Source organism: Lampris incognitus, chromosome 21 (assembly GCF_029633865.1).
Source record: "Lampris incognitus isolate fLamInc1 chromosome 21, fLamInc1.hap2, whole genome shotgun sequence".
In the NCBI taxonomy this organism is placed as follows: Eukaryota; Metazoa; Chordata; class Actinopteri; order Lampriformes; family Lampridae; genus Lampris; species Lampris incognitus.
In genome coordinates, this window is record NC_079231.1 from 14,200,199 (window position 1) to 14,271,524 (window position 71,326).

Below are 71,326 nucleotides of genomic sequence, written 5' to 3' on the forward strand. Positions count from 1 at the left end.
CAGCAAACCGGCTGGTGGTGATTCTGGTAAGCTTACATGCAACATTATCTCATTATTATTATTATTAATATTATTATTATTATTATCTTGAAGTCTATTTGCGGTGCATAATTTATTTATCCTAAATAACAACAGACACATCAACATGCTTATGAGCATCTGTAACACTGAGCAACAAGCACAGACGGCATCAAATGAAAGTAAAAGTGATTGTGAAGTGGTGTGTCTATAGGCATTCTTCCATCCAAATGTAAACTGAATTTAAGAAAGCTATTTGGAGACAAAGCGAGAGGAGGCAAGATTGAGATGGTTTGGAGGTGTGCGGAGGAGAGATGCTGGGTATATTGGGAGAAGGATGCTGAATATGGAGCTGCTAGGGAAGAGGAAAAGAGGAAGGCCAAATAGGAGGTTTATGGATGTGGTGAGAGAGGAAACGTAGGTGGCTAGCGTGACAGTTACATGCCTTTGGGGAAGTTACCCAGGCGGACAAACAGAAATACTCTAGCTTATTCTCTATCTCATCATGTATTTAAAAAAAACTATTTCCTTTGCTATTTATCTCATAATATTTACATCGATAAACTTTCCCACAGTCGCAGGCTTTTACTAATGGGAAATGTCAACAGTTTATGGAAGTATCGCTCATGATTCAGCAATTTGACAAAAAAGTTGGGAAATTTTAATGTTGGGCTTATTCAGCTGCTGTATTTATTGCTAGCATTTAGCTCATGCTCTTCTCTCACTGGTTGTGAACACATTATCCCCTTTGTTTTCTCAGGGGGTCTGGATATCTGGATACTCTGGATTTGATAAACCCGCAGCTCCATCTGAGCCAAAGAAACCTGCTGGCGTGGTAAGTGCAGGGCTTTATGGCACACTGGAATAGACGTAATTTCTAAGTAATCTCAAGTTCAAACAAGTCAGAAATTGACGATGCACTTCTCAGGAAAGTTAACTGAATGATCTACGAATTAAGAACGCAAACAGACTTGGATAACTACAGTACAGCGACGTCAGGCAAAACTGACAAGAGGTCTTTTTTTCTGTGTTATTCAAAATGCCCAGATGACATGGGATTTGATCTTGAAGATGCTCTTGGTCCAGGTAAAGTTGTCACCAACAAAGTGCTCTTGGTGTTGGGTGTTGGTGATGGCAAGTGTGTTTAACTAGAGAGGATTGTACTCGTGTTTCAATCATACCTAGCCGATGGATTCTGCTTTGGTCTTGTCGGTTGTCTTGTGTCCTCGTGCCTTTTGTTCCTGCTACCCCATCCTACGCTTTGCAATCAGTTGTTGAGCTTCTTGTGTATTAAAGGGAAATTTAGCCAATTTTCAACCTCATTTCCAACGTACTAATTATAGTGACGCCATCTTTATAGCGTACACATTCTGTATCGCTATAGACTGTTACAGCAAATTGGCTTACTTCCACCGTCCATTGGCGACAGTGGATGACAGAAAAAACTACAAGGCTGACTGGCTGAGACGTTCGTACCAGCATGCATTGCGTTGAGAAACTCATGTAATGCATGGTGGTACATATAGGCAATGTAAAACAGCTCTCTTGGCAAGAGAGTTATTTTTATATTGTGCCGATTGTCAAACCCTTGGCGACTACCTTGTGATTTTGGCTACACAAATAAACTTGACTTGACTTGACAAGAGAACTACCAATTTCTTTGTCAAAATGAATTGCGCCAAAGCAGTCGTAGTTTTTAAAGACCGGAAAGACCACCAGCACTCAGTGAATGTCCAGATATATTCGCAGCGAAATTTCCCTTTAATTCTTAAATTGTAATTCTTTGGTGATTTTTGTGTCCGTTAGTCCCGCTACCTACTTGTTACTTCAGTGTTATTCATTCATTTATTTATTTACATACCTCCGCCTTTACTGACTTGCGTAATATCTTTCTACCCATAGATCCCAAACCTGAACCCAATAAGCCTGTTAAGCCACCCAGCACCGGAGGTGGTAAGTCTGCAGATGCTTAAAGCGGATGTGTCTTTTGGCTTCGATGATGACATGCTTATTAATTTCTACGATTGACAGGAAGTGACATTTAATCCAATTTACAATGATGTTTTGCTTGAAGGTGTGTAATCTGTGTTTAGAAAGTAAACCAGGTCTTAGTCGAAGCTTCTGTTCTCAATAGTGTTTCGAAATTAAGGCCTTATATATGGCACACTGAAATGCCGCAAAAAGGAGACAGAATTGGGTTGTGTCTTCTAGGTGGAGGCTCATTTGATGACTCAGACTTGGCTGATGTGGGCGCAGGAGGGTACAAGCCTGATGGCGGCGATTCAGGAGGTAGGACAACAGTGGTGGCCGGGGGTGACTTTGGTTTTGACCCCACAGCAGAACACATTGTCTGGCAAGTTTTAGCTCTGCTGTGGGTTGATTTCCATAAACTTGACTGGTCATCAATCCATCTGTCTGTAACCACTTGACCCTGGATAAGTCAACAGTCCATTACAGCCCCCCCCCCCCCGCACACACACCCACACCATTCACAGCTGTGGACCATTTAGCGACTCCAATTTGTATAGCTTGCATGTCTTTGGACTGTTGGAAAAAACCCACGCAAACACAAGGAGAACATGGAGTCGCACAGATGGAAACTCGACTGGGGGAAACTAGAAAGGAAGTACAGCATAGCAACTCAGCTACTGCACAAGCTATATGTGGCACCTTTCAAAAATAACGTCTGTGCTATTCGTATGAGTTATGGACATGCAGGGCAATAGTGTCTTAACATTGTCAAAATAATCTGCTAAAAAGTAGCTAAAGAATATTTATCTAACAGCAATAAATGGTCAGCAACAAGTGCATGTACAGTCAAGAATAAGATATGATTAAAAACTAGAGTTTAGTCGAGCATGCCTACAGTGAAAAGTATGGGGACAAAACGTCAACGTAAGTATTTGGGTATGAAAGCTACAACATCCTGTGTATTTGCCTCATATGCATCGTTTCATCTGAAATGCAAATTTTATAAGACAGAAATAACCAGTTTTTCTTGATTATCCCATTACTTTCGATTTTCACTGTAGACAAAAGGCACAAATTCAGTCAGTCCCATTTGGTAGCGGCAGTATTTTTCTTCCTGCGGTGACCCGCTACCGATGGAAAAACTATAAAGCGATGTCAGAGTTTGTGTTTTGTTGTGGGTTGTCAGTAGTTTTTCATAACTTGTCGACTCTTGCATAACTAAGAAACAAAGGAGGCCTGTTATCAATCGCCCCGGCTCTAAAGTTACGAAAGTACATCTGAATTTAAAAACATACAAGATGAAGGCACAAAAACATGCAATGAAATCTCTCAATGCAAATTACCAAGATGTTTAGGAAATGAGTAGAATTACTATATATATATATATATATATATATATATATATATATATATATATATATATATATATATATATATATATATATATATATATATATATATATATCAAGAAGGTCCTGGGTTGGAGCCCTGGGGTAGTTCAACCTTGGGGGTCATCCCGGGTCGTCCTCTGTGTGGAGTTTGCATGTTCTCCCCGTGTCTGCGTGGGTTTCCTCTGGGTGCTCCAGTTTCCTCCCACAGTCCAAAGACATGTAGTTCAGGTGAATCGGCCGTACTAAATTGTCCCTAGGTGTGAATGTGGTGTGTATCGGCCTGTGATGGACTGGCGGCCTGTCCAGGGTGTCTCCCCGCCTGCCGCCCAATGACTGCTGGGATCCCCGTGACCTTGAGAGCAGAGTAAGCGGTTTGGATGATGGATGGATATATGTATATATATGTGTGTGTGTGTGTGTATGTGACCCCCCCCCCCCATATGAGTGATGGGGGGAAAAACATTCAGACAGTACAATTTTATGCTGAAATTCAAGATCTAAATGTGGACAAAGTAAGACTTTAATAGAAACAAGATGTAAATAAAGATGTTTGGCTCTAAAGTATCATTCACTTTTTTTTTGTGTGTGTTTTTATTAATCTAGGTCGCCACCAAAACTACGATGACAGTAATGGCCAAGGTTTATTCCACTTTTTGCTTGAATATCAATATATTGGCTCTGATATGGACATATTTTGTGCCGTTAGGTGACAGTCGTAGAAACTAACGCCACTCTTTTTGGTTCCCACAGGTGGTGCGGGGGAAACTAAAGGTAAATACAACCCTGTCTTATCTTGTTCTTTGCTGTAGTTCTTTCCTGTGAGTCATCGCTTGTCATTTTTATTTGGACACTATCATGGGGGTCATTGTTGACTTGGCTTGCAGAAATTATTTTGTTCCTGAGCCCCTGATGGGGGTTTCCTGCCCTCTTTGTCAAAGCAGAGTAATTGTGTTTAGACATGCAGTAAACGACAGGGTGTGTCCAAGTGAAACAATCCATACATGTTTACACGGCTCGTTGTACCCGCGCCGTCATTTTCCTATCCTCAAGTCGTGAAGGAGCGCTGGCTTGTTTCTCACTTTTGCATATTATATTCTTTTTTCCCCTCACTAAAAAAAACACAAAACAAAAGCGCGGCTAAAAACTCATCAAAAGATCCCAGAAACATGCAGTAAAACATAAAGTACAAATGCAGCGGCACCGTAGCTCACGCCATACTTTTAAGAGCGCGAGTCTAAATAAAAAATGAGCCGAGATTAGTTCGAGGCTTGTGGTGATCAGGTGACATTTCATAATTGTATCCCTGGTTGGCGTGCCATGGCTAAAACTCTGCTACAATTTTGTGTTGTTGCAGATCTAGACCTTCTGTGGGCCAAATTCCTGAAGATGCTTATTGCTAAGATGCCAGAGGAAGTCTTTATTTGGATATCCAACTTAAAGCAAATTGTTGTTCCGCTGTTAGAGAGGGTCATGGAACTGCTGGAGACGGTCCAGTGAGCTCCGGCGTCCCCCCGAAGGCCACGTGCCCGTCTGTTTACGTAGCCTTTATCTTAGGTTTGACAAGTAGAGCTCGGATTGACTGTTCACAGATCCTAGGTGCTTGGGTGGGGCGGGGGTGAGGGCTGGAATACCTTCTCAGATGGACTTAATAATATTGGGTGTGCACATACTTTGTTTTCACCCGCAACCGTTTCCAGGTATTGTTCACAAAATGTGATGGATCGTTCATTGCATGTAAACGGGGCAGATCCTAGAGGAAACTTTTCACACGTGGCGCTCATGAAGAGGCACCAAAAAGCCTGCGTACCCGCTCAGTTTGCCGGATGAAATTGCAAAGGATCCATTTTGTTCAGTTTCATGTTTGAATTCAAGCCGCTCCCTCGGCAGTTTTCCCTGGCACGGTGGTGTCATGTGTGGATATGAGCCAGTCTTTCCACTGGCAAATTGTAGTTGATCTCATGTTTGTTGGGTCAGCCTAGTTCCTGGCCTGGACTCAATGAGTCAGTAATAGATTAAAAAAGAGGCATCTGTAGTGCAGCGTAGCAAAAAGCACGTGAGCTCTTACACCCTCCTTTTATTATTCAAATGTGGGTTTCTAATGCAAAGAAACGTCTTCCATTCACGACAATAGAGAGAGAGGGAGGTTTTCGTCTGTTACTTTGGACCCCTTCGCCTCCTGACACGCCCAGGTCCATGCCGTAGTGGTTAGAGGGAAGGCCTTAGATGTTAGCAGTAGTCAGCACACATTCCTCACATTGCCCAGATGTTATGGGACTGTCGAAAGATCACTCATATTGTCTTTATAAGGGAAACCACTGGGAAACATTCGCTATTTACTCATGAGGGAAATCTCACCCATGTTTGAGCGACGACAAATTGGCTTATACCTGACTGGATGATGTCCACCAATCACCCCCCCTGGCAATTCTTACTTGGTGAAAATGCTCCTTGTGCATTTTTTTTTTGACTGTGTACTTTATTCTTGAATGGCAGTGTGTATATTTGTGGTGGGGTGCTTGTCGTCGTCTTCCTTTTCTTAGGTTAGGAAATTGAGAAATGTCTGTGCTATTAATAAAACCTGTGGGATGGTCGCGGGTGCACAAAGCGTTTTGATTTATGATCTTCTCCTCGTTGGACTGGAGGTTACTAGATGGTGCAATACACAGGCGGTACGTTTTTCACCCGTAAGTCATGCCGGGATACCATCCACTGTTTTGTTTGTGGTGGGGTGGGGTAGGTCGGTGGGTGGGGCAGGATTGGGTTCCCTTCCCATCCACTCCAGGCAGCGCCCTATTATTTTGCACGCTACACCATCACACAACTCCTCCTGGCTCATGACTCGGTGTGGGCTGTACAGTCAACACTGCGTTTGTGCGCGTCACGAGGCCGGTGAGGTTTATTCACTCGAGTGTGAGTTTAATCCTTTTGTCTGCTGCTCCTCTGCCCCACCCTGTCCTCCAGGGTGCTCTTACACGTGTTAAACTTCTGCTTTTACCCACGTTGTCTGGTTCTGACCCTCCGTTTTGGTTCCTATTAGCGGCGTTTCGATCCATTTTTTCCACCACCCCCCCATCACCCCTTAGTTGACTCCTTTATTTTGGTTCGTGTTTGCTGTGTACTGCTGTGTATGGATTGCGTGTTTGCGTAACCATGAAAACACAACAATTCAACACAAGCCTCCTCACCATAGGGTTTTTCCATCCTCTCTGCCGTTGCACTTACTTTGCACCACAGGAGCTGGCTGTCACTGCCACCTTGTGGAATAACAGTGTACAAACTGGCCGTCTAAAAACTTAAATATATTTAAACACGGTGTTGTTGCATTACTGTTAACATTATGGATTCTGTATTGGGAGGATGAATCTGTGTTGAATCCTAACTTTAAAGAAAAACTGCAAAGAAAACCAGAACTGGATAGTTGTGCTGATCGGCAAGCCAAGTTTATTTGTGTAGCACATTTCATGCACAAAGGCAATTCAAAGTGCTTTACGTAAGGTTTGAGGGATTATTAGACCGTATGTACCTGATGTACCCGACCGCTAGATTTATCAAAAGGCCGAGCACTCAGCGAGAGAAAAGCCCAGCAGCTGTATGGAGGCCTGCCGTTAAGTATTTTTCTGGCCTTGAGAGGTGAGCAACATTATAATAATGGATTACATTCGTATAGCGCTTTATCCAGACACCCAAAGTGCTTCAAAGTGAAGGGGGGGAACTCACCTCGACCAATACCTGGGTGATGCACAGCAGCCATTTTGCGCCAGAACACTCACCACACATCCGCTTGAGGTGGGGAGGGAGGAATCATTGAGTCAGTTACATGGGGGGATGATTAGGTGGCCAGATGGAGAGAGCCATGTTGGGAATTTTGCCAGGACACCGGGGGACCCCCTACTCTTTGTGATAAGTGCCACTTTAATGACCACAGTGAGTCAGGACCTCGGTTTAACGTCTCATCCGAAGGACGGCGTCTCCTGCAGCACAGTGTCCCCATCACTACACCGGGACTTTTTGTTATTGTTTTGATTAGAACCAGGGGGAAGACTGCCCCCTACTGACCGACCAACACCACTTCCAGCAGCAACTTGAGTTTTCCCGGGAGGTCTCCCTTCCAATTACTAAGCCAAGCCCACACCTGCTTAGCTTCCGTCATTCAGCAGAGCCAGGGTACATGTTGGTATGGCTGTCGGCACCATTCTTTTATTCGCTCTAAACACCCGAGTCCATTCAGCGCAGTAGTTTGTGCTGAACTTGTACTCAGTTTCATAACCCTCAGATACACTGATACAAGAGCACATCTTCTGAAAATACACCAGGCGAGTCATCTCTTCGCATGCTGAAATCTTGCACAATCGATAGTCCCGACAAACTTCCCCATTTACTCCACTTGGTGCCATTTACTTTTCTAACTTACCAATCGGCCTCGCTGACAAAAGGACGTGCTATCAAATGGAGGCCTCAGTTGAAGGTGATGCAGAAAAACAGATCCCCAGGGTATGTACTTATCCGATGGATGCAACATGCAAACGTGCAAGAGTGATTGAGCTTATGGGTACATTTCAACATGTCTGATCTCGTTTGTGCTTTAGGAGCTGAAACGGGCCAGATTGCAGGAATTGCCAGCGCCATAGGAGTGGCAATCCTCGGAGCAGCATCCAGTTACTTTGCCTATCAGAAGAAGAAGCTCTGCTTCAAGCTGCAGGGTGGTGAGTACCCGGGACCTCCTGTTGTCATGGAGGGCCTTGTAGGTCAATCCAAATCAAGTACACGGCATTGCTTATCAGTGTCATGTAGTGCCGGATGATATGGAAAAATGCTATCATGATGATCATAGGCAACTGAGGTGGAGCTGAGATGTGGTTGGTGACCCATGTGTTGTCTTTTCAGGTGCAGATCCAGAGAGTGGCAAGGGCCATCAAGGCACTCATTCTGAACCCCAAGGTAGGCTGTCAGTTACAGTGCTCTGAGGGCAATTGTTTACTTTTTTCACTATTTTCTTTTTTTTTTAACCATAAAATAAAGAAAAGCGTTCCTTCATGCATTACAGCGATGCCGTATTAATTAGATTTTAATGTACGGATACAAATAAAACCGCTTCTGTTTAACTGAAGTGAATCTACTTTTGTTGAACTGGAGTAAATATAGTTAAACTTCACCACCCACCTAGCCGATATTTAAAGGCCCCATTAAAGTGGTTTCCGGGGCACAGGAAAGTTCTGCGATTTGATGTATATCCAAATGAAACTGAAAGGTCATGGGGGGGGGTAAGGTGAGGGAGGGAGTTTAATTTTAGAGGAATGTCGACATGGACACGCGATCGGCTAGTTTCAGTTCGGTGGTATGAGATCCCTCGTCATCTCTCGGTCTCTCTCCCAGTTCACTGGACATTTTGGTTCGTGTACGCCTGCAGGGGCACAGAAATGTGACTTAAGATATCGTTGTATTTGTCAGGAATAGAAAAACCCGATTCTTCCAAGCACCAAAATGAAATATTTGTTGTGATGGGAAAAGGACACGGTGAAAGGACACAGAGTGTAGTTTTGAAAAAGTTTTATTATAGATATAAAAGGGTATAGTTTTAAATCAATGTAAATTTAGTGAGGCTATGAGGTTGACAAGGAAGAAAATACTTCATTTTGCATTTCTTGGGACCTTTGAGCTCACTAAAGTGAAGGAGAGCTCTGTAAAGTGTGCCTCTCCCTAGAAAGTGACTGTTACTGTGGACATAATAGTAATTGATCACATTTATATAGCGCTTTTATTCAGACACGTAAAACATTTAATTAGAGCCTTTATTCTGCACGATAACAGTTGTTTTTCAGTTTTTGTTCAATCGATTCAAACCGACAGGGGACCTATAGCACCTTGAAACGAAGTCCTTTCCGTGCATGTGATTAATTGTCTTTATGCATGCTCAATAATCCAGGTGAGGAAATCACAGGAAGTTGAATCGGTTCATCTGGGCATAACGTTTATTGACAGAAACGTTTCATCACTCATCTAAGTGACGTCCTCAGTCTCAACTGACTGCAGGTATCCCCACCCTCATAAACAATACAGTGGCATGACGACCGAAACCAGCGACCGGTTTCATATGCAAATTATAATGGTCATGTGTACTATTCACAGAGAATTGGGGAATAGTTGCAACCACAGCATTGTAAGATGGTGACAGGTGCACTCTTAGTTAGGGTCAACGTCAAAGAGGCCGTCTATGTGAAGACGATCATCCCTGAACTGGGGGAGGGATTGCCATGACTTGTACATCGGGGAAACTAAACAGACGCTGACCAAGAGGATGGCACAACACAGGAGAGCTAACACGTCAGGCCAGGACTCCGCAGTCTACACCCGTCTACAGGCCAGTGGTCACTCTTTCAAGGATGAGGATGTACACATCCTTGATAGGGAGGAACGCTGGTTTGAACGGGGAGTCAAAGAGGCCATGTGTGTGAAGAGGGAACGACCATCTCTGAACCGGGGTGGGGGCTGGGGGGGTCTCAGAGTACATCTGTCCCCATTTTACGATGCTGTGATTGCAACTATTCTGAAATCCCCTGTGAATAGTACACATGGGCATTGTAACTCTAGTTAATGGTCATGGCTATCTGCATATGAAACCGATCGTTGGTTTCGGTCGTTATGCCACTGTGTTGTTTATAAGGGTGGGGATACCTGCAGTCAGTTGAGACCGAAGAGGTCGCTTAGATGAGTGATGAAACGTTTCTCTCGATAAATGCTGCATCCAGATGAACTGACTCACCCTTCTGGGCATGTGAGTAATTGTCCTGTTTTCATCCGTTTCCAGTTCTCAGCAACCTGCTCAGCTCGTCCTAGACGTCCTTTCCTGAACACACATTTGAGACCTCATCCGTGGGCTCCGCGGCTCACAGAACCGAAGTTGAATGAACTGTCACGTCGTCACATTTGCCGAGAGAGATCGAGTTCTGGATGTTTCGCCGCCTTCCGCTTTGTTTTAATCAACGGATCGATTCAAAAAGCTGACTGTAAAAGCTCTAAAGCGATTGTTACCCTATCTGTATGACACATTTTGTTGCATTTATGTTTGGCTTACTTGACATTGCTCTGTCGCCACTCTCTCATCTGAGATATGACTTAAATGATGGTTCAACCTGACATTGGCTTTTGCACATAGCTTTTTGTATGTTTTACTATTGTACAAATGTTTTTTTTTCTTACGGATAACCCTTAATGTGTATTTTTGCTCGCTTGCACCTGCAGATATATGAGGTGTACTGCATCGGAAAGCTTCAGATGATGTCTAATAAGTTTGCAGTCATAGAAAAGTATACAGCATTGGGCATCTGTTAAGTAAGTGGCGTTAAACAAACCAAGTTATTTGCTAGCGTTTTTTTACTGATCGTATTTGGCACGGGTCTGACGGCACCTATAACCTGCTATACAGATGTTTGTTTTTGAGATGTGTATTAATACACTATAACCACCAAGTGACTGGACATGGATCCACCAGAAGGATTTACCTTTTTTTTTTCTTTTTTTTTTTATTGTTAAAGCTTTACTGTTCAGTATTTTCAAAAGAAGGTTGGTACTACATACTACATAGGGTGTTAACCTGAGCTTTATGTGTGCATTTTAACACTTTTACTTCCTAGTTTTAAGTTTTATCCGTTAGTTTTGCCTCAACATACAAAGTTCTGCATACATAGGCAAGGCTTTGAGGCAGTGCAGCAAATATGATCAACATACCCCCCCCCCCCCCCCCCGTTCTGTGTCTGTGCCCTACAGCCCACAATGCCATCAAGGCTGAATTTATTTCTTTTCTTGGTAACCACGTGGGAGAAAGCATCCCCATTGCCTCACACCGGTGCCCATGTGTCATTGCCTTATCGCACAATGAGATGAGCACCTGAATCGCCGAAGAGTGCTGGCACATTGTGGGGTTTTCGGTGGGTGGGTCGCTAGGTGGGTGGGTGGTACCGGCTATGATACCAAAATTTCGAAATCAATCATAACCTGGAATGTAAATACTGAGTGAATACTAATGTGTATAGATGCCTTGATGATGCACCGTGCTTTTTGGGGTTTTTTTTCCGCCCAATGACGGGATCGTTTGATGTGTATTCTGGGTGTGTATGTTTTGTTTTGTTTTTTTGGGAGAAAGCTGCCATTATTGTGTTAGAGTTCAACTTGTAAAGACGTTATCCAGACATACTACAGCTGTTGGTTAGATATATCATTTCCTTGTGTTTGTTCAGATCCGGGAGTCACTCATCACAGACGAGCGGATGAACAGTGTGGGTTTCAATAAAGTGTTGTACAGATTTGTATTTGCATCATTTGCCTGTGTTAACACATCACCTGCTGCAGTGCCATGGACCCAAGTGTTAGGAGCTGGAAACGAGGGATTCGGCTGTGATCTCCTTTGCTGTTGAAGATGAGCTGACGAACGGCGAGCGGATTGAATTTTGACTTATCAGCTGTGGGAGGAGGAGAGGGCGGTGCGTTTAGGCCCTGTCTGTTGCAAAACATTTGGACAAGCACCCTTTGATCCAGTTGAATGACCACATGACCAAACCCTCTGCTCCTTTTCTCAATACGGCACTGTTAAAACTCTGGGATCTGACCCGAGTTTGTAATTGTGGACACAAATTCACCATCGTGACGTCTGGTACCATCTGATGCACATGGACAACTCTGACTGATGCAAAACAGGACTCTCAACCGGACTGATTTCAGTTGTCCACTTCACTTTCGACTCGTTGTGAGATTGCGGCAGAAACTGGACTGCTGTGCAGAAACTGAACTGCTGTGCAGCCACGCGGCGTCTGCATGAGGGATCTGCAGGAAAAAAACAAAACCCGTGAATCATTTAACCCTTTTGTGGAAGAAAATTGGACAAACATTGGCACCTAATTCTTCGATACCAAGAATGTCAGGTAGGTCTACATCCATATCGCAGTTGATTTCCAGTGAGTCGGTCAGAAAGTGAACTTGCATCTGTTTGGTCAGTTTAGTCAACTTGAATAGGTTAAAAACAAATCGGCTGAGTCAACGGTGCTCAACCTGGGAAATAAAACTGGGGTTCCCTCAAAGACTCTGTAACTCATATAGGACATAATGAGCCAGCAATAACAGCCCACTTGAACTCTAGCACCTCGGCCTTGCACATGCGGGTGATGAAAAAGAAACTGATGGAGGGTAATGTGTATCTAACTGCAAGCCAAGCAAAGATAAGGCAAACACTTCCATCACGAGCGCACTCTCATTGTTCCTTATCATATTTACCCGCGGTGAAGCCATCTCCAAAACGACTGCACATAGATAGCATTCACTGGCTACGGGCGAATCCCATGTGGGGTTACCCTAGATTCATTGGGGGAAGGCTGCACTCATTTCCTGATTAGGTTTCTCTCTCTCTTTCTCTCTCACTCTCTCTCTCTCTCAAGCCGGCGAGGCCTTCGTGACCTTGGCCACCACAGATGACTACTGTATGGGAGCTGTGGTCCTGGCCCGGAGTGTGCGGCGACATGGGACCACACGTCACATAGTCATCCTAGTTTCCTCTAACGTGTCTCGGGAGTCGCGGTGGGTGTCACTTAACAAATAACACATTTAAGTCAGTGCCGGCCCGAGGGGCAAATCAGATTCTGTTTAGGGCTGTAAAAAGGCTTGAGGCCGTCCCTGCATTACTACGGTAGTCCAGAGAAGACCTATAACAAATAATTATTCTGCGGTTTTTCCATTAGGGTAACCAGAAAAATGCTGTATCGTTCATTTGAATAACACATTAATTTATATTACTACCCCATGGGCACCAGAATTATGGTGCATAAGTTGTGTGGTGCTGCAAGGAGCACATAGAAGGACTAAAATATTATCATACTAGAAATTAAATTATAAACTAGATATCTATGTGATGTTGAATGCTATACTAGATGACAATATGCAATATTATTCTAGATGGCAACAAAGCAAGATTTATAAATGATCAATATTTGTTTGTTTTTTTTAAAGTTATGTCATGATAATGTGTCATTTCTTTCATTGTCTCTGCATAAAAAACACAGAAAATGATTGTTTGCAGTTAGTCCTCCCTGGATGGCCATACAACACATATCGTCAAAGAGAAATGAGCGGCCTTGCTTGAAGATTTCTAGTTGTTTGACGAACCGTTATGATTGTTCATCTTATGGTGCAACCATCATGGGCTCCGGGGGAAAGCCTCACGTGTTCCTTCAAAGAATGCTATCTGCAAGATAGGCGTCAGCTTTGCACCATGCTATTTGAGCATGAAAAGTTATCTGAAAAAAGATGAATCACAGATCACTTTTGAACTGTTGAGCTAAAGTGTTTCACATATACATTCCCTGACTCCTACTCTGCTGATATTTAACCAGGAAAGAACAAGTCAAGCATGCCCTGATGCTTGTTGTGACACTGACACTACAGTAGACCAAAGTAAAAGTTATCCCTGCATGGTATTTGCTCTGTTTCCCTGATGTATTGCATCCTGACGATGCTATGAAGCAGCTGGGCTGGACTTTGACTTTAGCTTAATTTGCGGTGACGAAAAAAGAAATAACAGAGGCTGAATAAAAAGGACACAGGAAAAATATCAAAGAAATGTGTACAGACGAGCAGCTCATGGCAGGATTACTGACCAGCACCCCAGGCCATCAGCTGCTCAGCTATTGGGCATAAGGCATTCCCAAAGCCACAAGTCCAAATGGAAAAAGAAGCTCAGACCAAAGCCTTGCATAGCATATTGACAGTGTCCACTGTTGCAGTCTGCTAAAGCAAATTTATTTCTGTTGCAGACTCAAACAGGAGCCAATATTAAAGCAGACGCCAAAACTTTGGTATCTGCTGATGTAGATGTGAGTCACACTGGTTATTGCTATGAGGGCCCCAGCTACAGTGCTGATCAACACAAGGGCCTAAATGTTCAATTTAGAAAGGTTTACATTGTAGCCCATATAAGGTTGAGTAAAGGCAGTGAAGGAAGTAAAGGAATAGACGGCTAACCCTTTACGCTAACCAAGGTTGCGGTTGTGTTGTTTATTAGGTTAGATATTAGCCTTAATTTTTGTAGGGTTGTCAACGCTCACGCATCTGGCGTGAGTCTCACGCTTTCGTTTACATGCACAGTTTAGTCGAGCTATGGTTATAGCTCGATTAGTTAATTAGACCGACTACTGACTTTGGTCCCAGCATACATGCGCGGGAGGGAAATCGATTTACTGAGGGAGTCATGTGGGCTCCGCTACGATAGGTGGCGATATGCACTCTTTCTGCTTGTTTGTATTGGGCCATTACTGGTTGACCTATTACGTCACACGCATATTTTTAAACCCTGCCCCAACCATCTGCTCGGCTACTTTTTTGAATAATTCGCCATTTCTTGTCTTCCTCCCGTCCATGTATTTTAAAAGGTTCAGCTCTTTCAACTGAGTAAGCATATACTCCGTCTCTTCATCCGTCCAAAAACGAGCTCTCGATGTTTTCGCCATGTTTGCAGTTACTGGCTTCCTCTTCTTGCGCCCCCCCCTCTTCAGTTTACGCTGTTCGACTTCCGGGTCAGACTTGGCGCGCGGAAAGTTAGGGCGTGCGCAGATCGCCTCGACCAGCTCCAGTCCGACTAAGGCGTATACATGCAGAAGTAAATCGACTTCCAATCGCATTATCTGGGTGTGTCAGTCCGACTGTTACAACTTCGATTTCCGTCGAGCTAACATGTTTACATGCATTTTAAAAGTCCGGTTTAGTCGGACTAACGCAATAATTCGATTTTTTAAGTGTCATGTAAACGTACCGAGTTCCCGCTCTCGCGATATCAAGGCAAATCTCGCGCCAAAATACTTCGACAGCAACAGAGATGAACAGGCGAACGTAAAAGTCTTTCTGGTATAGTAATGGTATAAAAGTCTTTCTGGTATAGTAATGGTATAAAAGTCTTTCTGGTATAGTCACGGTGAAACCAAGCAAACGATTTTGACTCTAGAAGATAGCTGAGTATTCGAAAACCGGATACGTGTGTGTGTTTCCATGGAGACGCGTCTTTAACCTCTCTGATTGGTGCGCGATGCTTCTCTCCGTGTTGAGTTAAACGCTCTGTAAACAGACAGCTAGCTTACGTTAGCTTGCCAACGGTAAGTGCACGGCAGGGAGAAGAATGAAAGCAAAGTGCGCAAAATCTCCCTCTGGACAGGTTACCAAAGTTGGCTACTCCGATTTTTGTGAACCAGGGCCTGTCCTGATGCAGTGTCTTGCACAAATCATATCGAAACCCCTCAGTGAATAGGTAAGTAGGCCTACTTAGATCTTACCATGGGCCCGGAAGACTTCAGCACAATAATGGATGGTTTTTATTTTGCTTCATTTTCTCTGCTGATGAAATAAGTCGCTTGCAGACTAAAATTGACCAAGACTGCTGTTGACAATTAAGCTAGATACACGTAATGTTATATTAGCCTCAAGCTTGCAGTCCCATGCACCAACGCACTAGTTTTATATTTATATATATCAACAGTTTATGGGCTTTTCTTTTATCTTATTAAAGTTATGACTGCATATTTGCTTCAAAGGTTGTGCTTAGGCCCATTTAGTCAGCCGTTTGTACATTTTATTTTACAAGTCCAGCTTGAGGGTTCGAGTTAACGCACCATCCATTGATCCTATTTCATCTGTGGCCATTGCAGAGTTCAAAAGTGGAAATTTGGCAACGACGGGGTCGAGACGCTAATTCTGCATAGTCATGTAAAACTGGCAGCAACAAAGTCTTATGTTTTACTTCATAAACTGGCTCCACGTCCAAAACCTTTTTTTTGAAAGCACTCGCAAACACATGTAAGCATTGATTCGCAAGAGCAGTGTTGGTTAACTTTAGCATGCAAGCGACCCATTTCATCCGCAGAGAAAATGCAGTAAAACCCATCCGTTATTGTGCAGATCTTGCCTGTTAACAATGGCCAGATGTGTCAAGGTGACTCACCTTTGATCCAGCCTAAAGTCCACGTCAACTGTGCAGTAGAATAATAATGGTCGTATAATGTAACTGGAAAAAAAAACCCTGCCAGTACCACAATATTAATATTTGTGACTGAGGGGGAAAAAAACGCGATTAAATGCTGGTAAAATGTAGTCTAATAACCACGACAAGAGAGAATGAACAAATTTATTCAAATCACTGAACACATAGAGATTGTAAACGATAGGCCCTATGTTAAAAAAGCTGCAAAATATTTGAATACGAATACATTCATGCTGAGTAATAATAATAATAATAATAGTAATAAACTTTATTTGTATGGCACCTTTCGTACATAAAATGCAGCTCAAAGTGCTTTACATTAAAAACAGGGGAAACAAAACTCAACAGCACAGATAAAATAAGTTAAAAATAATCAAACACAGACCTAGGCAAAAACAAAACAAAACAACCCCAACATAAAACAAGGCAAGAAATGAAACCACGGTACAAGATTAAAAAATAAGAATAAAAAGAAATACAAAGTGGAATTAATTAAAAGCAAGAGCATAAAAATGGGTTCCTGAGCTGATTCTTAAAACTATCTATGGACGTTGCTTCTCTTATTTGTTGAGTAATACTACACATTCATTGAAGGATTATGCAAGATACTGTATTAGGACAGGACCTGGTTCACAAAGATTAAGTCAAATCTAACAGCCTGCCTGCAGCTAGGCTAACTAGCGTTAGCCTGCCAGTGACGTGGGAGCACGCGCAGTTCGATGTTCTGATGTGAAACTTGAAACTGATTTTTTTCAGCCCGCAATTGCAAATTATGAAATTCCAACGGCTAAATTCACCTCTAAACAAATCCAAAACTAACTCATAATCTAAAAATTCAAATGAATGAAATATGCCGATTTACGTCATCCTTTTTTTAAGGGCGACCCCTGCTGGATACAAATTGCACTTCCTGAAAGAAAAGTTATCCAGTGATTTTATTTCTAAGTGGAACTCCAGAATCATATCCAACAGGACAGACAATCCTATTTTAAAGCATTTGATTAAAATATGGTGTGTGACTCATGGAAGTCTTGGACTGAAAATGGGACTGTCACCTAAAACACCTCCGAGACAAAATTAACTCATACCCATGACATACCCAACCCATGAATGGTTCAGGTCTTAGCTGTCAAATAGAGGCTTTTCTGTAGACCAGTTCTCTGTACTTGCCTCCCTTCATTGGCTTCCTGTCTGTTTTAGGATCCAGTTTAAGATTTTATTACTTGTTTTTAAGTCTTTAAATGGGCTGGCACCACCTTATTTATCTGAGTTAATGCATCATCATAGGCCAGTCAGAGCACTCGGGTCAACAAACCAGATGCTCTTACATGTTCTGAGACCCAGGCTTAAGAATAGGGGCAACAGAGCCTTTGCAGTGGCTGCTGCACCTGATCTCTGGAACAATCTCCCAGTACACATGAGATCTGCTCAGACCCTAGAGACTTGAAATCTTTGTTAAAGACCTACCTCTTCTCGCTGGCATTCAATTCAAGTTGAGCTTGACACCATGATTTTATTGTGCAAATATGCTATTACTCTTATGTTTTATTGTTTATATTTTATATTCTTTATTTTATTATGTTTTCTTTATATATATTTTATATTCATATATGTCACTTATTTTATATTGTATCTTAAGCTTGTGCAGCACTTCGGTTCAACTGTGGTTGTTTTAATTGTGCTGTATAGATAAATTTGACTTGATTGACTTGACATGACTCTAAACAACAAGATTTGGAAACTTGGGATCACAAAGGGATCCGGCATTTGGAAGACTGCTACAAAAAAGGACTTCTCATGTCCTTTGAACAATTGAAGAGGAAATACGACTTGTCCAGCAAGATATTCTTCTGTTATCTGCAGTTAAGATATTTTCTTAGAACCAACCTGGACCCTGGAAGGACTTTACCTGTAGAGAGAAACTGCTTCATGAGGGAAGTGTATATGAATTTATTTCTAAAACGTACTCCTTACTGCTGAATGAGGGCCCAAAGCCAAGGCTGCACAAATCTAGAGCGAGATGGGAATCAGATCAGAACACAGCAATTGATGCACAACTCTGGTCAGATTTATGTCGAGGTGGTGTGTCTGCTGCCATTAATGCGCAGTACAGATTGCTTCACTATAATGTCCTCCATCAACTGTACCTCACCCCAAAGAAACTACATAAATCCAAACCTGAATTCTCAGAAATGTGCTTCAGATGTGGCATAGAGGTAGGCTTCTTCCTGCACTGTACATGGTTCTGTGCAAAGGTGAGGCCCTTTTGGTTCGACTTCTGCGACGCCTTGACCAAGATCACAGGAGTTACCTTCCCATTAGATCCTGAGCTTTGCTTACTGGGGAATTTCACAAGTGTTAGTAGATCCTCAAACAATTCCCAAACTAAATTTATGGAAATAACTTAATGTGTGGCCAGGAAATGCATAACAGTGACATGGAAATCTGATTCCCCTCTCCTCATTGATTGATGGTCTTCGGAAATGAACAGTTGTATTCCCCTTGAAAACATATAGTTTTAGAAAAGGATACAACACCTTTCTGAGAATTCAGCAACCGTACCCAGAGTACGTAGGCACATCCCTGATGCCACCACAGGGATGTGATCATTTCTGGCAGGCCAGAGGCCTCTTTAAAGGAGATAGCACTGTGTTAGTGCAGTGTCTCTGTATTTCACTCTATGCACCAACCCCCCCCCCCCTTGTCTTTCGTTTGTAGGAAGAGTAGGGAATTGGGGTTTCTTTGGTGTTTTGTATGGTTGTTAAAATAGGTCGGAAAATGAAAAATAAAATATTCCCCAAAAAAAAATGCAGCCAACAAATTCAGATACAATGTATTGAAATTCAAATTCTATTGACAGCTGTCTGGCTCCACATAGACACTGCTTACTGAAGCCAAAACTCAGAGAAAAAGAAAGGGAGCTCAACCTGTTCACGAAACAGTTCTGCTTGGTCATAACTCCGACTATTTTCTATTTTGGGATTTTGCAGCATGAGTACCGCTCCACCCGGCTATATCTTTGCTAAGGTGCTGGAAGCATAAATGAGTCCAAACTGACGGAAAAGATTTCCGCACACTTGGCTCTATGCAGTGTATCACTTCATTTCAGCTTTTGGTCTGTCAGACCCTTGTATGCTCTGACGAAGGTCTGACAGACCATGTTTCCAGATCTCGCGGGCAGCACATTCAGGCCTCTTGTCCATCTAGAGCCCTGAAAGCTTCTGAAAAGACACGCTGAGCCTTTAACTGAAAGCGTGCATCCTCACATACTCCAATAAACTCATTGACATTCAACTGGCAACGCGAGCTGGGTGAAAAAAAATTCAGCGTGATAGTGCACTGGATTTCCTGGAGACCACAAACATCATGAAAATAATGATAATAACCATACATAGTAATCGTGACTATAAATGTGTATGCTGAGTTTAGATTGCTCAAGCTGTGGGGAGGATGCCCGCTGCTGCAAAGAGGGATAAGAAAGACAGTAGTTAGTCTTTTGTTTTTTTTTGTTTTTTTTGTGGATTTTCCCCCTTTTTTCTACCCCACTTTTCCGAGCTGCCCTGGTCGCTGCTCCACCTGCTCTGCAGATCCGGGGAGGGCTGCAGACTACCACATGCCTCCTCTGATACATGTGGAGTTGCCACCCGCTTCTTTTCACCTGACAGTGAGGAGTTTCACTGGGGGGTACATGGGAGGATCACGCTATTCCCCCCAGTTCTCCCTCCCCCCTGAACAGGTGCCCCGACCGACCAGAGGAGGTGCTAGTGCAGCGACCAGGACACATACCCACATCTGGCTTCCCACCCGCAGACACGGCCAGTTGTGTCTGTAGGGACGCTTGACCAAGCCAGAGGTAACATGGGGGTTAGAACCGGCGATCCCCGTGTTGGTAGGCAACGGAATAGACCACCACGCTACCCGGACGCCCCGGAAAGACAGCAGTTTTGATGAAGAAGAAAAATGAAATGAATAAAAGAGTGTAATTTTTCCACAGCAACAAAATTGAATGATGAGACTATTGTTTGCATCTCTGTGTTGCTATCTGGTGCATCTTTACTTCTCTGTAGGCTCTCCCTGGAACAAGTGTTCGATGAGGTCATCCCGGTAGATGTGATGGACAGCGGGGACCGGGCGCACCTCTCCTTGCTGGGACGTCCGGAGTTGGGGGTCACCTTCACGAAGCTCCATTGCTGGACACTCACCCAGTACAGCAAATGCGTCTTCCTAGATGCCGACACACTCGTAAGTCCGCCATACATTATCCTACAGTCACTGGGCCTCGTTCATCAATTGTTCGTATGTACAAATTTGCTCTTACCCACCCATGGATTTTTTTTAGCCCTGAGGTTTGTCTGACAGACCAGTGTAGAACCTGGCTAACCCCTGAATTTAGACACCAGTTAGCTAACACTGATGTCTGTGCAAGCCTGAGTGATTGCTCGTTGCAAGAGGTAGACAATAGACGTTAGGGGGAAGGAATTACAGATCACCATCAGGCTTTGCTGCTACCTGTCAGACAATGTTGAGGGCTAAAATATTCCATGAGTGTGTAAGAACAAATTTGTATGTACGATCGATTGATGAATGAGGCCCAATGTTCTTCTCCTCGCGTATAGATTAGCTCCCAGAGCCGTTTCGATTGTCAAGCAACTCATAGTGATTAGGTACAGAAAGCGAACGAGCGACTGTACATCTGTAGGGTTTTAACAACCCTCCACGACAAATTCATTCATCCATTCGTTCATCTATCCAGATGTCTTGGCACATGCTCATCTGTTCAGATGTTTTCGTCTTCAGCCACGTCACTGTAACTTCGATTAACTTTTAATGGGATGACTGAAAATAAATGCACCGAGCGCCGTTAAAACATTAATACAATACACATTTCTCGCCTCGTGTAAAAGGAAGAGTTGACCTCTTTGCACGGCACATGCGAGAACGGTCGCCTCAGACTAATCTGGAGGCCAGCATGTTTGATTTGGCTCTTGAAAAATTCATCCATCCCAGCTTTAAATGATTGGGTAGCGTTTTTCAAACATATTGTCACTGAGACCAGTACCCGGCACAGAGCTGACCAGCGGACTACGATGTGACCTGTAGGATCTTTTTTCTTTTCTTTCTTTTTTGTTCTACGTGAACAAACATACCTTCCCAGTTCGGGTTAAAGGACATGTTTGAAGGCCACGGCTGAGCAAACAGAGATGAATATATCATCCAGGAGGTCATGGTGAACATTCCATGGTCAACGTATGTGTATTTGTACCACACACACACACACACACACACACACCACAGCATCTTTCAGGTTAACCTTCACGACCTCACACACACACACACCACAACATCTTTCAGGTTAACCTTCATGACCTCACACACACACACACACACACACACACACACACACACACACACACACACACACACACACACACACACACACACACCACATCGTTCAGGTTAACCTTCACGACCTCTCACGTCCCCTTTCAGGTGCTGTGTAACGTGGACGAGCTGTTTGAAAGAGAGGAACTGTCGGCCGCCCCGGACCCTGGCTGGCCGGACTGCTTCAACTCCGGGGTGTTTGTCTTTCGGCCCTCCCTGGACACCCACGCCAGGCTCGTGGAGCATGCCCAGAAGCACGGCAGCTTTGATGGTCAGATGTAAACATTACTACACCCACACTTGAAAGGGTTCTGCACAGGCTAACTGGCAAGAAACACTGTGTGCAGGGAATACCGTGCCGGTCAATAGAATACATTCATGCAAAATCAAAAGGTGAAGCAGTGTTTGTTTGTTGCATAAAATCATTAATTATTCTGTTTCTCTTCCATTGCTTTGCCTGCCTCGTTTTCTCTCTCTCTCTCTCCCGCTCTCTTTCTCCTGTCTTGAGAGTGGAGTGACTGACGTCATGTCTCACCACACTTTAGTTGCACCCTGTCTTTGTTTACAGGAGGGGACCAGGGACTCCTAAACACCTTCTTCGGCAGCTGGGCAGCTGAGGACATCAGCAAACACTTGCCCTTCATTTACAACCTCAGCGCCAACGCGGTTTACACCTACCTTCCTGCTTTTCAACAGTGGGTGTTACTGCGCCGTCTCTGTGTGTGACTGTTTTCAGCAACACAATATCCTTTTATATCTCAGCTCTGTATTGTCTTCATGTATTGTGTTTATGATATACATGTAGCATGTTAGGGCGGCACGGTGACGCAGTAGTTAGCACGGTCGCCTCACAGCAAGAAGGTCCCAGGTTCGAACCCCGGGGTTGTCCAACCTTGGGGGTCGTCCCGGGTCATCTTCTGTGTGGAGTTTGAATTTTCTCCCCGTGTCTGCGTGGGTTTCGTCTGGATGCTCCGGTTTCTTCCCACATTCTAAATACATGTAGGTCAGGTGAATGGGCCGTACTAAATTGTCCCTGTGTGTGTGTGTGTGTGTGTGTGTGTGTGTGTGTGTGTGTGTGTGTGTGGCCCCTGTGATGGCCTGGTAGCCTGTCCAGGGTGTCTTCCCACCTGTCGCCCAATGACTGCTGGTATAGGCTCCAGCATCCCGCAACCCTAATTGGGATAAGCGGCTTGGATAATGGATGGATGGATGATAGCATGTTATGTCGACCAGACAGGTACATTAGGCTGTGGGTCACAATGGGAAAATGGTGCAAATATCTCTTTGTACATCTTCATTTGTGTACTCCAAGTTGCAAATTCTACATTTGATCAATATGGTCTGTAAACGTGTTTTTTTTTCTGCACAGGTATGGCCACAATGCAAAAATTGTTCATTTCCTAGGGGCGGTTAAACCATGGAGCTGCCGTTCTGATGCACAGACGGAGGGGTACACAGGTAACGGCATAGGCCGGTTTGTGACCCTGTGGTGGAAAGAGTTCCTCAGCCATGCAGAGGCCACCGCTGCCACTGTGCCACCGCCGCCACAGACGTGTGACGATTTGGAGAAGCTGCAACAAGTATGGGGATGTGTTTAAATCAGGGGAAGCAAGTGCACTGATCACAAGAAATGCAAAACTGGAAAAAAAAATCATGTAAACATGCATGCAAATTACAACTTTTCTATCAACCGAATGACAGTGAACAATTCAAACCACCACATTGCCATTACAGTTTTCCTGTCACAGTACATACTGATGCACAGCAGCGCACATACAAATCAGATACCTGACTTGTCCAGTCAACAACTTTTACTTGTGATGACTCGTGTGTATTTTCAAGGTGGTGGGTCTTATAAAATGTGCCTGATGTTATCCATGCATGATAATCTGCATAACAAAAGATCCAGCATGCGTTAGTCTTACCAGTATAGACACACTATTTTTCTTAGGCAACTGTCCAGCCACTTAAAGACACCCTCTTGTTCCACAGAGTCAGGCAAAAGAAGCAAAGGTGCCTTTCAGAGGGAAGTTGGATACCCATAATTCACTACTTGCACATTTTTCACAGCCCACAGATGGGCCCCATCCACCTCCTGAAGTAGCGGAGACGGTGAGTGTAGAAAAGCGATAAAGTCCTTTTGTGAGTTTGGGTTTGGGCAGACGGGAGATGGATGGGACTGTTGATTTCCAGGTACATGTCTCTTTGACTCCATGGGATTGTGCCAAATGAATTCAGCCTGCATCCATCTAATATCCCCTGAGTTAACCCTATCTCAAGTCATTCCCACAATGCTTTTCAGCCTGTGTGCTGATACAAATAAGCCTCAGACATTATATCTACCTGACTTGCAGCCTTGCAGCGCGGCACAAGTGTCAACACATATTGTCAAGTAGTGGTTTCTGTGCCTAGTGTTGTGATTGTACTGTGAAATGTTTTCTCAGCAGGTACAGCCACACCTAATATTGTGGCAGATATCATCTGACACCCTCGGCTGTACCAAAATGCTGTGTCCTCCCAGAGTTGAGTTACTGGAATTTGCTGTCTGGATGTTATGCATGGATATATTTGATGTGCTATTGTGTCGCCCCTGTTAAGCGTTTTCAACCGGGGGACGTCTTGCTGGAGGATGAGGGACTAAGCTGTGAGGAGATGGAGGACCAGCGCCCGTCAAGCTGCACAGAGGGCAGCGATGCCGATTCAGATACCAACTCAGATAATGTACGTCACCCATCCTTCATTCACCACACAGTAGCAGGTGGAGATTGTCAGGTCCACTGTTAACATGAGTCCATAAATCATGACGTCTCTCAATTTTACATTTTCATGGGTAAAATATATATTCTCATCTGCTGGTTGAGTTTGAGAGGGCCAACGCGGATAATGTGCAAATTAAACGCCAGAATAAGTCATCAAAACTGTGGGCGTCCAGGTAGCGTAGCGGTCTATTCCATTGCCTACCAACAAGGGGATCGCCAGTTCGAGTCCCTGTGTTACCTCCGGCTTGGTCGGGCGTCCCTACAGACACAATTGGCCGTGTCTGCGGGTGGGAAGCCGGGTGTGGATATGTGTCCGGGTTGCTGTACTAGCGCCTCCTCTGGTCAGTCGAGGTACCTGTTTGGGGGGGAGGAGGGGGAACTGGGAGGAATAGAGTGATTCTCCCACACACTACGCCCCCTGGTGAAACTCCTCACTGTCAGGTGAAAAGAAGCGGCTGGCGACTCCCATGTATCGGAGGAGGCATGTGGTAGTCTGCAGCCCTCCCAGGATCTGCAGAGGGGGTGGATCAGCGACTGGGACGGCTCGGAAGAGCGGGGTGATTGGCCAAGTACAATTGGGGAGAAAAAAAGGGGGGGGTGTCTAAAAAACAACAACAAAAAACCTTGGTCGTGTTACTTTAGCCGAAAGAAGACACACACTTCTGAAAGAAAGGACCTGCTTTGCTTGTAGTCAGTCCAGCATGTATTATCTCAGATAGCAGACGGGGTTCATAACAGCGACATGTAAATCACTGAATAATAACAGTAGCTGTTTTACTCCCTGTATAAATGCCTCATGACTGCTATCGGTGGAGATTTACAGCGTGCTGATACCAAAGTAGTGCAAATAAAACAGACTACTGCACCGGTGGGAATGCTGTAAAGTCATATGCAGAGCTGCAGGCCTCATATGTGCACGAGCAATGAAGGCACCGAGTCAAATTTTAGCCTGTTACCCTTGTAAAAAATGGTTTTGTCCAGGCAATTATTAAATATTTGCGTTTGTTGTCTTTCCGTGGTATTGCATCGGGATGAGATGCAGATATTGTCATATTGCGATACGAAATTTTGTTGGCTAGATGAACGATGATGACTGTCTTACCTGAAATCTCCCACGAAATGAAACCTGAAATATTTGAGGGAGTATTATTTTGAAAACTAGTTTTGGTTTGATATCATACTTTACGTTGCCAAGCAGTTCAGTGCGGTGAACCTCAGCTGGATTGTTAGACATGGGGTTGTTTTTGCATATGCAATCAGATATTGTGATATATCGATATTGTGTAAAATTGCCCATGATCCTTGTGATAATGATACTTTCCATATCACCCAGCAGTATTCAGACTGGACTGTGTTATCCATCCTCCCCTGGCACATTTAAGAAAACATCAGTCCCCCTCTTTTTGTTGTTAGAAAACTGCAGCAGACACTGTAGTATAGTGTGTGTGCATGTGTGTGAGATGTGATGCGTTACTAAGGCTAAGTGATGCTGATCCAGAAGGCCACTCCGCTGAACTCTTACTGGGGGAAAAGTTACACAACCCAAAATCCACAACAGCAGTTATGCAGCACAGCAGTTGTGTGTAACAAACCATCTGGCGTGTCAGGTTAGCTCTCCGATGGAGGGTGGAGAAACACTGAGGAGAAACTCACTGCACCAGCGGAGGTTTAAATATAAAGACATTACTAATTCATTTACCCAAACCGTTAAATCACACGAGCAAACCCACCAGAAGGTGCGCGCTCTGCGTCTGATGTCAGATTACTTGCTTAAAGAGAATGTCTCTTGCATTGAAGTGCCGCGGCGGCACCACGGATGGTGGCTTGGAGCACTTTGCCGGATGGCTGATATGTTATCAACACCGTTCTTTCTCAGGCTTTGCAGAGGGCCGCGGAGACAGAGGCAGAGCAACTGGAGCATCGCCGGCTGTGGGAGACGGGCCGAGCAGACTACCTGGGCAGGGACGCCTTCCATAACATCCAGAGGAAACTGGACGCCTTCCTGAATTAGCAACTGTCACAGATGAACGGGCCCCGTATTTTCAAAAGCAGACTTGGCTCAGTTTTTAATTTGCATCCACTCACTCACTATGGGCTCTAAGAGCATGACATCGCTGCCCTAGTCGCTAATTAAAAAGATGTAACTGTAATTACCGGGGGGGAGGGAGGGGTTGGTATGATTCGGGGCTCCGGAAAAATCCCCTTGGGCTAGACTCTGGTTTTGCACAGAGTTGTCTGGTTTCAGACCCGGGGCCCTGTTTTTCCATCCATGTCAAAGCGTGCTACTTTTTGCGCTTTATTTAAACCTGCCTGGGGAAAAGCAGCTGCCGCCATTGCAACAAACAAGGTCAAACAAATACAGAAAATTAAGTGACTGAATACCGCGGCTGGAAACCAATCTCTTTCAAGCACTGAGAGCTCACGTTGTGACTCACCGTTACATAAAGTATTTTGTATAACTACAATGTGTTTTTTTTTTTTTTTTTTTTGCCTGCATGGGAAGTTTTCCGAATATCTGTAGGCTGTGAGTCAGCCCGGGAATACATTTTTGAGGTTATTATAGATTTCCACATTCGATTGATTTCCAGGTCTGGGTTCTCTGTCAAACCTTTACATCCTTGTCACGTATCTGGTCCAATCTTCCTACGCTGCACTGCCTCGACACTAGTCTGTAGAAATCCTGTGAGTGTGTAGAATATATGCATGGTTTCTCATAAAGCAGCATGTCCCGATTTCACCTTGCGCTGCCCATCACTTTAAAGGAGAAGGTGTCAAGGTTGCTGTGTTTTGTTTTGTTTTTTGACGACTATATCATCTTGCAGAGACCATTGAAATGTGGTAACTGCTGCAGCGTGATTTTGAATCTTTCAGATGGATCTTTTGTTCTTTTTTTGTAAACTTCCAAGTCGCTTGGAATTGGTATTATTACACATTGTGAGATGAAATATAGCTGATATAGAAATATCTAAGGCAGTGGTTCAGTTGATAGTTATGTAAGGTGTCAGACAGACAGACATGCTGACCCACAATACACTATAATAAAACTATTATACCACTGTCACCTAGGCCTGGGCAACAATTCAATATTATTGTTTATTGTCTCTCAGTAGTATTGAACTGGGACGAAATCCTCACGTGTCATGGTGCAAAATCTTTACCGTCAAATTAATGATAATGGCCATCTATTCCTGAAAATCTCGTACGAAATGAGTTCTGAAATAGTTGAGGAGTATTATTTGAAAACGACTTGTTTGTTATCATAACGGACATTTCAGTGTGATGCACCTCAGCTGGGCTCTCAAATATGGCATTTTTGCATTTGTAATTAGATTTATATTGATATCGTGTAGCATAATACTATTGTGATATTTACCATGTTGCCGAAGACTACTTACTGCCACTCTGCTCAAAAAATTATATTGCACTAGTGTTCCTCTAGGGGGCACTGTGACCTTTTGTTTAGGGCATTCTCCTGCAGTCATTGCAGGGAATGAGGGGAGCAGGACCACAGAACAAGTCAAACCACATTCTCAAGGTTGGTTGCTGTGGGATCTTAACCACCAGGCACGGTGTGCATGTAGTTTTGTTGTAAGCATGCCTCTCATACTGTTCTGAAATGGTGATGAAAGATGAGGTGAATAAGATTAAGTGTTGACTGTACATAAAGTGCACGGCAAGATGGGAGATCAGAACATAGCAGCAGTGTGCATAACAATCCCCCCCCCCCATTTTTTATGACAAGTCCTCTAAAATGCATCCTGACATGCATAGCGAGCCACAGCTGAACAGTTACCTCTTTGACTGCTATTCATCAGTATGGTAGTGATAACGCTGACCTGGAGTCAGTCGCCAGTCCCCCCTTGACCGCCTCGTTCATCTCAGAGATCAGCACCTCATCGTCGAAGCGCCGTACCCAGCATGGTTAAATACCGCTTCTCTCCAGACTCATTTACAATTTACTGGAACAGGTGACATCCTTACGTAGCGCAGACCGACTTCAGCTTGGCCTTATTTAAGACAAACCAGCGCTGGCACCGCTACAACCATACCAACAATTTCAGCCGTTTCTGCACAGGTGCATTTGTTTCAACAATTTGGGATTTAAACGCCGCTGCTGTCAGGTAGAGTAATGGCATTTTCCAGAGATTCAAGTGATGATGAGATTCAAACGAACAGTGTGCACGGTTATAAAACAGAACCTCGGGGCACTGTTGTTCAAGAGGTGTATGGGCTCGTGATGTGAGGGGCGTGGTAGCTGGAGGACCTGGAGCTTTTTTTTTTACTACTTGTTTTTCCATTTCCAAGAGATAATGTGTTATATTCCCATATAAAGTACATGGCCAAAAAGTATGTGGACACCCGAGCATCACATCTATATGTGCTTGTTGAACGTCTCGTTTCATTAGTACTGAGTACGTCCCCACTTTGCAGCTATAACAGCCTGCACTCTTCTGGGAAGGCTTTCCACAAGATTTTGGGACATGGCTGCAGAGATTAACTCCTATTCAGCCACAAGAGCATTTAGTGAGGTCGGGTACTGATGTTGGGGAGAAGGCCTGCCTCACAGTCGGAGGTCCAGTTCATCCCAAAGGTGTTGGATGGGGTTGAGGTCAGGGCTCTGTGCAGGCCAGTCAAGTTCTTCCACACAAAGCTCGGCAAACCATGTCTTTATGGACTTCGCTTACTGCATGTGGGCATTATCATGCTGAAAGAGGAAAGGGCCTTCTCCAAATTGTTGCCACAAAGTTGGAAGCACACAATTCTCTAGAATGTCATGGCATGCTGTAGCATTAATGTTTCTCTTCACTGGAACTAAGAGGGCCTCACCCAAACTATGAAAAACAGACCCAGGCCATTCCGCCTCCATCAAACTTTACAGTTCGCACTATGCATTCGGGTAGGTAGCGTTCTCCTGGCATCTACCAAACCCAGATTGGTCCGTCAGACTGCCAGAAAGTGAAGCGTGATTAATCACTCCAGAGAACATGTTTCTGCTGCTCCAGAGTCAAATGGCGGTGTTCTTTACACCACTCCAGTGAACGCTTGGCGTTCCACATGGTGATCTTAGGCTTGTGTGTGGCTGCTCAGCCATGGAAACCCATTTTATTAAGCTCCCAGCAAACAGTTGTTGTGCTGATGTTGCTTCCAGAGGCAGTTTGGAACTCGGTAGTGAGTGTTGCAGCCGAGGATAAACGATTTTCACTTGCTATGCTTCATCACTCGGCAGTTCCGTTCTGTGGTCTAGTTTGTTCTACCGCTTCACGGCTGAGCTGTTGTTGCTCCAAGACGTTTCTACTTCACAATAACAGACTTACAGTTGACTGGGGCAGATCTAGGTGGGCAGAAATTTGACCAACTGACTTGTTGGAAAGGTGGCATCCTACGACAGTGCCATATCAAAAGTCCCTGACCTCTTCAGTACGGCCCATTCTACTGCCGATGTCTGTCTGTTGAGACTGCATGGCTGTATGCTTGGTGTTATGCACCTCCTCCCCTGGATCGCCACCTTGTCGTGGTGGAGAAGCTTGCGTGTACTAATGACCCCAAGAGCTATGCTGTCCAGAGCTTGGCTCCTGGTAGGGTCACCCAAGGCGGATAGGTCAAAGTGGATGTTCCAGACAAAGCGCGATCCAACAAAGACCTCAACAGCAGAACTGGCGGAGGATGTCTCCAGGTCACAACGGCAGTGAAGACGGATGAAGGCTGCAAAAGAGGATGGTCCCCAATCGTCTTGGTTCTCCATGCCGTTGGACTCTGGCCACCCCCTGCCAAGGACCATGTGGTGGCTGCAGGTGCATCAGCCACTCCACGTAAAAAGCTGTCATGCACAGGCGTCCTCCCACAAGGACCTAGAAGGACAGTCATACTCGACCCCGAGTGAATGCCGATGATGATGATGTTATGCACCTGTTTGCAATAGGTGTGGCTAAAATAGCTGAACCCACTAAATAGAAGAGGCGTCCACATACTTTTGGCCATGCAGTGTATCTTTTCAGAGTGGGCCAAGTATGATGAACCCATTTCTACAAAAATGGCCTCACATTGTGACCTCTTCTATGGCCTGTTTACCACCTGTCATTCAAGGTTCATTAGCAAAGGGGCTTTCTTTGTGTGTGTGTGTGTGTGTGTGTCTATGGACAAAATGGAGGAGAGAACAGATAGACTGCATATGCGTGTTGTTTCCTACACTCTGGAGTGCACACGTCCGAGGCCGTCAGATGCGGTCATTATGCGAGACATGGGGGATGATTTCCTTGATGCACTCACAAACGCGGGTTGGATGAAAGTGAGGTCTGAGCACTGTCACAGAATCCTAAACAGCTCCATATGTTCCACGGTTAACAGCTTTGAACCATCTCCTTCCCCCCACCGTAATGTGTGAGCAGCAGTTGCACAAATATTTTGATTCATATCCAAACCTTTGTCCTGATTTGATCAGTGGTTCGACCGGCGGTTACGAATGCTTATGTCCCACAATTTCTCCCATAAGGCTAACCGAGGGTCGCAGAAGTAATTACAGTCAGCTGCTGGGATAGAAATGCAGAGAACAAAGAGCTGGAAGATGGGGAGCGCAACAGCAGTAGGTGGAATCCAAGATATTCAGAAAGAAATCACTTTGTCAAAGTTGTCCATGTCCTGTAAAGTTGACTTAAATAGCAGACTCCAGGCTGCCGTGCAGTGAAAGATATGTAGATGTTCATTATTTCCAACGGCAGGGAACAAAACGAGACTGAGGTCAGCATCTCTATCTCAGTGTTTCCTGACAACAAGTTTCTAGATAACCAGTGTTGATAAACAAATAGGGCAGTTCCCTTGGTAATGTTGCCCATCACGTTGTCTAAAAAAATAAAAATAAAAATCCCATCTGTCTGCACCGTGACCCTTTCTAAATTACAAAGCTCTGCTCGGATTCATTCCCTAATTATGTCTGGATGTGAAGGACAGTTCTTTTTCCACTGTCAGCCATTCACAGATGGCGTTTTAACATGGGAAAAACACGTCATCTTTGGGCCATGCCTCCAGCCACGCTAGGTGGACGGTAGTTCCAAGTCAGGTCTAAACACCACACACTTACAGACTTGATGAGCTTCAGGAAGATTGCATCTTAAGGGTGCGTTCACACCAGGGCCAACCGGTCAGAGATAGGGAGGCGGCCACATCAGCTCTAACTGCACTTGACTCTTCATTAAGCATGGAAAGTTAAGAGATAAACGTGCAAGGAAACACACGAGAAAAGTCGTGAGCACAAGATTTCCAGATTAGCATCGTTTAATAAGATAAATGGACACGCACGCACACGCTGCAAGGGGAATAAAGGCACAACAAAATGGGGGGACCTTGCTTGCTCCATACCGAGACTAGAGAACCACACTGCACAAACACACCCAGGTCTGTCGCGTCATGCATTTCAAATAACTCGCATATGAACGCTGGCTCGCTTATTTTCTGCCTTGTCTCCTACCAATCGCTGAATAGTTGAGTAGCGCCAAGCGGCCTTTTCGTCAAGACCACCCACGGCAGGACGAAGTCCAGACCAGATCTTACGGCGGACCGAGTCTAGAATATTGACGAAGCGCGGCGGCTCACGTGGGAGTACCCGGTTTCGGACGCATCGCTGTTTGGCTGGCGGTAGGAACAGTACCGCCCCTTTGTACCCTCACTTCCTGTGTTCGTCCTCAGGAAGACCGGGAAACTAGCACTTCCGGGTGTCCTCCGCGGCGCCGCCGCCATGGTTTTTCTCGTCTTGTAACCGCTAGTGGGATCGCGTCTCAGAGGTTCATAGGTGAGAATAATAGAGTACCGACAGAAACTACAGAAAGGAGGAACCATTGATCGGCTACAATACCACCGTCTCTACCCACAAGATAACATCCCATGCATATATGGACTCCCTGAGATCCATAAAGATGGAACCCCCCTCAGGCCCATCGTCAGCAGCATAAACTCGGTCACGTACAACATTGCCAAACATATAGCCAACATCTTGACCCCTTTAGTGGGCGAAACACCTCACCATATCCAGAACTCCATTGACTTCGTGGACAAGGTCCAAGGTGTAAAACTGGAACCGGATGAAACCATGATATCCTACGACGTGACCTCGTTATTCATCTGCATCCCAACCATGGAGGCTTTGGAAACTGTAAGGCAACGTTTGCTACGGGACGACACCCTCCACAATAGGACCAACCTCAGCCCAGACCAGATTTGACAACTACTGGACCTTTGCCTGAACACTACATATTTCCAATTCAGGGGCCAGTTTTACAGACAGAAACACGGTGTGCAATGGGCTCACCAGTATCGCCCATTGTGGCCAACTTATATATATGGAAGAGGTAGAACACAGGGCCCTGAACTCCTTCAGAGGAACACCTCCGAGCCACTGGTTCAGGTATGTGGACGACACATGGGTCAAAATCCAAACACAAGAGGTGCAAGCGTTTACCAAACACATCAACTCCGTGGACAAGAACATTAAGTTCACAAGAGAAGACGTAAAGAACAACAGTTTGCCCTTCTTGGACTGTGACGTCCACATTGGGGAAGACAGGAGCCTCCACATTGGGGTTTACAGGAAACCTACACACACAGACCAATATTTACTTTTCGACTCAAACCACCCTCTGGAACACAAACTGAGTGTCATCAGAACTCTGCAACACAGAGCTAACAATGTGCCCAGCAGCACTCAGGCCCAACGAGAAGCACACAAACACCTGAGGGGAGCTTTAAAAACCTGCGGCTACCCCAGTTGGACCTTTGTGAAAACTGCAACACGTTCCAGAAAGACCAACCAGGTGAGCGACGAGGAGAAAAGGAACAGTGGGAATAGCACAGTCATCCCGTATGTTTCTGGGGTCTCTGAGAAACTCAGGAGAATTTTCAACAAACTCCGCATCCCGGTATACTTCAAACCCAGCGACACACTCCAACAAAGACTGGTTCATCCCAAAGACCGTGTACCACACGGACAAGACTCAGCAGTCTATCTACACCTAAAGGAGAAGACACACTCCTTCGAGGACAGCAATGTACACATTTTGGACAGAGAAGATAGATGGTTTGAAAGAGGGGTGAAGGAAGCCATCTATGTGAAACTGGAAAAACCATCCCTCAACAGGGAGGAGGTCGGCAACACCACCTATCTCCCACTTACAGTGCCGTCCTTTCATCTCTACCCAGGAGACTCAAGAAGCCTAGCCTCCAACAACAACAGTCGGTCACTAACGGCTCCAACGACTCTCATGACCACTGAACAATGAAGTCGAAACTAACACCCCCAACGACCGTCGCTGCTAAACAAATGCAAATTGCGCGACTGGACATCGGAGCACAGGAGAGCCACTCATATCTATGGCTCCCATAACGACGGGCGTTGGTAAACATCGGGACACAAAGAGCCATGGACATCTATAGCTCTGACAACGACTCCAAAGAGGATAAATTCTGAGTCTCATCACCAGCCAGTCAGACTAGCTTGGTCTAGTCAGAAAGGCACGAACTGAGGAAGCCTCTTGGATGAGAGGCGAAACGTCTTCACGGATATATACCAAGTCCAGTCGCACTTGATTCAAGGTTAGAAGAAGTTACATTGTGTCTTTGTGGAGGTAGAGAAAGCATGTGACAGGGTGCCGAGAGAGGAGGTGTGGTATTGTATGAGGAAGTCGGGAGTGGCAGATAAGTATGTAGGAGTGGTGCAGGATATATATGAGGGCAGTGTGACAATGGTGAGGTGTGCGGTAGGAATGATGGATGGGTTCAAGGTGGAGGTGGGATTACATCAAGGATCGGCTCTGAGCCCTTCTTGTTTGCAGAGGTGATGGACAGGTTGACGGATGAGATCAGGCAGGAGTCTCCATGGACTATGATGTTTTCGGGTGACATTGTGATCTGTAGTGAGAGTAAGGAGCAGGTTGAAGAGAGCCTGGAGAGGTGGAGGTATGCCCCGGAGAGAAGAATGAAAGACAGTAGGAGCAAGACGGAATACAAATGTGTGAACGAGAGGGAGGACAGCAGAATGGTGAGGATGAAAGGAGTAGAGGGGACGAAGGTAGATGAGTTTAAATACTTGTGGTCAAAAAAACGAGGAGTGCGAAATACAGGTGAAGGAGAGAGTGCAGGCAGGGTGGAGTGGGTGGAGAAGTGTGTCAGGAGTGATTTGCGACAGAAGGGTACCAGCAAGAGTTTAAGGGAAGGTTTACAAGATGGTTGTGAGACCAGCTATGTTATATGGTTTGGAGACAGTGACACTGACTAAAAGACAGGGGGCAGAGCTGGAGGTGGCAGAGTTGAAGATGCTAAGATTTTCATTGGGAGTGATGAAGAAGGACAGGTTGGATGGTTTGGAGACAAAACAAGAGAGGCAAGATTGAGATGGTTTGGACATGTGCGGACAGATGCTGGGTATCTTGGGAGAAGGATGCTGAAGATAAAGCTGCCAGGCAAGAGGAAAGAGGAAGGTTGGCTTGACAAAAAAAGATGCAGAAGACAGTAAGAGATGGAAATGGACAATCCACCGTGGTGATTAAAATGTAAGATTATAATTAGGGACAGAGGCGTTGTTAGGCTCTTGAAACATTGTTGACTTAGCCCAGCCCAGAAATCTTTCACCCGATATTTGCACCCTTTTCAACTTATTTCAGAGTAAAATTAATATAAGATGTGAGACACTGGGCTTATCCAAAAGGTTGCAGTCAGGTGCATAGGCTGATTTTCACAACTTAAATAAAAAAAACAAGAGCCTTGACGTTGATGAAGCAGCCATACGCTCGATTGTATGTGGCCAGTGCTTTGTTCAATTTTGAAACTTGACCAACTCTGGTCTCATAGCTTCTGCTGTGACAAGGGCTCCTTTTGAACTGTGACAAACTGTGTTGACTCTGTGCCTTCTCTATCTATCATCAGATAGATAAGGCACAGAGTCAACACAGTTTGTCTCACTCTCCTCTTCTTCACCTCTAGTAGCTCTTTTGGTGTCCCATCTGTCTGTTGCACTCCTCATCTGTTCTAATCATAAAAAGGATGCAGTCAATATATGCCAACCAAAATCTAACCAAAACTCTCATTTTTCTGATGTGATGATTAGATCATAAACGCATGTTCCATCCATCCATTGTCCAAGCCGCTTATCCCAACCGGAGTTGCAGGATGCTGGAGCCTGTCCCAGCAGTCATTTGGCGGCAGGCAGGGAGACACCCTGTACAGGCCGCCAGTCCATCACAGGGTCGACGCACAAACATGCACATTCACACCTAGGGACACTTTAGTACGGCCGATTCCACCTGACCAACATGTCTTTGGACTGTGGTAGGAAAACGGAGCACCCGGAGGAAACCCACGCAGACACGGGGATAACATGCAAACTCCACACAGAGAACGACCCGGGGCGACCCCCAGGGGGGCTTGAACTCAGGACCTTCTTGCTGTGAGGCGACCACGCTAACCACTGCGTCACTGTGCCGCTTAAACACATGTTATTGATCTATTTATTTTATACATAGACTTTACCAATTATTTGAACACACCAACCAATACCAGATTATACAAAAGAAACCTTTAATGTGCTATTCCATCCCATAGGGGCTAAACAGTCATCAGTGCTAATTATTCCTTATGGGCTGACAGTCACCAACACAGCAACACTGTTGGGTGCCAGCTACAAGCCCATATTCACTGCAGCAACAGATGTACATCAACCAGCGTTTTATTGCTATTTATTACTTACTGCAGTGTAATCAGTGGATTCTGTGCTCTCTCCATCTGATAACATTTCTATCTTCACAGCCTCATCCCTTCCTCTGTTGTGCCCTTGTTGCTCTATCAAGCTCTGTCTCTCTCATATTGTGTCCTTTAACACTGTGGCACTCTCGCGTCCTGACTCGTCTGCAGCTGCAGCAACAGGGGATAACTCTTCCTCCACCTCTTAGCCTCGCGTGCACCTAGTTGCCTTAATCCTTTTTCTTTTGGAGAATTAGCTAGCTAGCTAGCTAGCTGCCATCAGGTGCCAACAATGACAAGCCATGTAACTGGTGCGGCGCTCTCTCTCTCTCTCTCTCTCTCTCTCTCTCTCTCTCTCTCTCTCTCTCTCAAAATGCATGCATGCCCAGTAGTGTGAAGTAGATCTGCTACTGTAATGAGGACCCAGAACGTACTTGCGTTTTCGATCAACGGTATATTTTTGAGGGCTTTAATGCATGGTGGGAATGACGGATGAATAGATCCGGGGCTATTTTTTTTATCATTCTTATTTTTGTTGAAATTAATTATTATTTATGTTTTTCAGATCCGGGACTATTCATAAAACATTTGGGGCTGAAGCCGCGGATCCCCAGTCCTAACAGCGCCACCGACTAGGGACGCCACGGTCTTGAGGAGGACTGGATGTCAGGCTGGTTGAATCAGGTACTTTGAAGGTGCATATAGTTCTGTAACCACTAACCCCTTGGACTGAACCCAGCCAGCCATACACACGCAGAAAGACACAAGTTACCGCTTTATCTAAACGAGTGATTTACTGAAGTCACTAAATATGAAACAGTTACTAAACGAGTAATTGGAAAGAAATCACAAAAATGAAAATAAATGAAGAAAATACACAGGAACATGGCAAATGAGTGAAAAAATTGAAAGGGGGAAGTAAATGATGAGAAACCAGATGGTGGTTTTGATTAGAGGAGCTGGCTATAGACCAGATCCCGGTGCTTGTCAGTAAATGGGTTGACGGTACTTCAGGGCGGGAAACTCGCATCGTGGAAGTAGCACCTTGTAGGGAGCAGCAAGTACAAAGCAATTTGAACAAAACATTAACGATTATGCCGAAATCGTGCTGTGTTTGGAGCTGTAATGCTAAATTCAGCTCGGTGCATAATGGATTAGGCTTAGGCTATTCTCGTTTTCCTGCTTTGAAGTCTAAACAGAGAAAAAGGAGGGAGGGAGGATAGCCCAGATCCTAACATGGCATGTGTACACCTACAGGACTATCTGGCAGCTGCAAAACCAAGGAAAGGCTGGCAACCAAGCACTCATGACCGCGTTTGTAGCAGGCATGTTCTTTCGGGTAAGTGAAAACATTACAGGCCCTATGTTATGTGTGTTATGGCAAGGCTCAAGCTCTGACAATAGTCAAGAGTTTGGTCAGTGCTGGCTCATAAGCACACCTAAATCAAATGGAGCCATCATTAATGTCATTGGCTGCAGCTGTGTTTGTCCTGCTATGCTTACGTCACATGGTTCTAAGGTCAGCCCAGCACTTATGGTTTTTCACCAGTAGATGGCAGCAAACGCGCAAAAGTGGCATAGGGTTTAGTAGCTCTTTAAGGAGCCCATATTGTTCTATAGCGCTTGTACGTGATTTCACACACAGTTAATGCAACATTAATGGTGCTCTTATACCATTTATATCTTCTGACTTCTCAGGGAATTACATTTTTTTATTGTTTTTGATTCATTTGTAACATGGCAGATCAACATTTTAAATGGTGAGACATTAATTTGTCGTTTTACATTTCAAATAAAAACACCAACATTACATAAGTGAAAAGAAATCCACGCCAGAGGGGACAGAGCATGTTACAATACAAATAAAGGCTAATACAACAGCTCTGTCAGTAATTGTGGTGTCCAGAAATTATTGCAGACTGTTGCCATATTCTCATTTCTTTTATCCATACAACTCAAATATAAACTGCTAGCTGAATATTGTCACTTTGCTCAATGTTAGATGAAGGACATGACAGCTGATAGGATGGATGACAGGATGGAGAAGTCAAGAGAGGCTGGTGAGTACGGAAATGCCAGGGAGATGATGCAGAAAATGAAAAAGAATGTAATCCTACTGTAAGAGTTGCGATCAAAGTGTGATTCTATATGTCGTCCTTGTTATTTTGATCTAAGTTCACTCCTGTTTGTGTGATGTGATGTGATGTGTGTGTGTGTGTGTGTGTGTGTGTGGGGGGGGGGGTTAACCCGAAAGGAAGGAGAGCTAGTTTTGTTCAAAACGGTGTGTGGAGAGTACCTCCCAAAAACACATTTTCCTCAGGTTGTTTTAATTAAAGAGTATATAAAGTCTTGGGTTAGCCTTTGAACGCTGCACTGGTAACAATGTAGCAAAGAAAAATGCTGCCACAGTAAGTCTGCATGCCACCGAAAGACACACTCTTGCTTAAGTTGTGTGTGTGTGTGTGTGTGTGTGTGTGTGTGTGTGTGTGTGTGTGCGTGTGTGTGTGTGCGTGTGTGTGTGTGTGTGTGTGTTTGACCTGATTCGGCCGGCCAAAACCAACGTTTACTCTACCCCAGTCGGGGGACTATGTCAGCATGTATGCACGCCACCCCAAACCAGGTGGTGCCACATGTTACAAACGACATGCTGGTTCATGTGCACGACGTGCCTCTTTTTGGCTGGACTGCCAAAGTGGAGCCAGCCCTATGCATGCAGTTGTCAGTGAGTGAGTTAGCTAGCGAGCGATGGAGTTTCACCATTGGTCGGACGTCCGAGTTGGAGTTTCTCCAGTAGCCGTGCGAGCAGGTTTCTATTACGTCATCAGCTGTTTACGCAACCGATGTCAAAAAAGCCGCTTTTTAAGTGTAGCCGTGCAAAAACAGCTGTTAGTAGACATGAACAAAACTCAGAATGTGAAACAAACACCTTTTGTTGACCATGTTAAGTTACTGGGTATCCTACTGGACAGTGGACATAACCGGGACACCCCCCCCTCCCCCCTTTTCTCCCCAATTGTACTTGGCCAATTATCCCACTCTTCCGAGCCATCCCGGTCGCTGCTCTGCCCCCTCTGCCGATCCGGGGAGGGCTGCAGACTACCACATGCCTCCTCCGATACATGTGGAGTCGCCGGCCGCTTCTTTTCACCTGACAGTGAGGCGTTTCACCAGGGGGACGTAGCGCATGGGAGGATCACGCTATCCCCCCGTCCCCCTCCCCCGAACAGGCGCCCCGACCGACCAGAGGAGGTGCTAGTGCAGCGACCAAGGACACATACCCACATCTGGCTTCCCACCTGCAGACAGATACGGCCAATTGTGTCCGTAGGGATGCCGGACCAAGCTGGAGGTAACACGGGGATTAGATCCAGCGAGCCCCGCGCTGGTAGGCAACAGAATAGACCGCCACGTCGCCCGGACACCCCCTACAGTGACCATTTTGCAAACAGCTTCATAGTGTTACACCAAAAAGAGCACTGATGAAAAAGCAAACAATTAAAAGATACGACCTTTAAAAATCTTGCCCTTTTTTCTATATCTCCCCTGAGGGTCTCATCTATCGCCTCCCTTGTTTCCTTAATTTGTTGTAATACCAACTGGTCCTCTGTGTTTTACGGTTTTTTTTCTCTCCAGTTCTTTCAATTTTTCTACTTTGCGTGTGTCGGTGGCTAGCCAGGCCTTTTTTTGTGATGTTGTCAGGGCAATCTCCACGAATAACCGCCTTCATCGCATCCTACAGGTCCACTTCCCCATTATCACTCTCTTCTATATACCTTTTTATCTTTCCCTTTATCTGTTCCACATTTGCCTTATTACCCAGAACACCCACTCTGAGCCTCCATGCCCTATTTATTTTCCGGCTATTCAGGTGAATTGTCAAGCTGATGGCATTAGGATCTGATATATCTGCCACCCCAGTTTTACGCTCTTTGACCCCGTGACTCTCACCAGTACCCGTTAAAAAGTGGTCAGTTCTGAAGTAGACAGAATAGCCCATCCCCTCTCCCGGCTAGGTTTGTAGGAACCATAAAATGCGTTTTTAATTTCTGATGTTCTTGCTGAGGCAGATGGGTTTCCTGTAAAAACAGCATTTGAGTCTTGGGTTCATACTCAAGCAGTCGGCCCTCGTGTGCAGCCAGCTGGCTCGGAGGCTTGAAAATGCTTGAGGAGGTTGCATGGAGGGAACCAACCAACGTTTCACTTGTTTAGGGAATAATTTGTCACCTTGCATGACTTGGAGCAGTCATGCAACAGTCAGCATGTGTCAGAGACTGAGAGCCAGCGTGATTCACTGGGAACAGTCTCTGGGAACACAAACATTTATGAAAACGGCTGTACATTTATGCAGGCAAGCGCACACACGCTCACACACTTACAATTAAAACAGGCTCAAAGCCCTAAATCTGAACGACATCAAAATGCTGTTAACATCACAGCAACCGCTGGGCCTCCGAGAGGAAGATGGGGGTTACTGCAGTTTGTTTTCATTACTGTGGATTCCCAACGTCCACACTGTTTTCATGCACGGGATAAAGGCGCCCAGTGTTTCTGTCGAAACAATCTTTGGGACTTCGCTTCAAACTTGGCGTCTTATTTACGCCGACGTGAAACGCCTTGATGTTCAAACGTGTCGGATCTTCTCGCCGTGGTGGACAAACTTCCTCTGTGAGAGCCTCCTCTTTTTTGGCTGTCTTTGATTCTTTAGTCAGCCGGCTCTCCATGTTAAAATCTACAAACAAGCGGCCGTTTGTATATCATAGGAGGTATCGGTGCATCGCTTCAATTCTCCGACGTCCGTGTCACGGAGCTGCCGTGAATACGAGTGATCCCTCAGAGGGACACTTTTCTTTGGACTTCTTATGATGTAACGACTTCATAAGAATTTGCATAATAGGCCATCGTAAGCCAGAGTGGAAACGCAGTGGAAAGAAATTGCTCGTTTAAACAGCATAAACATCTAAGAGCACGGCAAGAATATTGCTTACCGCCTTCCTCAGTAATGAGAAGAAACTAATTTAGTTTTAGCAGCCGCAAGTGACGGGAAGAGGTGATTCCCAGGATGTCCGTCCATCCATTATCCAAACTGCTTATCCGGCTCTCAGGGTCGTGGGGATGCTGGAGTCTACCCCAGCAGTCAATGGGCGGCAGGTGGGGAGACACCCTGGACAGGCAGCCAGACCATCACAGGGCCCACACACATCCACACACATTCACACCTAGGGATAATTTAGTATGGTCGAGTCACCTGATCTACATGTCTTTGGACTGTGGGAGGAAACTTGAGCACCCAGAGGAAACTCACGCAGACATGGGGGGAACATGCAAACTCCACACAGAGGACGACCCCAAAGGTTGGACTACCCCGGGGCGACCAGGACACATACCCACATCCGGTTTCCCACCCGCAGACACAGCCTATTGTGTCTGTAGGGACGCCCGACCAAGCGGAGATTCAAACCGATGATCCCCATGTTGGTAGGCAACGGATTAGACCACCATGGTACGCGGACGCCTGTCAAAATGAATTTGACCAGGTGATGGGTCACAGGCGGACAGACAACTCTGTAATACCTACATTTTATAGCAAAGCAGAGTCCTGCAACCCATGTCAGGCCTCTGCAGCCTTGAGGTAGATGTTGAGTTGCATGTGCAGCTCAGCATCAGCGTTAGCTTGGGAAATAAAATGAACAGAAGGATCCTATGAAGAATCATCAGAAAGGCTCATCTGAAAGAATCCAGCTTAATGCGGCTGCCCACCACATCGATGTTGGTGGCGAGACTCACTGTAGACATGGTGAATAATTCAAGCATTCTATTAACGATTTAAGCACAGCATCGGTTATCCTCAGTACCTTTTGAAGTGGTATTTTAATAAGAAGTGTGTGGGTCTGCTGCATGCTATTGAAGACGTACGGCCCGTGTTAAGTGCGACTCTCTTTGGCAGAATCTGTTGAGATAATGAGGGATTTCCCCTCTGAATCCAGATGTTTCTTCTTTCTGGAAGAGGAGACCGTGACTATATTCCCAGAGCATTGATTGGAAGTTTCACTCATCCAAAGCACCCGGTGACCTACTTCCTTTATCCAAAATGTGAAGTTGTTATTTTTCTCAGACTATCATCAGTGCTCTGCTCACAAGGGCTGTCTGGATATCACGTCGCTCCTCTTAAGTTTTGAACAACTAGAAATAGCCTTTATGTCGCTCTTAACTCCTCCAAAATACTTCCCATGCATATTCCCTCGAGCACTCTTGGTGCACATGCTCCTATTTCTAAGTTTCAATGCAAAATAGTTCTCTCTCAACACTGTCATTTACAGCGGTACACAGTCTTGAGTCATTATTTCGCCGTCTTTTACCATCACTAAGTCGGCAATAAAAAAGTTTCAATTTCACTTTATGGTGTTAGACTAAGGTATGTAGAAATGGGCAGAATTATGTTTATTAAAATACGTATAACCTGCTGTGCACCAGTCTGTCAAACAGTTTACAAATGACAGCACAGCAGAGACCACAGTCGCATTTTCATAAGCTGATTCAAAGAGAGCGCATAATGCTGCAAGGTGGAGACGGCCACATTTCCTGGAATACAGACATCCAATTACAATTGTGCAGCAAAGGGAGGTGCTCTGACCCGGTGGATTTTGAGGTGTTGAAGGATGACATGAAATGTTTATGGAGTGTTTTGTGCAGCACAATATGTTGCACCTTTCCATCCATCCATCCATCCATCCATCCATCCATCCATCCATCCATCCATTCATTATTCAAGCCACTTACCCGAATTCGGGTCGTGGGATGCTTGGAGCCTATCCCAGCAAGTCATTGGGCGGCAGGCGGGGAGACACCCCGGACAGGCCGCCAGTCCATGACAGGGCTGACACATTCACACCTCGGGACAATTTAGTACAGCCAATTCATCTGACCTACATGTCTTTGGACTGTGGGAGGAAACCAGAGCCAATCTTAATCTTAATCTTCACTGTAGTTAATTAATTCATGGTATCTCATTCTACTCAAAGTTCTTTATTCAGTCAGTTAAACAAAAATGAATATGGCCTTTCATTATAACAGTCTTGTTTTTGCTTTTATTCGGAGTCCCTTAAAAAATGACTAGTTGGCTGTAGTCGGAAAATTGCTCAAGTGTTAGTCAGACATCACCCCCCCTCCCACTGTGGGGGTGACTAACTCCTCCATTGAGACCCCCACAGTCTTGAACCTCATTTTTCCCCAGGTTCACACTCGATTCAAGTTGCACCTTTCATCAAGATATAGAAAAAATCTAATAAAACCCAATTACTGGTGGTTTTGCATCCAAAAATTCAATATTATACAATATAATACAAATATCCAATCAAAATGGTACATTGAATTAAGTTAAGAAGAATATTTCCTGAAAAAATGGGAGTTATAAAATCTTTACAGTTTGACAGAAACTGTTGTCAGAGGAGACAGAAAGGGGGACTATTATTTAAACAAAGCAAAGGGCTCTTTGTACATTTGAACAATAACACTGATGTGAATCAAGCTCAGTTATCAAGATGTAATTGGATGGAAATTGGTCTTAACATCATACAGCTGACATCTTGAGTTTTGCTTTTATATCATGTAAAACAGCTTGAATCCAAACACTATAAAGTCACTTGTGCAATTTGACAGCAGTTTTTAAAACACTTTGAAGACTGAAAGCATTCGCCGCTTCCAGCTTGGCAGTTCCTCGGGCATATGATGATGATGATGGATGATCATGAAGATTTTCTCAAGCAATATCCATTAGAACACATTGAGATATGTGGCTTTAGAGTCCACGCCTATGGTATTCCTGGCCGTGCACCGGTAAAAGCCAGCGTCTTTCTGCGTTGGGTTCTGGATTATGAGGGAACCCTGCGGTTGGAGGTACTTGTTGCCGAAAAGGCGTGGCTGTGCGCTAACCGCCATCCGAGTCTTATCGGGGGTTTCCCATGCTAGCTCTGCTTTGGGGGTCCCTGTTGCTACACAGTTCAGCTGAATGGCAACTCCCCGCTTGGCGTGTGTCACAGAAGGCGGGCCATTGGTTATACGGGGCGGGTATCCGATCACAATGACTGGCACAGAGAGGAGAGCGCTACCATATTCATTGGCCGTTTGGCAAACGTAGGAGCCCCGGTCGTAGAGTGACACCTGCTGGATGGCCAACGTCCCGTTCGGCAGCACACTATAACGACCGGCTCTCTGTGGCCTGCCGAGGACGACCCCACTCGGCAGTGTCCAAGTCAGTCGGAGTGGTTCACCGCTAGATATGCAGTGTAGCAAAAAGTTCTCCCCGTTCATTATACTGATGGGGGAGTTGTATTTATTGTTGATCTCCGGTTTCCTCCCTGGCGTCAGTGTGACGGTATGCTCTATCAGGCCTCCGGCGCTGTGCCTCAGGCAGCGATATGTACCAGCCTCAGCCACAGAGGGGTTGCTGATGATCAGAGAGCCGTCCAGCCTGTGGAAGAACTTGGAGACGCGAGAGCCGCCCAGCAATGGCGTGCCATTTGGCAGGATCCAAGTGACGTGGGGTTGCACAGTGCCCTCAAAGGAGCAATTCAGGGTCATGGTGTTCCCCACTGTCAAGGACAGACTGTCTGTTTGGGGGCCTCCAATTTGTGGCCTGTCTGTATCATCTTTTACATCCAACTTAACCATCAGTCTGGCCTCCCCTCCTTCATTTCGAGCAATACAAGCTAGCTGGCCTGAGTCCTTCCGTTTGGGCGACCGGATGTCCAGGGTACCGTTGTTATGAACCGTCATTCTGCTACTATAGTATGGTACAGGGAAGATGATGTTTTCCGGTAAGATCCACATGACGCGAGGGAGGGGGGTACCTGTCGCCGAACAGTCCAACAGTTTCCGTTGATTCTGGACGGCAGTCATACTGATGGTGTTAACGCTTCCCCTTAAACCATTGATAGTTGGCGGGGTAACCAGGACCTCCAACCTGGTGGCTTTGCGGTCCTGGCCTGCACTGTTCCAGGCTATGCAGGTGTAGTTCCCTCCGTCGGAGCGTTGGGCCTTCTGAACCACCAGCGTCCCGTTGTTTAGGGTCTGGTATTTGCCCAGGGTGGAGAAAATGGCTCGGTTGGTGGGTGACATCCATGTGATAACAGGCTTTGGGTTCCCCTTGGCATTGCACTTCAGCGTCACCGTCTCGCCGTAGAACACCTTGAAGACTTCAAAGTTTCTGTCCTGGATTTGAGGCAGGTCTGCTGCGACCTTGACCTTGACTCTGACCTTCATCTCGTCTTTGCCAAGCTGGTTTTCGGCGTAGCAGGTATAGTCGCCCTCCTCCCGCATGCCCACGTCGTTGAAATACAGTGTCCCATTGTCGAACACCACGTACCTAAGTGCAGGGAGGAGACAGACGGAGATGGTTACGCTTCAGTGACTATGATGAAGACATCAGTGAAACATAGATGACTACATTGAACAAGTTAAATGTGATGTGCTGAGCCACTGCTGTAGAACAAGACGGTGTTGCTTTTTAGAAAATATTGTCAAATGTGGTTCATTAGTAGCATTAATGGAAGATTAATTGCAATAGAAGTAATAACATTTTTCTTGCATCTCTGTTGTTATCTTTTTTTTCCCCCCTTTTTCGCCCCAATTGTATCCAGCCAATCACCCCACTCTTCCGAGCCATCCCGGTCACTGCTCCACCCCCTCTGTCGATCCGGGGAGGGCTGCACATGCCTCCTTCAATACATGTGGAGTCGCCAGCCACTTCTTTTCACCTGACAGTGAGGAGTTTCACCGGGGGGATGTAGCACATGAGAGGATCACACTATTCCCCCCAGTCCCCCCCCCCTCTGAACAGGCGCACTGACCAAAGGAGGTGCTAGTGCAGCGACCAAGACACATACCTGCATCCCTGACCAAGCCGGAGGTAACACGGGGATTCGAACCGGTGATCCCTGTGTTGGAAGGCAACGCTATGCTACCCAGATGCCCCCATCATCATCATCATCATCATGTCATCATGACATTTAGATTTTAAACTGAAACCAAAAACGTTACACACAAGTACCACAGACCTCCGATTGCGTCCTACACCGACTCTGTCGAGCTGCTTGTCCGAGTTGACCATGGTGCCGTCTGGCAGGGCCCAGCTGATCTCAGGATCTGGGAAGCCAGAGGCCACGCAGTCGACCTTCAGGTGCCCTCCGTACGCCACCTCCTGACTGGAGCGCTGCTGCTTGTGCTCGATCTTGGCCGGCCTAGTGAGCACGTTGACCCGCAACAAAACGTAGTCGTCGCCCATTTTGTTCCGTGCTGCACACAGATACTCACCACTGTCCTTCTCGCTCATGGAGTGGATGGTAAGAGTGCCGTTGGGGTTGACCTTGATCCTGGAGTCAAAACTGTAAGACAGGTAAAGCGATGGGTGTTTTTTCCTCTCACAATTTGATATTTGTGAGTGTGTGCATGCGTGTGTGCTTGAATTTATTCATTCATTCATTCATTCATTCATTCATTCATGCATTCAAACAGTCATTACCTGTACTGGGCGTCCACCAGTTTCTTGGTTGGAGTCCTCCAGATAATCCGGGGCTCTGGCTTACCCGTAGCGAGGCAGTCCAGCCGCAGCTTCCCTCCGTAGATCACGTCCGTCCTTTGCGGCGATGAGGAAACAATCTTGGCCCTGGCGGAAGAGTGACCTTTCCGAACACCAAGGATCACTGTTCTCCTGCCAACCGCCACCCCGTTACTAGCCGTACACTCGTACCTCCCAGCGTTCCCTGGGCCGATGCTGTGCATGTATAGGGTTCCATTGGGAAAGACGAGGAGGTTGCGCTCATTCATAAACTGCGAGGCCATCAGTTGGACTCCGTCGGGCATCATCCAACGAATGACAGGTGGTGGGGCACCTTTGGCAGTGCAGTGAAAGTAGGCGGCGCTGCCCTCTGGGAGGGTGGCATTCTCATGGCGGGCCTGCTGGATCACGGGTGGCAGAGTGGCGACGTGGAGACGCACTGAGACTGTGTCGGCCCCTGCCATGCTGCTGCCAATGCATTTGTAAATGCCCCTGTCTCTGTGACTGGCCTGAGTGATTCGGAGAGTGCCATTGGTAAGCAGCACCACCCGTTGCTGAGGAGCGGTAGGGGGCAACGTAGCGACCATGTGAACTTGATCAGGGAGCACCCATGTGACTCGGGGAGTGGGGTGACCCTGGACCTGACAATCCAGATTGATGTCGTCTCCGAGATACACAGTGGCTTCATGGTAGCGAGGTTGCAGAACCCTGGGGTGCTGAGATAGAACCACTAGGCTGACCACCATCTTATCTGTACCATATTGGTTCTGGACTGTGCACAGATACTGGCCCCGGTCCATGGGTTGTGTGTTGTGGATGATGAGTGTACCGTTGGGATGGACTTCAAATCTTTGGACTCTGGTGTTCTGAGCGATACTTGCCCCTGTGTGAATGCAGAAGAAGACATTTCATAATTGGATGGAGAAAACAAGTTATACAAAATGAACGTTTTCTCACACAGAATGACTACAAATGATCATGTTTGTTATACAGGTGGCTGGCACCCTGGAAGTTTAGATGTTATGGCAGGTAACAAAAGGTTTGGTGATGTGCTTTATGAGTGGTTTTGAAAACGAGAGGAACTATTTTTTTCTCCCTTTTTCTCCCCAATTTTACTTGGCCAATTACCCCACTCATCCGAGCCGTCCCGGTCGTGAATATTTTTTGCCTAGAATGAATCCGGAAGGTCATGAATAATTCATGAGCAACGATCCCCGGATTCATCCTAGGAAAAAAATATTTGCGTCTCGGCCGCTGTTCCACCCCCTCTGCTGATCTGGGGAGGGCTGCCGATTACCACATGCCTCCCCCTGATGCATGTAGAGTCACCAGCCGCTTCTTTTCACCTGACAGTGAGGAGTTTCACCAGGGGGACGTAGCGTTTGGGAGGCTCACGCTATACCCCCCCGAACAGGTGCCCTGACCGACCAGAGAAGGCGCTAGTGCAGCGACAAGGACACATACCCACACCCGACTTCCCACCTGCAGACACAGCCAATTGTGTCTGTAGGGACGCCCGACCAAGCTAGACGTAACACGGGGATTCGAACTGGCAATCCCCGTGTTGGTAGGCGACAGATTAGACTGCTATGCTACCCGGACGCCACCCGCTTATGAATGGTTTTGAAAATGAGAAGGAACTGTTTTTGATATAAAAACGCAGTGAATGTAATACGTTGAGTTCATGGTCTTTTGTAAGTGATTCAATATTTGAGTTATAATGCTAATATAAATTAAGCTTAAATTATAAATGGTTCTTCCAAAATTTACCAATAAATCTCTGCAAGGGATCATATTTAACTATAACTTGCACTACTTAAAATGCTGTTTTTTTTGTGTGAAATAATTTACATTTGCAGTCCCTCAGCTCTGTGTAATTGTCAATCAAGAGAAATATCCTCAAACAGGAAATTAAAAGTTGTAATGACATCAGTACATCATTTCGTATACACTAACCTAAGCCAAGGGCCCGTGAGTGGAACTCTCTTGTGTTTTCTTTACAGGCTATGAGCTTAAGCGAGAGGTAGGGAACACTTATTTATCTTTTGTCTGTATCTGCTTCATCAAATTTGTTGTTAACGGGCTGGAACCTGTCTCAGCAGGTTTTAAGCCTAAAGCAGGGGGACCCCCTGCCAACCACCCCCCCCCCACACACACACACCATGAAAACATCACACGGCGAGACTGGCTGAAAACCACTAAGCCACTACTAACACGATCTTTTTACAGTAGTCATTGACAAAACAGTGCACATAGATTTGAGGGCACCATGCTGAGTGATGTGGTTTAATCACACATACCAGTGGAGGCTTTAGTCCACGACAGGAAGGGCATGGGCTCGCCAACAGCCTCACAGGGAAGATGTGCATCCGTCTCTGCTTTCACAGTAACAGTATGCAAATCTGGGCTCATTATTCTTGGCTTCCCTCTTGGGGGAGAGACCTGTCCAGGCCGCTGATGCCCTCGTGACATATCTTGGCTTAAAACGGGTGTCCCAGTCCCGGGTCTCTGACTCTCTCTGATGGGAATGTGAGCTCTGGATGTGTCAGTCTGCAAAATGGACCGAGATGTGCTGGCTGTTGTCGGGGCAGCAGTGGTGTTCTGTTTGATAATCAGTCTGTTGGACTGTTGTGGAGCTGGGGAGGTAAAATCTGTGTAATCAACGAAATTTGTTCTGTGGCTGGTTGAGTGTGTTGCGGGATGGGAGGCGGTTGCCTTGTTGGACTCTGATCTGCTTGTGTTATGTGGGTCTCTTTCTCTGTGGGCTCTCTCGTTGTGGCCATCTGGGATGTGGTTGAACTTGAGACCCTCCTGGGAGGTGGTCCCCGATGGGAGTCCACTTTTTTGCACCGCAGATGAGGTGCTGGTGATGGTGATGTGCGAAGTCTCCGTGTGTGGAATCACAGCGGACAGCTTCGATATGTTGTTGGAGGTAGGTGATGCTGATACAGTAGGAGCACTCGTACTCATAGTAGGAGCAGCAATGCTCACCGCTCTGTAGGCTGTTTCTGTTGGAGGCTCCTCATTGTCTGAGATGGTGTTAGTGATTTTAATTTGACCAGAGCTCAAGTAAGTACTTTCAGATGCCGCAGGCGCCAATGTGGTATTCTGTTCTGTCTCTGAAACTTCCTCATCAAGTATGCCTGTGGTTGTTATCAAAACACTTGGCACATGTGTGCCCAAGGATCGGCTTGTTTCAGGCGGAAGCGAGGGAGCAGGTAAGAAGGATGGCTGTAGTGGGAAAGGCCCGTCGAGCTCTCTGAAAGGTACTTTTTCAGTTGTGTCACTGGGTTGGTACCGATGGCCTTGCTGGCTCTGCTCCACATGTGTTTGCACTTGCAGTGGAGCGTGAGAAGTCTCTGGGGATTTGTCGGAGTGTGGCACAGGGCCAATGTCTCCCGTAACGCTTACCCTTTGTGTCTCTTCTAAGGGTTTCACTGGCAGAGGAGAGCCTGTTGCAGTAAACCACCACGGGCTGGCTGATGTGGGCACATTCGAGCGCTCTGAAGGAGATGCACTCTCTGAGATTCCCAAGGCCTCTTGAGAACTCGTTTCTCCGTGACCCACTCCTGGAGAGATTGTCAGAAAGGGTGGTGTGGTGGAGGGGTTTTTGAAGTGAGGTTTGGCCGGAGTCAGACGGCCATCCTCTGTTTCAGGCAGTGTGGACGGTAGGCTGGAAGCTTCGGTGGCTGCCTTGTCGTCGTGCCTGGAGACTGTGTTTTCTTTGTGACTCAGTCGGCTTAATGATGTGTCTTGGCTGCCGCTGAATGGAACAGCAGTACTGGAGCTGGCTGCTGTGACTCTAGACTTCTCTGTCGGTTCCATTTTTAGCATGGTGGGGGCGGTGGTCTTGGTAGTTGCTAGGGGAGCACCCACAGGTGTGGATGTAATAAACTGCGTCAGCCGATTCAGCTTTTGTTTCCTCCCGTTAGGCCTCTTCCTCCTGCCCCCGTTCCTTCTTTTGGAGTTTGGACGTCGGGGACGATTGGGCCCTTCTCCTCTGCTTCCCTTGCTTGTAGTTAGTGTTGGCACCAATTTAGTTGTAGGAAAAGCAGTGGTGATCCGTGCTTGAGAATGCAAAATGTCTTGTGTTGAATGCTCGGGTTGTGGATGTGAGGAAAATGTTGCGGTCTCACCAAAATATTTGCTGTTTTCACCTCTGTCACTCTCTGTTTTGGTTGTGGTCATTGTAGGGGTGAGCTGACTTTCTTTTTCCGTAGCAGAACTGCTGACAACACTGGGTGAATGTTTGGTCTTGTCAGATGCCTTGGATGTTTCGGATGTTGTGATTGCCTCAACATCTGTATTACTACTTATATCCTCCTGTAAGGAGTTGTCGTAGTACACACTGCTGCTTACATTGTTTGTGTACATCTGCCAGCGAGTAGTGTTGCTCTGGGGAACAGATGTGGGCTGTGGGAGTGGAAATGTGCTCGTTGAGATTGTTACGGGCTCTGACTTTGTGTCACTGAGATCTTGAGTTGTGTGGTGCGCGTCCTGTGTGCTGTACGTTGTGCGTGTGCCTTCTGTCTGTGCGCGGTGTGTAATGTGTCTATCGCTGTGTGTGTACTGCATGTTACGCCTCATGTGTGTGTTATATGTGCTGGGTGTGTTTGGTGTCACGTGGATATTGTCTATATCATTCGTCTGCTGAGTGTGTTCTGCTGAGTTGCGCGGCGTTGTGGTGTAAACTTTGTCCTCTCCCTGCAGCTCTGCATCATCCTCAGATGAGCCTTCCAGATCGTCTAGTGTAGACTGCGTTTTGCGCTCCGACTCAACCTTCGGCCTCCTCTCGGTGTTGTGTCCAACTGGATTTGGTGTCGTACTGTTTTGAGTGGTTCTATCTCGAATCTTGGCCAAGATGTCCGCCCACTTCTCGGGGTCTATTTTATGGTTTGACACATTAATCCTTCTCCTGGTGTCAACTGAGCTTTTCCCATCCAGAACCCGGGATGTGGTTGGTTTTTGCAGGACTGGTGGTCTCCGCCACTTATTCCGGGATGGATGTCCACGCTTCCTGCCTGTGTTCGGACCTCTCCTCCGCAACAAATCCATGCGGCTCTTTGTGGCCTCTTCCTTAGTGACCTCGTGATCCCCAGACGCCTCCACTGCATCCTCCATTGGAACTTGAATCTTAGTGTTAATACCTGAGGCTGATTGAGGTTTCATTGGAAACTTTCTCATTGTCCTTAACATCCCTGTGCGTTTGTTCACAGTAACTTTGATAGCCATTGTATCCACACCGTTTTGATTTACTGCAACACATTTGTAATAACCGCTGTCTGATATCTGACCCTGCAGGATTTGTAGAGTTCCATTGGGATAGACAAGCACTCTGGAAGAGTTTTCCCTGAAACCTACTATGCTGCTGCCTGGCAGAATCCAGCTAATGTCGGCATCGGGAGAGCCAGACGCTGTACAAGGAAGGGTAATTGGCTCCCCAGCAAATCCCTCCATTGGAGGGGGGGGACCATCATCCCCAGGGGGAGGGCTTGATGATTCTTGTACAGCCAAACGGAACGAGAGGATGGCGAAGTCTCCATGAACCTTGGCGGTGCAATAGTAGATGCCTGCATCCGTGAGGTCGATGGTTTTAATGAACAGCTGTCCCTCACTGGACACAGACAGCCTGTTGTCTGGACTGCTGTACGGCGCCTCCACTATGGAGCCGTCTGGCAGGACCCAGCGGATAACTGCTTGGCCAGCGCTCTGCACATTACAGTTCATTTGGCCGCTGCTGCCCACCATGGCACTCAGCGTCATTCGAGTGGTGTTTACGGACTCAATCATAACCCACATCCTCTTCTGCCTTCGCACCAGTTCTACTTCCATGATCTCAGATAGGTGAGTCCTGAGGATCAACCAGACAGTTTTTCCAGAGGACTGAGGCCTGTTCAACTGAAGGTCCACAGATGTCTGCATGAGCCACTCTGGCTGGGCCTTGATGTTAACCTTCACACCCGTGTAGTACAGCGCGTCCCTCTGCATATCCTGTCTGTATCTGTAAATAGGACGTGGCTCTTTGGTCAGCATTATTTCCCTTTGCAAGTGGGCTGGCACGTCACTGTAGTAGGCAATAAGCCGCCACAGTCTCTCATAGTTCTCCCTGTCAATGGGGCATTCTAGATCGGCAGCTAGAGTGACGTTGGAGGCCAGCTGCAGCTGGTCGACCTGCTCCCAGTTAAGTTTGGTTAGCTGTCTTGGCTCACCAATGGAACACTCCAGATCCACCTTGTTCCCGTGTTCATCTGACAGGGCCAAGGTGATATTGCCGAAGGGTTCCTTGAACTCCTCTGTGATCGTAAGCTCGCTGTCCGAGTCCTCCAGCAGACTGGCTCCCCTGTGAAGAGAGCTGATGACAGGGCTGCTGCAGACCATGTTTTCCACACCCAGGAGCTCCTTCCTCCTGAGATGCTTGGGAGAGGAGCACATGGGGCACAGCTGGCCCCCGGGGTAGGCCCGGTCCTTTTTACACTTCAGAACACCTGGAGCAAAAGTTAAAAAGAGCAGTCATTGTAAGTTATACTGTATCAAAATGACTTGTGTTAAAATTCAAATAAAACATAAAATGTTCAACATTATTTCTATATGGAGTGTTATAGGGATAACACTCCATTTAGCGGCCATAGTACTGAGCAGTCTTCTGTGTCTCTGAAACGCTGCCAAAATTGTGCAGAAAATTGTCCACCAGGGACATCAATGGCGAACAATCTGTTAATGTGAAAACTGCAACCTTTTCTTCCTGGTTTGCTGCTACCTTGGGTGGGCTACATTGAAATAGGCTACATTGTACATGAAAATGTTAATAACTACAGCTGCAGTAGCGAATGCTACTGATTGCCATATAAAGACGTCAGTTTGTGGAATTTTCCACACAATTTTAGCAGTGTTGCAGACACACAGAAGACTCCTCAGTATTATGGCTGCTAACGGAGTGTCACAACTCATTTAAAGCAAAACGAAAAACAGTATGTGCGTCACATGAGAGCATTGTGCAAGGATGAAGAATGTGTCCATCTAAATTGTTTGTAGAGAAATTAATCAGCTCACCCGGTGAGTTTTTATCCCAGTCATGGAGCCAGCTCATCTGGCAGTCACAGGTCCATGGATTCCCGTGGAGATACAGGTTCTCCAGCTGAGGCATGGTGGCCAGAAGCCTGGAGGGGAGCGACATCAGCCCGTTTTCTGACAAGTAGAGGTGCCTGAGAGTGGAGATGTGAAAGTGGTCCATGAGGGAAAATGTGGCGAAGGTAGCCGGATGGAGCTGCTGGAGCCGGTTGCCCTCTAACTGGACCAGGCGCAGAGAGGTGAGGCCCTGGAAGGCATCTGGATGGATGTACTCCAGCCGGTTGTGGTCTAGGTGCAACCTAGCCAAAGCCCACAGACCCTCAAGGGTGTATCTGTTGATCTCACTCAGCTTGTTGTAGCTCATCTTTAACATCTGGGCCGAGGAAGAATTACAGGGAAGAGTGTCATCATTACTGGCAGTATTGTTTATATAAATATGAATGACCAAGGAGTTACAATGGCACATTACAATGCCAGATGGAAAGAGCTGTTAATCATACTATTTGTGAAGGTGGTTGTGTAGATTATGAATGCAGCTTTAGTTGCAGCACAGACTCAAACAAATCTTGCTCTTCTTGTGTAAATTGTGCAGAAAATGTGTTATCCCACCGTTGACCACTTAAGAGATTCTAAAACCCCACTTCAGGGCCGCTGATGTAGATATTTGAGCAAACGTTTATTTGGATGCACTGTGGATTTGAATAGCAGAAATCCATCCATTCATTAATAATCACCCATATCTCAGCAGTTTACCTGCAAGGACGTGAGATCTCTGAAAGCCCCATTTGGGAGACTGTGGATGTTGTTCCCATGAACCATCAGAAGCTCCAGCTTACCCAGGCCAGCCAGTGATCCATCTGTTATCCTATTAATGGTATTGAACCTGAAACGTAAATAACAAAACACATGTGGGTGGAAAGGGGGATATTAAAGGGATATTAGGCATATAACTGCCATTGGTTTTCTGGTAATAAAATAAACTCAATAAAAAGTGCAATAAAAGCGGAATCAAAAACATTTGCTGGTGTTATTAAACGATACACTGGAGAGGGCCCTCGCTTATGAAAAATGGTATGCATTAAGTATATTTTTAAAGTCTATCACTTTGCAATAAGACTACCCTTATAAAGGATTTATAAGTGGTTTATAATTAGGTTGTAAACACTTAATAAATCTCTAATAAAACATTATAAACAAGTTATAACACAGTTTTCATACATCGATGTGGGAACACTATTTGGCAAGATGTAGTTACTGCTGCACTTTTTATCCACCTATTCTGTTAAATCTCAGATCTTGCTAGTTGCTAGCAGGTCTTGCTAGTTGTGTAGCTTACTTTATCTTGTCCCTTTATCAGTCAGCATGTTAAATTATCACCATCATATGTTATGTAGGCTCACCATCTGACAAACAGCGGGTCGGTGTTGCTCTTTTTACCCAATGTGTTAATGATTTATAAAGTGTTCACAACCTAATTAATAAACTAATTATAAACCATTCATAAACACTCTATAAGGGTGGTCTTATTGTAAAGTGGTACCAAAAAAAAGTTTTCAACAAATTTAAAAAGACAGGTAAAGTGTAAGTATACCATTCTCAAATGTACTTTCTGCTAGTACAACAAAGGTCAAATATAAGCACACTTGCTTGTAGCCTGCGGAAGAGGATTAGGGCCACGTGTGAAAGGTGTATTGATGTGTCAATCAAGTATCAGTAATTCTGATTTGTAACCATTCTCCGAATGGACATTTTAATCTCAGTATTTCAGTAGAGAAGTCTTCCACGTGACGTGGGCCTAATCCTCTTCCCTACCCATTAAAAGTGCGCGGGAGTAAACTTAGCAAATGATGGCGGAAATAGACGGACCCCAGGTTGATCCTCTCCGTTTGTTTGGAGATGCCCCGGGGAACGGTGGCGAGGGAGCGGAAGGTGCAGTGCAGCTCCGTGGGCAGGGGGCAGGAGCAGGGCCGGGGGCAGGGCAGAGTCTCTCCGGGCGGCAGCGCCGCCACCAGCAGCGGCAGCAGCAGGACGACGACGACACGCGCCGCCGGATGCGCGTCCATCCTCCGCGGGACCGTGGATGTAAGGGAGCGCAGCGGATCCCGGATCACAGCAGCTGGCTGGCAGGGGAGACAAAACACGCTATGGTCAGGCCACGCAAGCGCGCGCGCGCAAGATAAAATGCACCGTGCAAAACAGCGTAAAACGCTAAAGAAAATGGAAAAAAGAGACACAATCGCGATGGCAGTCGTAGTCCTTGACTTCATCCTGCAACGACTTGGTGAGCCGAGCAGCAGAAGCAGGATGGCCGTGTTTACTACCTGTGGCGACTGGGATGAATGAACTTCGGACGCCCGCGCTCATCAAAACAAACCCGCAGGCGCCGCTTTTGACTCTCCGCGGACAAGAAGTTGATCGCGTGACACAACCTTACCTCAAGACGTCCTCTCCCCGTGGCGCGAAACCTGCGTAAAACTCTGACATTGTCCCGGCGAACGGCACCGACGGTTCGAGTGAACGGATGGAGATGGAAAACTTGTTCGCGGTTTCTCACAGTGAAGCCGGCTTACAGACCCGCAAAACCCACAGAAACCATTTGCTCAGAACCCGGGGAGAGCGGATGGAGGAAAGAAACGGGTCCCCATAGAAGCGCTGGTGTGCGCTTTCGCCCCACAGCCAAGGAGTGAGTGGAAGAGGTGGGTGCGCAGTTCGGAGGCGCAACAGGAGGGGCAACGAAACGTGTGGTGGCAGAACTGAGGGAAACTACAAAAGGAGCAGAGTCGCTCTGGCGGAGCTCGAGTGTAAGTAACACTCCTGCTGTCTCGCGGCACGTAGCTCCTGGACCTATCATCGTCTAGACTATGACGGACGTGATAGTCTAATCCTGCGGGACGCCCATTGACTGACCCCATTCACCATCTTCTGCAGACACCTCTGCAGGAGATGTTGATGAGACGGCCATATTTGGGCGATGGCAGTGGAAGTGGTCTGACATTGGGAATATGTTCTTTACAGTACATCTGCAGCTTACAAAGTCGTGCAATCAAAAGGAGGAGACATGATTTAGGTGCATTAATGGCAATTGACTTCTTGAATACGACAATAAGAATATTTGAGGTCATCTTGCAGTCTCCTTTGTTGCTGTATTTGCAGACAGCTCTATGATGAAGTAATATATATATATAATATATATATATATATATATATATACGAGCCTTTATGAATATCTAGATAAAAGGATGTGATTTTTAAGGGTTTGTAGGAATTGTAGGAATGTTGATCATAGACACAAAGTGCTCATTGTCATGTGATCTGGACACTAAGCAAAATCAGCATCTGCTTTTTCTTTTTCTTTTTTTTCCCACTCCCGCCCTTATGTGAGTGAGTGTATTTTGCTGGGACGTATTATTTGGTAACATGTTGAGTGTGAAGTCATTTGACCAGGGCTCAAATCAGGGTACGATCTGAAGGCGAACTGCGGAAATGGGCAGGAAAATGGCAGAAATCTGAATTGGTAGAGAAAAGACAATGGCTGACGTGTGACAGTGCATCGCTGCTTGCACTGTGTAATTGTGTGACGCGGTAGGGGAGGAGATCTGGGTGGTTTCAGGCAACGTTTAAGTCAAAGCCCTTTTATTAACACAGACACACATGTGCACTACACAGAGAATGGTAGACACACCCATGTGCAGACAGAAACCGGTGCACGCACTCACGCACACACACACACGAGCACACAAAGGAAGAAAGAAGTTGGACAAGACGAGCCTTGGTCCCTTTATGTCCTGTTCTCTCCTCCAAATACCCTGGAGATCTACAGCACTTTGGTGATGTCGCCCCGGGGCCCCGAGAGTGCTGAATATTAGCTTTGTGATAACGTTAAGTTGGAGGAAAGCGAAGTTCAAAGGTGAAAGAGGGGCCAGTGAACAGTGGGGCTCCTGCAGTCCACAGCTCCCGCAGACGAAGTGCGAGGCATCATCCATCACTGTGTCACCCGAGGGCCATTAACGCACCTGCACTAAAACCACACGGCGGTAAGGTCATTTTGCTGTGTGACCTTTTGTACCTCCAGAGATGAGCATCTATGCATCATTGGAACCTGTGTGCAAGACAGGATTACTTTGGCTGCATGAAAAATGAATATCTCATGCTGCCCTTAAACCAATCTAGACATCGACTTTCAGACCATACATCAACTTTAATGTCGGTGCAGGAAAATACAGGAGACTGCCACTTCCTGGGTCATTTCCTTCAGCACGACTCTATTTTTGCGTTATCCTTGGGTCATTATTCATGGCATGGCTTGGCTGCTTTGGGTTAGGGACTCTGTAATTGGAAAGTCACTTGCTAATGATATCGTAGGTCAGTGCCAACAGCAAAACAAACTTCTTGAAATTGTCCGAGGGGGTTGCTAAAGGTTTACTGCCCCACTTTGTCAAATAACTTGTCTTCATGCACTGCTGGCCAGCTGGACATCATGAGCCTATATGAGCAGATTTAGAGACTCGCATCTGCCCTGAATGTTTTCCTGTTTATGCTCAGCAGACTGTTTACCATATGGGTGGCTGGCGAATGAGGCCAAACTCACAATGTCAAAATCACATGCAAAAAAAATAAATAAATAATGAAATAAATAAATAGATAATAAAGACAAAAATAAGGATGTACGTAAGCACACCATCCCACCCTAACTAGACGAGTTGTAATACAGACATGTTGTTGTTCAGTGAGTATAGCAAAAAATACAAATAAAAAATCGCCATCAGGTATAAAAATGTTGCCATTAAGTGTGCTGGTACAAATCCATCAGTCAAATTAATTTTCCACTTTCCGTAGATGAACCGGCGTGAGCGCTGACCTAGATCGCGAAGCAAAGCACAAGGTCTAGAACAGTCAATTGATAGATCGAATGCCTTAGAAACATTGCATCATCCCCTGATTGGGAAAACTGTAGCTGTATCCCTGCCAAGTGTAGATGCATCATTGTGAGTTATGATTGTGTAGCCATGCAGCTGTGTGGCTCACGCAGACCTCTCCCTAGATTCCCCTATCGATGTGTTTTGGCTGTTCGTTGTAAACAGATATGATTGAAACGCATTCAGGCATCTGCTTTCCTCCGAGCATACAGTGATCAAAATGGGCCCAGGCCAGGGAACAAGCATTTGTTCGATCGGGCCGAGTAGATTCTGAGCCATCATATGAAACGATTACAATTTCTTAATCAAAACATGATTTGTTCTGCAAAGTTTTTCCGTGTTTCATCTTTACAATAGGGATTTTTTCCCTTGAGGCTTGAGTGGCAATGAGAGGGCTCCGGGCCACAGTCGTTTGATTCAGTTGGTAAAAACTACTAACAGCCTGAGACAAAATCTATAAAAGGCCGGAGTAAACATTTGCGTTGGATAATTAAGTCAACACAATACATTTGTATGTCAGAAACCAGAGGTGTTGTGTGCTCTATCGAGAGAGCCTCAAGAAAAGCAGATGGATTCTTACATCTCCTCAATAGTGAAGACCCCTTTTGTATCCAAAGGTGTGACCGAGGCACATTCTCCAGTGAAGAATTGACGTGTTGGACTCCAGTCAGTGTTGACGATTGCAATTCGTTGACAAGCTTCACCAAATGTTATACTCTGGTCTTTTCCAGACCGTGACTTTACCGTCCGTCTGCAAATACTCAAAGCTGTTGCAAGAAGAGAGAAGAGCAAAGAAGGCCAATAAAAGGCTGAGCAGGATGATTCCTCTCACACCAACGCTGTACAAACAAAGGCCTGTGAGTCAGGGTGGAGGTCACCTGGGTAAGACTAAGGGTCTTGGAGCATGACTGTTTTGCAAATACCATGAACATGAAACTTTAGGGGTGGTTCAGAGAGAGACACAGAATACTGCCCAGTATTATGGCTGTTTTTAGAGTACTCTCCATACAACATCTAGAGATGATGTTGAGAAATTGTGGTTGTTTCCCTTTTAGATTTCAGTCAGAGTTGTGCACTAAATTGACCCCCCAAAGAGTCACTTAAGCCCTTGTTCAAAATTCAGGCAAATCGGATGTGTTTCTCAAATCAGACCTCTAAGACAGATTGTCCGCACCGTTATTTGCAACTGATCAGATCGGATTTGTGTGTCCGGACATCGCCAGCCTATCTGCATGGGTTGCTGTGGTAATGACGTAGGCGTGAGTAACTACGTATGCTGGTGACACAGTTTACCAACGTGGAAACATGAGAAATGGAGATCCATCATCTCATGCTCCAAACAATCGCGTTGTCAAGTCGCGGTGCAGAACTCAAACTCAGCGACGAAGGAGGATGGTGTACATTACGATGTTCTGTACTGCAGGCGAATTTCCGAAATGCAGGGTGGCAGGGGAAGGCTCATTAATGTTCCTAAAAGAAGCGCTGCCTGATTGGCCACTGAGTGGCAGGGGAAGGCTCATTAATGTTCATAGAAGAAGCGCTGCTTGATTGGCCACTGAGTGGCAGGGTAAGGCTCATTAATATTCATAAAAGAAGCGCTGCCTGATTGGCCGGTGACTGGCAGGGGAAGGCTCATTAACATTCATAAAAAAGCTCTGCCTGATTGGCTGGTGAAACGTTGCTTGACGTTTGCGTTGCTCCTGTCAAGACATCCTGAGGAGATGAGCGTGAGGTAAGCAAGCGTTAATACATTAACTTTTGTTCACGGATAGTGGTTAGGGTTAGGGTTAGGGGATTAATATGTTTAGTATATTGATGTAATGGGTGAAGATCGGTTATAACTTATGCTAGCCAAAGTAGCTAACTAGCCAAGCATTGTCGGGGGAATGAAGGAATCACATGCTTAGACAGGAGCAACGCAAACGTCAGAGCGGCAACGTTTCACCGGCCAATCAGGCAGCGCTTCTTTTATGAATATTAATGAGCCTTACCCTGCCACCCTCTCATTCATTCATTCATTCATTCATCAGCCGCTTCTCCGGGGTCGGGTCGCGGTGGCAGCAAGCTAAGTAGGGCGCTCCAGACGTCCCTCTCCCCAGCAACACTCTCCAGCCCCTCCTGGGGGATCCCAAGGCGTTCCCAGGCCAGATTGGACATGTAGTCTCTCCAGCGAGTTCTGGGTCTACCTCGGGGTCTACTCTCAGTTAGCCGTGCCCGGTAAACCTCCAAAGGAAGGCGCCCAGGAGGCATCCTAATCAGATGCCCGAACCACCTCAACTGGCTCTTTTCGACACGAAGGAGCAGCAGCTCTACTCCGAGCTCCCTCTGGATGTCCGAGCTCCTCACCCTATCTCTAAGGCTGAGCCCACAATGGTCCGGTACAATGTCCGCATTATTGCTGATGCTGCACCAATCCGCCTGTCAATCCCCCGCTCCATCCTACCCTTACTAATTAACAAGACCCCGAGATACTTGAACTCCTTCACTTGAGAGAACAACTCATCCCCAACCCGGAGGGAGCAACCCACTATTTTCCGGTAGAGAACCATGGCCTCAGACTTGGAGATGCCAACTCTCATCCTGGCCATTTCACACTAAGCTGCAAACCACCCCAGTGCGCACCGGAGGTCGTGTTCTGATGAAGCCAATAAAACCACATCATCTGCGAAGAGCAGAGATGCAATTCTGAGGTTCCCAAAATGGACACACTCCTCACCTTGGCTGCACCTTGGGACAACCTTGGCGGAGTTCGACACCCACCGAAAACGTGTTTGACTTTGTGCCGAGAATGCAGACACAGCTCTCAGTTTGGTTATACAAGGTCCGGATGACTTGTAGCAACTGCCCCGGTACCCCATACTTCTGCAGTATCCCCCACAGAGTGCCCCAGGGTACACGGTCGTATAAGCCTTCTCCAAGTCCACAAAACACATGTTAGACTGATGCTAATGGCAACCACCCATCACCATCGCCAACAGAGGTGCTGGCAGACCTCGCTGAGCCAGAGGAATCAGAGGACAACAACAATGTGGGAGGCCCCGAGGCCACACTCCCCAGCCCTGTGCCTGAGGTCAGCACGCCAAAGGAGATCGACACCATGCCCTCACAGAAGTACAGAAGTGCACCAACCTGAAGAAGCCCAGTTCTGGGTGCACTGGTCACAACCTAAGGGTGAAGTTTAACCCCTTGGCCCTCCTGCTTGATGCCTCACTGGAGGGAGAGTTTGATCTCGTCCAGAGAATCATCTACGAGGTGGAAAACCCCAGCACTCCCAAAATGAGGGCATCACGCCCCTGCACAATGCTGTGTGTGCAGGACATCACCACATAGTCAAGTTCCTGTTGGATTTTGGGGTTAATGCTGCTGATGGTGATGATGGACACCGCTTCACTGTGCAGGTTGCTGCAATGGTGTCCATCTATGCAAGCTGCTGGTGGAGTCAGGGGCAGCCATTTTTGCCAGCACCATCAGTGACGTGGAGAAGGCCATAGATAAATGCGAGGAGATGGAGGAGGGCTACATTCAGTACTCCCAGTTCCTCTATGGTGTACAGGAGAAGCTGGGTGTAACTAACAAGGGCACGGTGTATGCTCTTTGGGAGTATGAGGCTCAGAGCTCAGATGAGCTGTCCTTCAGCGAGGGCGATGCCATTACCATTCTCTGGAGACAGGACGACAGCGAAACAGAGGGGTGGTGGGCGCGCCTAGATGACAGCGAGGGCTATGTGCCCCGAAACGTGGTAGGGCTGTATCCCTGCCACCCTGCATTTCAGAAATTCGCGTACTGCAGTCATGGCGGGCTCCACTTCCGTCACTCTGGAATTGACGTCATTGTTGTGTGCCGCATTGTGAGTGACGCAAAAGACGGTTTGAAATATGTTTTGGGCAGCCATAGTGTCTGGACTGAGACACATCCGGAGAAATCCCATTGGAATCACATTTCAAACCACCTCCAAATGTGGTTAGATCCCATTTGCAAAAATCGCGTTTCATGTGGTCTTTTTTTTTTCTTTTTGCCATCCAGACTTTCTAAACTCAAATCTGGATATGCAAAAAACAAAACAAAAAAAAAACAACCCGGATTTGGGTTGGTAGTCTGAACGAGGCCTTGGTGTAAACAGTGTTGAATAGTTGTCCTTTGAAGGGCTAAATTTGTCTGACACTCTCATTTTTTCATGCACATCAAACCCCGGCCATCTGGCAACTAGACATGCAAAAAAACAAGCAACACAAAGTATTTACGAATATTATATGACCCCTATCTGACTCGGGCGGGAAGCACTCGCTGCCAAAATGGTGTGGAAACGAAACTGGGTGGGACCTTCTCCAAGTTTGCTGAGGAGATGCCCTGCGGATGAGCAGAAATAATATACCCGGGCGGTTATAAAGTGTCTGAGAGTAAACTGAAGCCGTAGAAAGGCTGCGTGTGACTGGGCTTTGGAATGTATGAATGCGTGCAAGAGCAAGTCGGTGTTTGTAGAGAGAGAGGGAGAGAGAGGGAGAAATGCAGATTGAGAAGAGGACAGAAAAGTGAGGTAAGACAAGATAGTGTTCATGACTTTTTGTCTCCTTTCTAAGCGAGACACATGGCTCTGGTATGCGCCCAGGTTACACAGTAGAAATTTCTAGGTCTGCTTAGAGCAACTTTCCACAGCCATAATTTGCTTTGCCTGAGAAAGGCCTGCAGTTTGAAGCCCTAGCCAGTAAGCTTTTTTGGATGGTGTTTGGATGTTACATAAACACCAGGGGAAGCCTAATGCCTGGAAAGTTAGGGGATGAAATCCTCAACATCTGGGGATGTATCCTGAGCTACGGTGTTGGAGGTTGACAAAGCGACAGACGGCAAATGGATTAGCACGCTGTTGTCCAAGCTAGGTTTCTCAGGTAAGTGGCGAGGTGAGTCAAGATCTGTGAAGATTTACATGCACGCACGCACACGTACCCATGTACGCACATACTTAACAAACGGACACATCCGCACATGTATATGTTGTACCTCCGAGAGCCGCAGGAGCGAGCTTGGGTGATGCGAAACGAGAGTATCAGCTAAGAATGTGCCTGTGACGAATGTGTTGTATCCTCGGCGTTTCGCTGTCAATGATTTAGCGTTGGCGCTGAGTGGACTTCATCCCAGAGAAAAAGACTGCCTCACATTCGGGGGAGGGGGGGGGGAACGTGAATCACCGGCGAATGGAAACTACACCGCGGCCTTTAACCTTGGAACACATTTATGACATATATCTCTCACCTGGTTAACACGTGTTAGCCCGTACAGCTCAGCTGGGGCGGGTTTTTCTCTTCCTGTATTTCTGTGACCCCATGTAGAGAACTTAACCTTAGCCGATTTGCCATATGGGGCCGGCGGAGGGTGGAATGGGCCGGGATTGGTGTGTTTGACATGTGTCACTCGGGTTTTTAAGCTCACGGGGTCCTTTGTGTTTGACTGGCGGCTTCGGATTGATGCCACTCATTCGTCAAAACGAGATGATACGCTTTTCCACGAAAGCAAACACCGCGGACTGTTTCGAATCCGCCTCAGAAGACGCGTGTTTGTTTTCTAATGCGCCACACATCTCTAATAGAGTTGCCATTTAAAAGGCAATTTGCGGCGCGCACTGTGGAAATATTCTCCCATTGAATAATTGACTCAAGGTACCCGCTGACTGTAATCTCATTTCCTGCACAGCTCATGCTCAATATGTTCCTGATTTTGCACCGCCACCACTGAGACGGTGCAGAAGTTTCCATGCTGTGCAGTGTAGCATGGCTAGACTCCCAGTCGCACACACACACAGACGCACAAATATAACATTCAGAGGTCTCCCTTAGGCATAACATCTGTCCTTATGGACCGACCCACCAACCAGACACAGTGCAGCGTAATAACAAACACTGCAGACCCTCTGAACCACACGGGGCCCATACACCTTAAAGCCTGTAAATCCAACACAACCAGGCAGACTTAGTTAGGTACAACCAACACAACCAGGCAGACTTAGTTAGGTACAACCAACACAACCAGGCAGACTTAGTTAGGTACAACCAACACAACCAGGCAGACTTGGGTACAACGGAATTGGGCGTGCGTTGACATATTGGATCGATCAGTGGTGATTTTCCAAGGAAGATCGGCGATCCTGATGCTGTGTGTCGTTTTGTGCGCGTAACATGCGCCATGCGGACTCGGACGGAGGTGAAAGGTCGCGACAGTTTTCATGTAACTGAGCCCCCCCCCCCTCTTTGAAATTCACTGACGGCTTTGTAAGTTATTTTCATGGCTCTTAGCGAGTCCTTTTGCCTTTTGTATTCTCCTACTGGCCTGGAGCCTTGCTTTTCTCCCACGGCTGCTGGTAGAATAAACGGCTCCCCCCGCCTGCTGTGTTACAGCTGTTGTCAGACCCCCCCACCACCCCCAACACCCACCACCCCCACAACCACATACATCTGGCCAGTTGGCAGGCAACAGAATAAAAAAACATTACCAGTATTAAGGAACTGAAACCCAGCAATGCAAAGAAACAGATTCGGTATCTTTTTGGATATATCTAAACTTGACTGTTGAACTTTCTGGAAAAATGTTACCTTTACTTCGCTGTTTTTTTGGGGGGGGGGTTCCCCTTTTTCTCCCCAATTGTACCTGGTCAATTACCCCACTCTTCCAAGCCGTCCCGTTCGCTGCTCCACCCCCTCTGCCGATCCGGGGAGGGTTGCAGTCTACCACATGCCTCCTCCGATACATGTGGAGTCACCAGCTGCTTCTTTTCACCTGACAGTGAGGAGTTTCACCAGGCGGCTGTAGCACGCGGGAGGGTCACGCTATTCCCCCCAGTTCTCCCTCCCCCCAAACAGGCACCCTGACCGACCAGAGGAGGTGCTAGTGTAGTGACCACGACACATACCCACATCCGGCTTCCCGACCAAGCTGGAGGTAACGTGTTGGTAGGCAACAGAATAGATCGCTACACTACTGCCCCACTTCACTGTATTTTCTGAATACGATTTCTACTTTTACTCCATCACACAATTTTCTTTGGCACCTTCAATACTCACAATAGTTGTGTGCGCATGATTAGAAACTTGGTAGTGTCAGGGGAAATGTGCATGCATGTGTAACTTACTGTAACGGCTTCACAGACGTCTGTGCAAGCTAGGCTGAGTTATAGACAGACAGATAGACAGTTTGCATTTGGGTAAGGTCTGTCTGTCGCTGAACTGACAGTGTCTCTCATCATTTGCAAGCAAGCACTGTGCACACACACACACACACACACACACACACACACACACACACACACATACATATTTGATATGGATATGGGTTTGAATTTCCCCTTTTGTTTTGTCAGTTTCTGAGTTATTAACAATATCTTAACAAACCACCAGATTGATCCCAGCGTGAGACAGATGAGCCATTTTGTCCACACTTTTCCACCTCACGGCTTCTGTCTGCAGTGTTTTCGCCTCTCGACAGCCAGGCTGGAGTACTCTGAAGGTAAATATGAATTTAATGTCTTTTCTGCAGCAGGGGTAGAAAGTCAGTAGGAGCAAGGCGGAAAACATGTGCATGAATGAGAGGGAGGGCAGCGTAATGGTGAGGATGCAAGGAGTGGAGGTGACGAAGGCGTATGAGTTTAAATACTTGGGGTCAACTGTACAAAGTAACGGGGAGTGCAGAAGAGAGGTGAAGAAGAGAGTGCAGGCAGGGTGGAGTGGGTGCAGAAGAGTGTCAGGAGTGATTTGTGACAGAAGGGTACCAGCAAGAGTTAAAGGGAAGGTTTACAACATGGTTTTTGTTTTTATTTATATGTTTATGTAAAGTGCTTTGAGTGGCTGTTGCAGCTAGAAAAGCGCTATATAAAATGCAACTTGATTGACTGATTGATGGTTGTGAGACCAGCTATGTTATATGGTTCGGAGACAGTGGCACTGATGAGACGACAGGAGGAGGAGCTGGAGGTGGCAGAGTTGAAGATGCTAAGATTTTCATTGGGAGTGACGAAGGAGGACAGGATTAGGAACGAGTATATTAGAGGGACCGCTCATGTTGGATGGTTTGGAGACAAAGCAAGAGAGGCAAGATTGAGATGGATTGGACATGTGTGGAGGAGAGATGCTGGGTATATTGGGAGAAGGATGCTGAATGTGGAGCTGCCAGCGAAGAGAAGAGGAAGGCCAAAGAGGAGGTTTATGGATGTGATGAGGGAGGACATGCAGGTGGCTGGTGTGACAGAGGAAGATGCAGAGGATGGGAAGAGATGGAAACGGATGATCCGCTGTGGCGACCCCCAACAGGAGCAGGTGACAGTAGTAGTAGTAGTTCTGAACCAGGGGTAGAAGAGGGCATAGACTAGAGGGTTCATACAGGAGTTGGTCAGCATGATCCGAGAAAGCACAGTAAAGTATGACAAGTTGTTTAAGGTAATCTCACCTGCTACAGGAATAATAATGCAGGAAGGGGCACATTAGAAACACAGCTATAATTATTCCCAGAGTCCTAGCCACCTTTCTCTCTGATGTCTTGGCCACCATGGTGGCACCTGTATGACACGTGCCTGAGACAGCAACCACAAACACCCTCATGTAGAGAACCACCACGATGGTACACGGTCCGACGATCCCTGAGATGTGAGCGATGACCAGCACACAGTCTCAGTAGCAGGACCTGAACATGTCTGGCTGTTTTAAATGTCCCATCACAATAAGACTGTTGTACAGAAGAGTGGCAACCCAGCTGTAGTCACTGTGATTTTGGTAGTGCAGCGAGTCACAGATAGCCACGTAGTGGTCTATCGATATGAGCACCAACAGAGAATAATAATAATGAGTTAAAGCACACATCAACATCCCTTCCCAGCAAAACTCCATGTAGCATAAGCTTTCAATGGACATCCCCAACAGTCCCACCAGGAGGATAGTGTTGGTTGGCCTGTGGAGCTGTCTGAAGTGGGAGATGGAGATGATGACCAGCAGGATGAGAACCATTCTGAGGAGCCCTATGGAGCTAAACACCATGTAGACGAGCGTGTGTTGGTGCACCTCCTGCAGGAGGAGTTGTGCTGAGGAACGCAGTGCTCAGCCTCTTCCAAGATGTCTGCTGATGGAAGAGCTGCAGAGGTTTGGCAGCTCTCTGGCTGCCCTCTCCAGCACATCGCTCATTTATCTTCGCCTTTCTCCAGCTTGCTACAGCCTCCCTATTGTAACTCATCTTCATCCCCTACCTCTCTCCTCCCTTTCTTCCTCCTCTGTCACTCCACACCATCTCCCTCTCCAGCTGTGACGGAAGAGCTGGTTTACAGGCTCCGTTAGCCCTTTTCCACCAACAGGGCGTAAGTTAAACAAAACAAACTTCAGAAGGACTACAGCAGACATGGAAATTCACGTTCAAACTACTATCTGTTCTACATGTCAAAATTTTACCCCATTTTTCCTTCCTGTTTCATAACCCCCATCTCACATTGCTTTTTAGGCCCAGTGGCCACCCCCGGCCAGCCCACCCTCCTTTCACAGTTCTTCCTCACCCTCAAATACCTTTCTTTTCCATTGACCCCGATACCAACAGCCACAGCCGGGATTCGAACCAGCCACCACACAGCTTCAGGCACACCAAGTTCTGTGTTGAAGCCTAACCAGTGCGCCACCAGGCATCTGCACACTCAGCAATGTTCTCGGAGCGCTTATGAATGCTTCTTTTGGAGTGTTCAAAACTTAAGTAGAATGGCAAGTGTGGGACTAGAACCCACAACCTTGTCAGCATCGCTGCTGAGCATTAACCAGTGCACCACCAGGGCATCTGCACACTCAAAGATGTTCTCAGAGCAGTTATGAATGCTTCTTTTGGAGTGTTCAAAACTTAAGTAGAATGGCAAGTTTGTGTGTGAATTTTCTCATTCATCCAGGTCATAGTTATCCAAAGGAATTGAATCAAGTGCAACTGGACTTGGTTATAGTATATCCATGAAAGAATGGCAAGTGTGGGTGTAGAACCCACAACCTTGCTACTGATCACTACCCACTGCGCCACCAGGGTATCTGCACGCTCAGAGATGTTCTCGGCGCACTTATGAATGTTTCGTTTGGGGTGTTCAAAAGGTAAGTAGAATGGCAAGTGCAGGTCTAGAAACCACAAACTTGCAAGTGTTGCAGCTGATCACTAACCACTACACCACCAAGTCTTCTGCATGCTGGAAAGTGTTCTCTGACCACTTATGAATGTTTCTTTTGGAGCGTTAAAAACTAAAGTAGAACAATAAGTATAGGTCTTGAACCCACAATCTTGCCAGTGTCAATGCTGAGCACTAACCACTGAACCACCAAATCCTTCCATTCTCTATCGAAATCATTGAATATATCCTATGAATGTTTACTTTAAAAATTTAGCAGAATGTTACAGGGAAGTTTTGAACCCCAGACCTTTGTAACATCTCAAAGGAACACTAACAGCTGGGCCACCACACCTTCTTTCTTGCACTTGCAGCCAGTGAGTTTTTCAGCACTTCCTTTGGATGTTGGCTTTCAAAACTTGGACTGACACATGCTGGTTGGAGCTCTGAGCACTGAACTACTAAATCTTCTTCCATCTGCCACCATGGTTGAAATTTTCCATATTTCCTTCGGATATTGGCTTTCAAAAGACATCATGAATCCACCGAGTCTCACATAGCCTCACCAGTTCTTCACGTAATCGCAGAGTCCATTGAGCCATCAGGTCAACACGCAGTCGGCTCTCATTTAGAAACCTTTCTTCTTCTTGTATGTTGTTAAAACAGAGAACTAAGAGGTTAAAACCTCCCTGAAAGTTTGGTTGTGTTTTCATCCCAGTGAGCTAATGTTGAGCTCAGCTTTACAGCCTGTTTCTCTGACTGATTTTCTCTCTCATGGACACATGCTCTAAAACAAGCAGGTTTGGTGATAATGCAAACTATCTCCTGTTGTAATAGTTAAAGAATAAAATTATTAAGGGTGTTTTTGCTGTTATTCTACATGCATTGTTGATGCGTCTGCACCTGTTTGCTGCTGCACAAAACAACTGAATTGAATAAATAAAGTTGATCTTGTATGAAAACATCGGTGATTTATCGAGTGCTCTTTTCCTCCACTAATTAGTGTGCTTGCTGTCGAGCAAAGCACACTATTGTTATTTCCTGCTTATTATTTTCTCCAGAAGATGTTGCCTTTTTTTTTTTACTTCCGTTATAAAGTTAATAAACTGACCTGGAAAACGTTACCAGAGAGTTAAGCCTGGGTGTTTATATTCTAGTAAAATCCTTTACAATAAATTACAAACATTTTGTAGCAAATAACACTCAATATGAAACAGGACACAGACTATGAAACCTGGCCTTGGGTGCATCTTGAGAAACAAAGTCATATGCAATTCAAGTGATATTCTTATGGGGGACTTTCAGAGGCAAAGGCCTCTGTAACTTGTTTCCAGGAGCTGGTTTTTGCTGTAAAATGCACACCCATTACTTGCGTAAAGAAGGTCTCAACGGACACATGCATAACACACAACATACACATACACTTTACACTTAGGCTCATGTCAAGATAACACAGTTTCTTAAAAATTAACGTTCATAAATACAAAACAGTGATGAATGATACTCGGTGCACGTGCTTATGACACTGGGCAATTAACATAACGGTCTGCATACTGTACAGATAAGCGTCTCCTCCAAGTATGGCAACTTCCATTGAGTGCTGCAGTAGAACAGCGTCAAACACAAACAGATGTGCACACACACAACAGAATGTGCAAGGATGCTCTCACATGGACACACACACATTCATGCACCTGCACCCCGTCGTGCACACATTCATGTAAGCGCAAACATGTTGGTCATTCCACACGGGGAGCTCTTCGCACAGTCAAGGGAGCAGTCAGTACTCTGTGAACCACTCCACTGTCATGCATTTCCAATATGCAAAGAGAAGGACGCCAGTTGGACCATGGGAAAGCTGCACAGAGTAAGTTAACAGCAGCCTGTGTGCTACAGTTTCGCGGGAATGCTGTACTTTTTGGAGGACACCTGTTTGACAAACCTTTGTGTGTGTGCATATTTTCAGTATGTGTTGTCCCCTTGAGGACCAGTTGAATGATTCGATGACAGATTTACTGGATGACGTCACATCAGTTCTCATATGTGTAACTTGTGACTCGGTGGATTCTCTTTTCAAGCTAGCGAGGTGGGGTGGGGGGTCCCAACCAGCGCCATTCCTCAGGGTGGCCCACGGGGCCCTCAGATCATAGAGATATTATAACTTCCCTTGACCGGATGCTCCCTGTGGAACTGCTATGGCGGGAGAATAATTTTGGATTCAACAGCAGGTCCCCATTTCCCTCAAGCGTCTCTTTCACGCATCTCCTTCGCTGTGGTGTCGATTCCCTCGGGGGGAGGGGGGCTCTGCCTGCTTCTCTGTTTCCCCAGCTGTGAGATGGAGGAACCTGGCCGGGGCCCATTTGTCTCCATCAGGAGAAAGGATCCGTCTCCGGAGAGTAAACAGCTCACTAGGTCTGGAGATCCAATGTACACATTTCTG

General features: G+C 46.2%; 3 protein-coding genes and 2 pseudogenes across 4 annotated transcripts; 3 read left to right on the plus strand and 2 right to left on the minus strand.

Annotated features, from left to right (window-relative positions):
* Positions 1–1,050: 1,050 nt before the first annotated feature.
* cd99 (CD99 molecule) lies at positions 1,051–11,680 on the plus strand. Its single transcript, XM_056301388.1, has 8 exons — positions 1,051–1,104; positions 1,921–1,971; positions 2,230–2,307; positions 3,984–4,019; positions 4,131–4,151; positions 7,967–8,083; positions 8,265–8,318; positions 10,186–11,680. The coding sequence occupies exons 1-8, from the start codon at positions 1,071–1,073 to the stop codon at positions 10,212–10,214; spliced, it is 420 nt and encodes a 139-aa protein (XP_056157363.1). The 5' UTR covers positions 1,051–1,070; the 3' UTR covers positions 10,215–11,680.
* Positions 11,681–11,987: 307 nt separating this feature from the next.
* Positions 11,988–26,665, plus strand: gyg2 (glycogenin 2). 2 transcript variants are annotated; one of them, XM_056301406.1, is made up of 9 exons: positions 11,988–12,295; positions 12,806–12,944; positions 20,457–20,631; positions 21,880–22,042; positions 22,340–22,466; positions 23,141–23,351; positions 23,764–23,883; positions 24,370–24,492; positions 26,407–26,665. In XM_056301406.1, exons 1-9 carry the CDS (start codon positions 12,289–12,291, stop codon positions 26,539–26,541), a joined length of 1,200 nt encoding a protein of 399 aa, XP_056157381.1. In that variant the 5' UTR covers positions 11,988–12,288; the 3' UTR covers positions 26,542–26,665. The 2 variants fall into 2 exon arrangements, with proteins under 2 accessions (XP_056157381.1, XP_056157382.1); XM_056301407.1 differs by lacking the exon at positions 12,806–12,944.
* Positions 26,666–43,259: 16,594 nt separating this feature from the next.
* On the minus strand, positions 43,260–56,425 carry mxra5a (matrix-remodelling associated 5a). Its single transcript, XM_056301076.1, has 10 exons — positions 56,306–56,425; positions 55,738–55,991; positions 54,625–54,754; positions 53,854–54,244; positions 51,427–53,288; positions 50,304–51,216; positions 49,104–50,255; positions 46,768–47,686; positions 46,304–46,630; positions 43,260–45,612 (listed from the first exon to the last, which is right to left on the minus strand). The coding sequence occupies exons 2-10, from the start codon at positions 55,932–55,934 to the stop codon at positions 44,022–44,024; spliced, it is 7,482 nt and encodes a 2,493-aa protein (XP_056157051.1). The 5' UTR covers positions 55,935–55,991; positions 56,306–56,425; the 3' UTR covers positions 43,260–44,021.
* A 3,180-nt stretch (positions 56,426–59,605) lies between these two features.
* LOC130131399 (apoptosis-stimulating of p53 protein 1-like) lies at positions 59,606–62,819 on the plus strand (annotated as a pseudogene).
* A 3,335-nt stretch (positions 62,820–66,154) lies between these two features.
* Positions 66,155–69,110, minus strand: LOC130131400 (trace amine-associated receptor 13c-like; annotated as a pseudogene).
* Positions 69,111–71,326: the final 2,216 nt, after the last annotated feature.

What these genes read in the sequence shown, in the direction of transcription:
- mxra5a (XM_056301076.1), bottom strand. Translation starts at nt 55,934, where the DNA reads ATGGACGCGCATCCGGCGGCGCGTGTCGTCGTCGTCCTGCTGCTGCCG. An exon ending in ACGGAGAGGATCAACCTGGG is followed by an intron (nt 54,755 to 55,737) that starts GTCCGTCTATTT and finishes TTTACGTTTCAG; the next exon opens with GTTCAATACCATTAATAGGA. An exon ending in GAGATCTCACGTCCTTGCAG is followed by an intron (nt 54,245 to 54,624) that starts GTAAACTGCTGA and finishes TCCTCGGCCCAG; the next exon opens with ATGTTAAAGATGAGCTACAA.
- gyg2 (XM_056301406.1), top strand. An exon ending in GAAGCACGGCAGCTTTGATG is followed by an intron (nt 22,043 to 22,339) that starts GTCAGATGTAAA and finishes CTTTGTTTACAG; the next exon opens with GAGGGGACCAGGGACTCCTA. An exon ending in CAGATACCAACTCAGATAAT is followed by an intron (nt 24,493 to 26,406) that starts GTACGTCACCCA and finishes GTTCTTTCTCAG; the next exon opens with GCTTTGCAGAGGGCCGCGGA.
- cd99 (XM_056301388.1), top strand. Translation starts at nt 1,071, where the DNA reads ATGGGATTTGATCTTGAAGATGCTCTTGGTCCAG. An exon ending in GCCACCCAGCACCGGAGGTG is followed by an intron (nt 1,972 to 2,229) that starts GTAAGTCTGCAG and finishes TGTGTCTTCTAG; the next exon opens with GTGGAGGCTCATTTGATGAC. An exon ending in CTGCTTCAAGCTGCAGGGTG is followed by an intron (nt 8,084 to 8,264) that starts GTGAGTACCCGG and finishes TTGTCTTTTCAG; the next exon opens with GTGCAGATCCAGAGAGTGGC.